This window comes from Amblyomma maculatum, chromosome 2, assembly GCF_055883805.1.
Source record: "Amblyomma maculatum isolate TAMU_Amacu chromosome 2, ASM5588380v1, whole genome shotgun sequence".
NCBI lineage: Eukaryota > Metazoa > Arthropoda > Arachnida > Ixodida > Ixodidae > Amblyomma > Amblyomma maculatum.
Window position 1 is genome coordinate 215,526,262 of NC_139345.1, and position 72,089 is coordinate 215,598,350.

Sequence of the window (72,089 nt, forward strand, 5' to 3'; positions counted from 1 at the left end):
TGACGTGCCTGCCAATGAACGGAGCCGCTTCTACTGAGCAAGTCTGTCCTGCTGACCTGGCTTTTTTGAGTGACGCTTCGCCGTTGGACCTCACAGCGCTACCGGCGCTCGAACACTTTATCAACTGGCAACCCTGGAACCTTCTGCACAAGCATGACCTACATAAGCAGCTGTTGTATCCCGCCACACCGGGATCTGGCGTCGACATGGCAGCCAGACGCTTACATCTTGTTCTTCTTCAGGTGCTGCAAATGATGGCTATTTTCGATCCTGCCGCGATGTCGACGTGCCTGCCAATGAACGGAGCCACTTCTACCGAGCAAGTCTGTCCTGCTGACCTGTCTTTTTTGAGTGACGCTTCGCCGTTGGACCTCACAGCGCTACCGACGCTCGAACACTTCATCGACTGGCAAACCTGGAACCTTCTGCACAAGCATGACCTACATAAGCAGCTGTTGTATCCCGCAACACCGGGATCTGGCGTCGACATGGCAGCCAGACGCTTACATCTTGTTCTTTTTCAGGTGCTGCAAATGATGGCGATTTTCGATCCTGCCGCGATGTCGACGTGCCTGCCAATGAACGGAGCCACTTCTACCGAGCAAGTCTGTCCTGCTGACCTGTCTTTTATGATGGACGCTTCGCCGTTGGACCTCACAGCGCTACCGGCGCTCGAACACTTTATCAACTGGCAACCCTGGAACCTTCTGCACAAGCATGACCTACATAAGCAGCTATTGTACCCAGCCACACCGGGATCTGGCGTCGACATGGCAGCCAGACGCTTACATCTTGTTCTTCTTCAGGTGCTGCAAACGATGGCGACTTTCGATCCTGCAGCGATATCGACGTGCCTGCCAATGAACGGAGCCGCTTCTACTGAGCAAGTCTTTCCTGCTGACCTGGCTTTTTTGAGTGACGCTTCGCCGTTGGACCTCACAGCGCTACCGGTGCTCGAACACTTTATCAACTGGCAACCCTGGAACCTTCTGCACAAGCATGACCTACATAAGCAGCTATTGTACCCAGCCACACCGGGATCTGGCGTCGACATGGCAGCCAGACGCTTACATCTTGTTCTTCTTCAGGTGCTGCAAATGATGGCGATTTTCGATCCTGCCGCGATGTCGACGTGCCTGCCAATGAACGGAGCCACTTCTACCGAGCAAGTCTGTCCTGCTGACCTGGCTTTTTTGAGTGACGCTTCGCCGTTGGACCTCACAGCGCTACCGGTGCTCGAACACTTTATCAACTGGCAACCCTGGAACCTTGTGCACAAACATGACCTACATAAGCAGCTATTGTACCCAGCCACACCGGGATCTGGCGCCGACATGGCAGCCAGACGCTTACATCTTGTGCTTCTTCAGGTGCTGCAAACGATGGCGATTTTCGATCCTGCCGCGATGTCTACGTGCCTGCCAATGAACGGAGCCACTTCTACCGAGCAAGTCTGTCCTGCTGACCTGGCTTTTTTGAGTGACGCTTCGCCGTTGGACCTCACAGCGCTACCGGCGCTCGAACACTTCATCGACTGGCAACCCTGGAACCTTCGGCACAAGCATGACCTACATAAGCAGCTGTTGTATCCCGCCACACCGGAATCTGGCGTCGACATGGCAGCCAGACGCTTACATCTTGTTCTTCTTCAGGTGCTGCAAATGATGGCGATTTTCGATCCTGCCGCGATGTCGACGTGCCTGCCAATGAACGGAGCCCTTCTACTGAGCAAGTCTGTCCTGCTGACCTGGCTTTTTTGAGTGACGCTTCGCCGTTGGACCTCACAGTGCTACCGGCGCTCGAACACTTCATCGACTGGCAACCCTGGAACCTTCTGCACAAGCATGACCTACATAAGCAGCTGTTGTATCCCGCCACACCGAGATCTGGCGTCGACATGGCAGCCAGACGCTTAAATCTTGTTCTTCTTCAGGTGCTGCAAACGATGGCGATTTTTGATCCTGCAGCGATATCGACGTGCCTGCCAATGAACGGAGCCCTTCTACTGAGCAAGTCTGTCCTGCTGACCTGGCTTTTTTGAGTGACGCTTCGCCGTTGGACCTCACAGCGCTACCGGCGCTCCAACACTTTATCAACTGGCAACCCTGAAACCTTCTGCACAAGCATGACCTACATAAGCAGCTATTGTACCCAGCCACACCGGGATCTGGCGTCGACATGGCAGCCAGACGCTCACATCTTGTTCTTCTTCAGGTGCTGCAAACGATGGCGATTTTCGATCCTGCAGCGATATTGACGTGCCTGCCAATGAACGGAGCCGCTTCTACTGAGCAAGTCTGTCCTGCTGACCTGGCTTTTTTGAGCGACGCTTCGCCGTTGGACCTCACAGCGCTACCGGCGCTCGAACACTTCATCGAATGGCAACCCTGGAACCTTCTGCACAAGCATGACCTACATAAGCAGCTGTTGTATCCCGCCACACCGGGATCTGGCGTCGACATGGCAGCCAGACGCTTACATCTTGTTCTTCTTCAGGTGCTGCAAACGATGACGATTTTCGATCCTGCAGCGATACCGACGTGCCTGCCAATGAACGGAGTCCTTCTACTGAGCAAGTCTGTCCTGCTGACCTGGCTTTTTTGAGTGACGCTTCGCCGTTGGACCTCACAGCGCTACCGGCGCTCGAACACTTCATCGACTGGCAACCCTGGAACCTTCTGCACAAGCATGACCTACATAAGCAGCTGTTGTATCCCGCCACACCGGGATCTGGCGTCGACATGGCAGCCAGACGCTTACTTCTTGTTCTTCTTCAGGTGCTGTAAACGATGGCGATTTTCGATCCTGCAGCGATACCGACGTGCCTGCCAATGAACGGAGCCCTTCTACTGAGCAAGTCTGTCCTGCTGACCTGGCTTTTTTGAGTGACGCTTCGCCGTTGGACCTCACAGCGCTACCGGCGCTCGAACACTTCATCGACTGGCAACCCTGGAACCTTCTGCACAAGCATGACCTACATAAGCAGCTGTTGTATCCCGCCACACCGGGATCTGGCGTCGACATGGCAGCCAGACGCTTACATCTTGTTCTTCGTCAGGTGCTGCAAACGATGGTGATTTTCGATCCTGCAGCGATATCGACGTGCCTGCCAATGAACGGAGCCCTTCTACTGAGCAAGTCTCTCCTGCTGACCTGGCTTTTTTGAGTGACGCTTCGCCGTTGGACCTCACAGCGCTACCGGCGCTCGAACACTTCATCGACTGGCAACCCTGGAACCTTCTGCACAAGCATGACCTACATAAGCAGCTGTTGTATACCGCCACACCGGGATCTGGCGTCGACATGGCAGCCAGACGCTTACATCTTGTTCTTCTTCAGGTGCTGCAAACGATGGGGATTTTCGATCCTGCAGCGATACCGACGTGCCTGCCAATGAACGGAGCCCTTCTACTGAGCAAGTCTGTCCTGCTGACCTGGCTTTTTTGAGTGACGCTTCGCCGTTGGACCTCACAGCGCTACCGGCGCTCGAACACTTCATCGACTGTCAACCCTGGAACCTTCTGCACAAGCATGACCTATATAAGCAGCTGTTGTATCCCGCCACACCGGAATCTGGCGTCGACATGGCAGCCAGACGCTTACATCTTGTTTTTCTTCAGGTGCTGCAAACGATGGCGATTTTCGATCCTGCAGCGATACCGACGTGCCTGCCAATGAACGGAGCCCTTCTACTGAGCAAGTCTGTCCTGCTGACCTGGCTTTTTTGAGTGACGCTTCGCCGTTGGACCTCACAGCGCTACCGGCGCTCGAACACTTCATCGACTGGCAACCCTGGAACCTTCTGCACAAGCATGACCTACATAAGCAGCTGTTGTATCCCGCCACACCGGGATCTGGCGTCGACATGGCAGCCAGACGCTTACATCTTGTTCTTCTTCAGGTGCTGCAAACGATGGCGATTTTCGATCCTGCAGCGATATCGACGTGCCTGCCAATGAACGGAGCCCTTCTACTGAGCAAGTCTGTGCTGCTGACCTGGCTTTTTTGAGTGACGCTTCGCCGTTGGACCTCACAGCGCTACCGGCGCTCCAAAACTTTATCAACTGGCAACCCTTGAACCTTCTGCACAAGCATGACCTACATAAGCAGCTATTGTACCCAGCCACACCGGGATCTGGCGTCGACATGGCAGCCAGACGCTTACATCTTGTTCTTCTTCAGGTGCTGCAAACGATGACGATTTTCGATCCTGCAGCGATACCGACGTGCCTGCCAATGAACGGAGTCCTTCTACTGAGCAAGTCTGTCCTGCTGACCTGGCTTTTTTGAGTGACGCTTCGCCGTTGGACCTCACAGCGCTACCGGCGCTCGAACACTTCATCGACTGGCAACCCTGGAACCTTCTGCACAAGCATGACCTACATAAGCAGCTGTTGTATCCCGCCACACCGGGATCTGGCGTCGACATGGCAGCCAGACGCTTACATCTTGTTCTTCTTCAGGTGCTGCAAACGATGGCGATTTTCGATCCTGCAGCGATATCGACGTGCCTGCCAATGAACGGAGCCCTTCTACTGAGCAAGTCTGTGCTGCTGACCTGGCTTTTTTGAGTGACGCTTCGCCGTTGGACCTCACAGCGCTACCGGCGCTCCAAAACTTTATCAACTGGCAACCCTTGAACCTTCTGCACAAGCATGACCTACATAAGCAGCTATTGTACCCAGCCACACCGGGATCTGGCGTCGACATGGCAGCCAGACGCTTACATCTTGTTCTTCTTCAGGTGCTGCAAACGATGGCGATTTTCGATCCTGCAGCGATATCGACGTGCGTGCCAATGAACGGAGCCGCTACTACTGAGCAAGTCTGTCCTGCTGACCTGGCTTTTTTGAGTGACGCTTCGCTGTCGGACCTCACAGCGCTACCGGCGCTCGAACACTTCATCGACTGGCAACCCTGGAACCTTCTGCACAAGCATGACCTACATAAGCAGCTGTTGTACCCAGCCACACCGGGATCTGGCGTCGACATGGCAGCCAGACGCTTACATCTTGTTCTTCTTCAGGTGCTGCAAACGATGGCGATTTTCGATCCTGCAGCGATATCGACGTGCCTGCCAATGAACGGAGCCCTTCTACTGAGCAAGTCTGTCCTGCTGACCTGGCTTTTTTGAGTGACGCTTCGCCGTTGGACCTCACAGCGCTACCGGCGCTCCAACACTTTATCAACTGGCAACCCTGGAACCTTCTGCACAAGCATGACCTACATAAGCAGCTATTGTACCCAGCCACACCGGGATCTGGCGTCGACATGGCAGCCAGACGCTTACATCTTGTTCTTCTTCAGGTGCTGCAAACGATGGCGATTTTCGATCCTGCAGCGATATCGACGTGCGTGCCAATGAACGGAGCCGCTACTACTGAGCAAGTCTGTCCTGCTGACCTGGCTTTTTTGAGTGACGCTTCGCTGTCGGACCTCACAGCGCTACCGGCGCTCGAACACTTCATCGACTGGCAACCCTGGAACCTTCTGCACAAGCATGACCTACATAAGCAGCTGTTGTACCCAGCCACACCGGGATCTGGCGTCGACATGGCAGCCAGACGCTTACATCTTGTTCTTCTTCAGGTGCTGCAAACGATGGCGATTTTCGATCCTGCAGCGATATCGACGTGCCTGCCAATGAACGGCGCCCTTCTACTGAGCAAGTCTCTCCTGCTGACCTGGCTTTTTTGAGCGACGCTTCGCCGTTGGACCTCACAGCGCTACCGGCGCTCGAACACTTCATCGAATGGCAACCCTGGAACCTTCTGCACAAGCATGACCTACATAAGCAGCTGTTGTATCCCGCCACACCGGGATCTGGCGTCGACATGGCAGCCAGACGCTTACATCTTGTTCTTCTTCAGGTGCTGCAAACGATGACGATTTTCGATCCTGCAGCGATACCGACGTGCCTGCCAATGAACGGAGTCCTTCTACTGAGCAAGTCTGTCCTGCTGACCTGGCTTTTTTGAGTGACGCTTCGCCGTTGGACCTCACAGCGCTACCGGCGCTCGAACACTTCATCGACTGGCAACCCTGGAACCTTCTGCACAAGCATGACCTACATAAGCAGCTGTTGTATCCCGCCACACCGGGATCTGGCGTCGACATGGCAGCCAGACGCTTACATCTTGTTCTTCTTCAGGTGCTGCAAACGATGGCGATTTTCGATCCTGCAGCGATATCGACGTGCCTGCCAATGAACGGAGCCCTTCTACTGAGCAAGTCTGTGCTGCTGACCTGGCTTTTTTGAGTGACGCTTCGCCGTTGGACCTCACAGCGCTACCGGCGCTCCAAAACTTTATCAACTGGCAACCCTTGAACCTTCTGCACAAGCATGACCTACATAAGCAGCTATTGTACCCAGCCACACCGGGATCTGGCGTCGACATGGCAGCCAGACGCTTACATCTTGTTCTTCTTCAGGTGCTGCAAACGATGGCGATTTTCGATCCTGCAGCGATATCGACGTGCGTGCCAATGAACGGAGCCGCTACTACTGAGCAAGTCTGTCCTGCTGACCTGGCTTTTTTGAGTGACGCTTCGCTGTCGGACCTCACAGCGCTACCGGCGCTCGAACACTTCATCGACTGGCAACCCTGGAACCTTCTGCACAAGCATGACCTACATAAGCAGCTGTTGTACCCAGCCACACCGGGATCTGGCGTCGACATGGCAGCCAGACGCTTACATCTTGTTCTTCTTCAGGTGCTGCAAACGATGGCGATTTTCGATCCTGCAGCGATATCGACGTGCCTGCCAATGAACGGAGCCCTTCTACTGAGCAAGTCTGTCCTGCTGACCTGGCTTTTTTGAGTGACGCTTCGCCGTTGGACCTCACAGCGCTACCGGCGCTCCAACACTTTATCAACTGGCAACCCTGGAACCTTCTGCACAAGCATGACCTACATAAGCAGCTATTGTACCCAGCCACACCGGGATCTGGCGTCGACATGGCAGCCAGACGCTTACATCTTGTTCTTCTTCAGGTGCTGCAAACGATGGTGATTTTCGATCCTGCAGCGATATCGACGTGCCTGCCAATGAACGGAGCCCTTCTACTGAGCAAGTCTGTCCTGCTGACCTGGCTTTTTGAGTGACGCTTCGCCGTTGGACCTCACAGCGCTACCGGCGCTCGAACACTTCATCGACTGGCAACCCTGGAACCTTCTGCACAAGCATGACCTACATAAGCAGCTGTAGTACCCAGTTACACCGGGATCAGTGCAGTGGTGGCGTAGCGGTAGAATATCCGCCTCGCATGCAAGAGGACCGGGGTTCAAATCCCGGTGCCGCGCAATTCTCCATCGGATGACAAAAAAAAATCCGCGTGTCGATGGAATTGCATAAGCAGGTTTGGGGTGCGACCTGATACCGGTGAACACCTCCGGCAACGCACTCCCTCACCAGAACAGGAATTGGCCACCCTGGTGCAGTAATTGGCCGCAACCTCCTATGATAGGCTCCATAAAACCCCGGCCCTCAGTACCAGCGGCTGCGGAACAACTGACCATGGCGACGGTCAGACCTGTGACGCAGCAGGGGGTGCTAAGAAAGCCTGGCTCCGCTGGACAGGCCGCCATTGGAAACGTACCCTGGCAACCTTTAATGCTAGAACCCTAGCTAGTGAAGCTAGTATAGCAGTGCTGTTAGAGGAACTAGAGGGCATGAAATGGGATGTCCAAGGGCTTAGTGAGGTTAGGAGGCCGAATGAGGCATATACTGTACTGAAGGATGGGCATGTACTGTGTTATCGAGGCTTACCAGAGAGGCGACAACTAGGAGTAGGTTTCCTTGTCAATAAGTATATAGCGGGTAATATAGATGAATTCTATAGTATTAATGAGCGGGTTGCAGACACCATAATTAACCTTAATAAGCGGTATAAACTGAAGGTTCTACAGGCCTATGCACCTACAGGTAGTGATGATGACGAGGCAGTTGAAAGCTTCTATGAAGATGTAGAATCAGCATTGCGAAAAGTAAAGACTCAGTATACTGTACTAATGGGCGACTTCAATGCCAAGGTAGGGAAAAAACAGGCAGGAGACAAGGCAAGCGGTGACTATGGCATTGGTTCTAGGAATAGCAGGGGGAGTTACTAGTTGAGTTTGCAGAGCGCAATAACTTACGAATCATGAATACCTTGTTCAGCAAACGGAAGAACCGAAAATGGACATGGAAAAGTCCTAACGGAGAGCTAAAAATGAAATCGACCTCGTAATGTGTTCAACCCCCGCCATTATGTAAGGTGTAGAGGCAATCGGGAAAGTGCGATGCAGTGACCACAGAATGGTGAAGTCCCGAATTAGCCTTAATCTGAAGAAGGAATGCAACAGATTAGTAAGAAAGAAACCCATCAACGAATTAGCGCTGAGGGGGAGGGCAGAAGAGTTCAGGATCTCGCTACAGAATAGGTTTTCAGCTCTAACTGAGGATGGCGACATTTCCCTAGAGGCAAGGAACAATAATTTCAGAGATATCATTACTGAGGGCGCGGTAGAAGTAGGCGGTAGGATAGTGAGAGAGGATACCGGTAAGCTGTCTAAGGAGACGAAAGATTTGATTAAAAACGCCAGAGTATGAAAGCTTCCAATCCAACAGACCAGATCAAATTGGCCGAGATATCAAAGCTAATCAATAAGCGCAAGGTGGCCGATATAAGGAAGTATAAGATGGAGAAAATTGAGCATGCTGTAAAGAACGGGGGAAGCCTTAAAGCGGTAAAGAAGAAATTGGGCATAGGCAAAAACTAGATGTATGCGATAAGGGACAAGGCGGGCAACGTCATCACTAATATGGAAAAGATAGTAAAAGTAGCCGAGGAGTTCTATACAGATCTCTACAGTAGCCAAAGTAGTCAAGACCGTAATGAGATTGGCGGTAGGGAAAAACAGTCAGACGTTCCACCAGTGACGAAGGACGAGGTCAAGAAAGCGCTAGAAACTCTGAAAAGAGGGAAATCAGCTGGAGAGGATCAGATAACTACAGATTTGCTGAAGGACGGGGGGATATCGTGCTAGAAAAACTGGCCACCCTGTACACGCAGTGCCTGGTGTCATCGACGGTACCGGAACCATGGAAGAATGCAAACATTATCCTCATTCACTAGAAAGGGGACTCTAAGTACCTTAAAAATTACAGACCAATGAGCTCACTGTCTGTTACGTATAAGGTATCTACTAAGGTAATCGCTAATAGAATCAGGACAACCTTAGACTGCAATCAAGCAAAGGATCAAGCAGGGTTTCGGAAACGGTACTCTACTATCGATCATATCCATACCATCAATCAGGTGATAGAAAAATGCTCGGAATATTACCAGCCCTTATACATAGCATTCATTGATTACGAAAAAGCATTTGACTCAGTTGAAACCTCGGCGGTGATGCAGGCATTGCGAAATCAGGGGGTAGACGAGCCGTACGTGAAAGTGCTGGAAGATACATATAGTGGCTGCACAGCAACCATAGTTCTGCATAAAGAAAGTAGCAAAATTCCCATAAAGAAAGGTGTTAGGCAAGGAGACACAATCTCCCCAGTACTATTCACAGCTTGTTTAGAGGAAGTATTCAGAGACTTGGAATGGGAGCAGTTAAGGATAATGGTAGATGAATACCTCAGTAACCTGCGATTTGCTGATGACATTGCCTTGCTAAGCAACTCGAGGGATGAACTGCAAATAATGATTGCTGACCTAGACAGAAAAAGTAGAAAGGTAGGCTTAAAAATCAATATGCAGAAGACTAAGGTAATGTTCAACAGCCTCGGGAAGGAACAGCAGTTTACATTAGGTAGCGAAATTCTGGAAGTATTAGGCGAATATGTCTACTTAGGACAGGTAGTAACCGCTGATCCGGACCACGAAAAGGAAATAACAAGAAGAATACGATTGGGATGGAGCGCATTTGGCAAGCACTCGCAGATTATGACTAGCTGCATACCGGTATCGCTCAAGAGGAAAGTATACAACAGTTCCATCTTGCCTGTACTCACCTATGGGGCTGAAACGTGGAGGCTAACCAAGAGAGTTCTACTTAAGTTGAGGACAACCCAGAGAGCTAGGAACGAAAAATGGTAGGGGTAACATTAAGAGATAGAAAGCGTGCAGAGTGGGTCATACAAATAAAGTTACCGACATTCTAGTAGAAATTAAGAAGAAATGGACATGGGTAGGACATGTAGTGCGAAGAGAGGATAACCGATGGTCGCTGAGGGTGACAAACTGGATTCCAAGGGTAGGAAAGCGTAGCAGGGGGCGGCAGAAAGTTAGGTGGGCGGATGAGATTAAGAAGTTCGCAGGGGTCAAGTGGATGCAGCTAGCACAGAACCGGGTTAAGTGGAGAAATATGGGAGAGGCCTTCGCCCTGCAGTGGGTATAATCAGGCTGATGATGATGATGACCCCGGGATCTGGCACCGACATGGCAGCCAGACGCTTACATCTTGTTCTTCTTCAGGTGCTGCAAATGATGCCGATTTTCGATCCTGCCGCGATGTCGACGTGCCTGCCAATGAACGGAGCCGCTTCTACCGAGCAAGTCTGTCCTGCTGACCTGGCTTTTTTGAGTGACGCTTCGCTCCAAGATTACCTCGGAAGGAGACTGCAGCCATGAAATTAGGAGACGCCTGCTTCTGGGAAAGAGAGCAATGGTTAGCCTTGACCGCCTAGTAAAGAGCAGAGACATTAGTCTGCCAACCAAGATCCGTATAACTCGTGCTATGGTCTTTACAGTTGTGATGTATGGATGCGAGAGTTGGACTGTGAAAAAGGCTGACCGCCGAAGAATTGACGAGTTTGAATTGTGGTGCTGGCGAAGACTCTTGAGAGTTCCTTGGACTGCCAGAAGATCAAATCAGTCGATATTGTCGACCATAAACCCTGACTGCTCACTGGAGGGTCAAATTCTAAAGTTAAAGCTCAGCTACTTTGGTCATCTGATGAGAAGAGAGGAGTCGCTGGAGAAAGATTTGATGTTGGGAAAGGTTCAGGGTCGCCGGAGAAGGAGTAGGCAGCGAACGCGATGGTTAGATGGCATCCTCGAGGCACTGCAGATGAAGTTTTGTGATGTTAGGAAGATAGTGAGAGACCGGAAAGCGTGGCGTGACATGGTCCATAGGGTCACGCAGAGTCGGACACGACTGAACGACTGAACTGAACTGAACTGAACTCGCCGTTGGACCTCACAGCGCTACCTGCGCTCGAACACTTCATCGACTGGCAACCTGCCAACCCTGGAACCTTCTGCACAAGCATGACCTACATAAGCAGCTGTTGTACCCAGTTACACCGGAATCTGGCGCCGACATGGCAGCCAGACGCTTACATCTTGTTCTTCTTCAGGTGCTGCAAATGATGGCGATTTTCGATCCTGCCGCGATGTCGACATGCCTGCCAATGAACGGAGCCGCTTCTACCGAGCAAGTCTGTCCTGCTGACCTGGCTTTTTTGAGTGACACTTGGCCGTTGAACCTCACAGCGCTACCGGCGCTCGAACACTTCATCGACTGGCAACCCTGGAACCTTCTGCACAAGCATGACCTACATAAGCAGCTGGTGTACCCAGTTACACCGGGATCTGGCGCCGATATCACAGCCAGGCGTTTACATCTTGTTCTTCTTCAGGTGCTGCAAATGATGGCGATTTTCGATCCTGCCATGATGTCGACGTGCCTGCCAATGAACGGAGCCCTTCTACTGAGCAAGTCTGTCCTGCTGACCTGGCTTTTTTGAGTGACGCTTCGCCTTTGAACCTCACAGCGCTACCGGCGCTCGAACACTTCATCGACTGGCAACCCCGGAACCTTCTGCACAAGCATGACCTACATAAGCAGCTGTTGTACCCCGTTATACCGGGATCTGGCGCTGATATGGCAGCCAGAAGCTTACATCTTGTTCTTCTTCAGGTGCTGCAAATGATGGCGATTTTCGATCCTGCCGCGATGTCGACGTGCCTGCCAATGAACGAAGCCGCTTCTACTGAGCAAGTCTGTCCTGCTGACCTGGCTTTTTTGAGTGACGCTTTGCCGTTGGACCTCACAGCGCTACCGGCGCTCAAACACTTCATCGACTGGCAACCCTGGAACCTTCTGCACAGGCATGACCTACATAAGCAGCTGTTTGTACCCAGTTAAACCGGGATCTGGCGCCGACATGGCAGCCAGACTCTTACATCTTGTTCTTCAGGTGCTGCAAATGATGGCGATTTTCGATCCTGCCGTGATGTCGACGTGCCTGCCAATGAACGGAGCCCTTCTACTGAGCAAGTCTGTCCTGCTGACCTGGCTTTTTTGAGTGACGCTTCGCCTTTGAACCTCACAGCGCTACCGGCGCTCGAACACTTCATCGACTGGCAACCCTGGAACATCGACTGGCAACCCTGGAACCTTCTGCACAAGTATGACCTACATAAGCAGCTGTTGTACCCAGTTATACCGGGATCTGGCGCTGATATGGCAGCCAGACGCTTACATCTTGTTCTTCTTCAGGTGCTGCAAATGATGGCGATTTTCGATCCTGCCGTGATGTCGACGTGCCTGCCAATGAACGAAGCCGCTTCTACTGAGCAAGTCTGTCCTGCTGACCTGGCTTTTTTGAGTGACGCTTCGCCTTTGAACCTCACAGCGCTACCGGCGCTCGAACACTTTATCAACTGGCAACCCTGGAACCTTCTGCAGAAGCATGACCTACATAAGCAGCTGTTGTATCCCGCCACACCGGGATCTGGCGTCGACATGGCAGCCAGACGCTTACATCTTGTTCTTCTTCAGGTGCTGCAAATGATGGCGATTTTCGATCCTGCCGCGATGTCGACGTGCCTGCCAATGAACGAAGCCGCTTCTACTGAGCAAGTCTGTCCTGCTGACCTGGCTTTTTTGAGTGACGCTTCGCCGTTGGACCTCACAGCGCTACCGGCGCTCGAACACTTCATCGACTGGCAACCCTGGAACCTTCTGCACAAGCATGACCTACATAAGCAGCTGTTTGTACCCAGTTACACCGGGATCTGGCGCCGACATGGCAGCCAGACGCTTACATCTTGTTCTTCCTTAGGTTTGTTACTCTCACCTTTCTGTTATTGGCAAACCGTTTAGGAAGTCGACGCTAGATCCCAACTTTGCTGTGTGCATGTTTTAACGCCTTCTGTACGATGTGTCCGCGAGCTATTCAGGATACATAGGTTTGTTTCAAAGAAAGCTTTTGCTTGCGGGAGACGTAAGCAAAACGTTGGGCCTCTGTCTGCTGAGCAGGAAAAGTGATGTTCGATACTATCATGACAATACCAGTGATACAACAGCAACAGACCGGAATATTGGACGAACTACGTTCCATTCGGCTTGAGCAAAAGAATCTCGAATAAAAACTAGCAAAACTCGCAGAAAAAGTCAAGAGGGTTGAAGATAATGTGTCGTGCTCCCGCTAAAGCCTCAAGTAGAACGATTATCTCAAAGTTCCGAGAAACTTGCTGTCGCGTGCACGGCCCTCCAGTCATCGCACGATGACCTGGAGATTCAATCACGAAGAAACAACTTGATATTCTACGGCATCCATGACAAAGAAACCGAATCGTGGGAACAGTCTGAGACTAAAAGTATCTCTTTTTCCGCTGAAAAGTTAAAAATTTCCGTTGACGCCGCTGCTATTGAAGGAGCGCACAGACTAGGAAGATATGCGCCAGACAAGCACTGACCCCTGATCTTTAAATTCTTGTCCTTTAAAGAGAAGAATCGTGTTCTTTCAAATGCTACCAAACTAAAAGATACTGACTGGGCGATAAGCGAGGACTATTCGGCCAAAGTACGGCAACAAAGCAAAAAGCTCGTGCAGTTTGCTAAGGCAAGCGGCGGAAAGTTGAAACTGCGGTTTAATAAGCTAAACCTGGACAAATAAAACCTATACGTACAACATTGAAACAGACGATATCACTTGTGTAAACCAATAGCCATCACCGAGGCTTTCAGCTAGCCCACAAACTGCTATTAAAAATGAACTTGTCTGTATTGCTGTTAATTGTCGCAATCTAAAAACAAAACTGACCAATTCCTCTCACTCTTACAAATGACGAACGCACATGTAGTAATTGGAACCTAGTCATGGCTGGACAGCAACATAAGCGATGATGAAATGTTTCCTCCATCCTATACCACGTATAAGAAGGATCGCAATGTACGCGGTGATGGTGTATTCATCCTCGTTCATAGCAGTTTGAGAAGCGTGTCTGCTAACTTAGAAAACGATTCCTGTGAAGCTGTCTGGTGCAGAGTACGGCTAGCTGGGCGATGCTACTTCTTTCGAAATTGGCTCTTTTTATAGGACGCCCAGTTCAACCTGCGCACAGCCATTTTTTTGAACTTAGCAACACATTATTAGCCCTAAACGCAACACATATTATCCTTGCTGGTGAATTTAATATGCCCAGCGTGGAATGGTCTTCTTTTAAACCAGTAATTCGCACTGCATCCCTCTTGTATACCGGTTTCCGTGAAGTAATTGGTGCTCACTCATTATTCCAGTTTGTTCAAACCCCTACCAGACTCGGCCTTACCAGTGCTAATGTAATAGACTTGTCTTTCTGCAATGACCCTAGCCTAGTCTCGTCTGTCATAACGCTGCCAGGCATAAGCGACCATGATGTAGTTTTAGCAAAAGTATCCTGTAATGCTATCAAGACCCACCACAGTCAACCGCGCAAAGTGTATTTTTATGAAAAAGGGGATTATACTTCGCTATCACGGGAACTCGACGCATTTTTCCCTGAGTTTCTTTCACATCGGCCATCTCTGAATATTGATTCCTTCTGGAACTTGTTTAAAACTAAAATTTTGTCACTGACGCAGACTTTAATCCCATCCCACTTAATTTCAGCCAAGCGTCGTGACGATATGCATTGGATGAATAGACAGTTGCGGGCAATGATCAACCGGCGGAAACGGGTGTTTCGCAGATATTGTGATACGCCCGCACTAACTTTGTACTCCGAGATGAAAAAGCAAACTAAGAACTTATCGAAAGAAATCCGTAAAGCGAAAACGGCATACTTCAGCACACTAGGCCAACAACTAAAGACAAACCCAAAGGCAGTCTGGAAATATGTTAAAAATAAGAGAAACAGCAAGGTCTCTGCGCCTGATATACTAGACGAAACTGATTTTGCAAGGCATTTAAAAGGTAAAGCGAGAAGTTTCAATCTTTATTTCCAATCGGTGTTTTCCGATCCCATTAATATACATACTGATTTTCAATCTTCCAGCACCATGACCAGAATTTCTGAACGGGGGATCATGCTTTTATTACAGAAAATTAAAGTTACATCAGCCCCAGGGCCTGACAACATTTCCAATTGCGTTTTGAAAAATTGTGCGGCTTCAGTTGCCCCGTATCTAGTTGCATTATTTCAGAAATCGTTAGAGAATTCTTCTTTACCCCGTGACTGGAGAAGTTCTAATGTCATTCCGAATCATAAGAGTGGTGATAAAACTAAAACATGCAACTATAGGCCCATATCGCTGACGAGCGTGTCGTGCAAAACACTGGAACATGTCATTTATACTCAGTTAATTAGCCATCTACAAAAAAATAGCATTTTCTGTTCGACACAACATGGATATAGGTCCGGCTTATGTTAAACACAGCCCGTGAAATTCACACGACATTTCTGTTTCCTTAAACTCTGCCGGTAAGGTAGATTGTATATTTTTAGATTTTCGAAAAGCGTTCGATTTAGTTGCTCACAACCTATTGCTACAGAAGCTTTCAGAATTAAATATTCCTACCTCACTCTTATCCTGGATTTAAGCGTATCTTGCGGAAGTTGGGATGGCCGTTACTTGAAAACAGGCGCAAATATTTGAGATTCTCTTTCTTTTATAATGTGCTTAATAATAAAACTGGAATTCCAAAAGAGAAATACATTAATGAACCCAGCTACATTTCCGCCCGCACTGACCACCCACTTAAGGTACGCGAGTACAATTGCCGTATAAACGTATTCAAATATCGTTTTTTCCCACGAACAGTGCATGACTGAAACTATCTCCCTCCTACATCGTTTATGACCGATTTGCAAAGCCACCTGTCAATATAAGTGCAATAATTCTTGTCCGAGTGTATTATGTTGCTTTTTTTGAAATTTTTCCAAAGTTGATTATTCCTAAAGCTTTATTCTTTAAGCAGTGCTGTATTTTAAAATATCTCTTTTTTTCTGTGTGCGTGTGTGTGTGTTTAGGGTATGTTTGCCTTTCTACAATGGTTTTTATTTTTCGCTTGTTTGTTTTTGCTTCTATAGTGCATGGGTTTTCCGTATTTTCTGTGTTGGCCGCATCATTTGCCTAATTTATTCTGTACTAGATGTTTGTTCTTATTTATGATTTCCCCCCCTACAATAATGCCCCATTGAGGGCGCTGTGGGTACTGTGTATAAATAAATAAATAAATATAAATGACAGGGAAGGCAACAGAGCCAATGCGTACATTAAAAAAAGTAAGATAAAGCAGGAAAGCTGCTTGTGAACTGACTCCTAATACTTCTGCTAATATCTGCGTTAAATGTGTGTGCGTTTTCGTGCGATTTTCTGTATATTTCTTATTTTCCCCTTTTTGCATTTTAGATCTTTTTTTCCGCGTTTACGTTTGTGCACATGTGTGTGATTATGTGAGTTCTTCCGTGCGTGTATGTGTTAATTCCTGTTTCTGTCTTTTTATTTTGGCGTTTGTTCATATAAGCACGCTGCAGCGACGTCTTCCTTTAAAACTTCATTAACTCATCTCGTTCAAAGCACCAAATCCTGTGAATAGCAAGGCTGGCCTCTTCGATGTCATTAGATCCTTTCTCTCTTGTCAACCTTACCTCCTTAGTCTGCAATTTTGCTGTGTTTTCTCCTACTATTAAAACCTTACTTCTTGTGCTGTTGCCGCCACGTGATTAACGAACTTGCAATAAAGAAAACTCTATCAGCTGTGACAACAGAACAATGACAGATACAAAATGTTAAAAGCATCACATGGCTTGCACAGCAATTTCGTATCTTCCCCTGTTAATGTGTTTATACAACAGTGCATACGGCAGCTTGCCAGAAGTGCACATGAAAGGATGCCATATTGTGAAACAGTACCTTGCTATGTTGTTGCATTCAGTCTTAGTGAACAGATGGTTTCACTGCCCGTCCCATGTGGTGGTACACATATACAACATAATGCAGGGTGGTATTATTTCCTCTCCTGCCGCTTTCATCATTAAAAACGCAGTTTTTTAGTGAATGGAGTCCAGCAAAGCAGTGCTGTGAGAGCTTTTGCAGCTTTCACTATTTATTACTTCATTGATATCACTGTCTGATGAATCTGGCCGTCTTTTTGTATACGCCTTTTAATGAACAAAGGGGCTCAATAAAACATGTTCAACTTTGCAGAGCATTTTTCCGGTACCTCAAAAAAAATGCTTGCAAAGTTATTCACGTTAATAATTGTGCTTGCAATCGCGTTACTTGCCCGATTCAGATAAATAAATAAAAAATTGGCTATGACAAAACGGCATTTTTTAAGTCCAGACTGCTAACGGAGCCATAAAGCGTGCCTTGACTACTGTTATTGCACCATGGAGCACGTCAAACTCGACGGTGGCTGCCTGAATGAGCATTTTGGGCCTCACTAAGGTAATGAGGTTTTATAGTTCTCTTATTCTCATTACTTGTGCGAGCTAGATAACCATAAACAATAACCACATGAATGTACTTTGGCGTGCAAGCTGCTAACAGTGGCTGTGAGTTTCATGTCGACTACTGCTATTGCAGCAGCACTGGCTATGATATGACTATGGTTTCCAGTGCAGACTGCTAACAGAGCCATAAAGCGTGCCTCGGCTACTGTTATTTTTACCATGGAACCCATTAAACTCAACGGTGCCTGCCTGTGTGAGCATTTTCGGCCTCAGTAACGCAATGATGTTTTATATTTGTTCTCTTATTCTCATTACTTGTGCGAGCCAGATAACCATAATAAACAATGCAACCACACGAATGTGCTTTGGCGTGCAAGCTGCTAACAGTGGCTGTCAGTTTCGCGTTGACTACTGCTATTGCACCAGCACTGGCTATGACATGACTGTGATTTCCAGTGCAGACTGTTAACAGAGACATAAAGCGTGCCTTTACTTCTGTTATTTCACCATATGGGGCCCGTCAAACTCAAATTTGGCTCCCTGAATGAGAATTTGGAGCCTTCCAAAGATAATCAGTTAACAATTGTGTTTCAATGCCACTTCTTATTCTTAAATCGAGCATAATGTGGGCAGGACGTTGCTTATAAGAATAGAGCTTCTATATTAAGGAATACGCCATAAATGGGACTGCTTGTTTATTTGAGAGGTCACGGAATGAATGGTTGGCTGTTGCGAACCCACCGGCAAAATTTTTGTAGTCCTAATGAGGGCTGTTCATCGTTAATGAGAAGCCATTATGCTTGTCGAGTGGCTCAATGCCAGAGAACTCTCAGTCGGAGTCGATTTCTTCAGTGTAATCTTCACTCAGCTGGATGATGATGGGTTGAAAGTGCTCACTCCTAGACGTGTCAAGTCTGAACTTTGCCTCCTAGTCCATCACGTGTTGAATGCTCTTCCTCCAGTCTTCCGCCGTTACATGCTTGATTTTCTCCCTCAAGATGGCATCGACCGTAGACAGCTTGAAGTCTCTGTTGTCCGCAGTCATGCCATTTTTGACCTTGGCCCACACAAGCTCAATTGGATTACATTTGCAGTGGTATGGCGGGAGCCTGAGTACAATGGCCCTTACAGCGGCGTTGTCTACGATGTAGCTCAGAAAGCGTGACTTTACAGATGCCACAAGCTCAAGCAGCGGCTCCTTTATCATCCCTTCACCGTATGTGATGTTCTTGCTTGTGAGCCACTCCTGTATCGTTTCCTTCATGCAGGCTGTCGTCGGCAATTTCTCTTCTCGCCGGCTATGGTAAGGCGCATGTCTAAAACAATGACGCTACCAGCTGGCAACTTCTGCAGAGCGTTAATAAAGCCGCCCTCAAAGCGATTGCAGTCCATTTCCTCGTGCTAGTGGCCGGTCTTTTGGCCTCGCAATACATCAAAGCAGCCGTCGGCGACGCCATTCTCGCTGCCGATGTGCGTGAAAATCAGGCGCTGACCTTTCCCAAAAGGTTGTTTTAGACCCGTCGTCAGGCCACTTGATCGATCGAACAGGCGTCTGCGCTTCTGCACCACGGTGTCTGTCCACACGATCGACCAGGTGTGTCCCGCCGTCACCCATGTCTTGTTCAGGTAGAAGATTATTCGGCATTTCGCCCAGTAGCGCTCCACGTCACGGAGGTAGCGATTCCGCCAATCGGTGATGTCATCCCGGTCAATAAGCAGCGAGGTTCGGCTTCTCTTTTCGTGCTTGAAGCCGATCTCGGCAAGCAGGCGACGCACAGTACACGTCTTAGTGATGAGAGTTCCAAACGCTCCGAGAACTCGGTAGTTATCTTCTCAACCGTCGGTATCTTGTTGCGGCGAAAGAAATCGTGCACACATGACCTCAGCGCACACAACATGAAGCCGTCAAACTTCGCGCTGCGTCTTCTCTTCTCCGCATTGCGTGGGCGCTTTCCCGACGGCGTCGTCAGTGTGCCACCCGAAAAATGCGAACTTTTAACTTCCTCCCTCACCCTGGACACAGTCCTTTCGCTGACACCGGGCATGTCGGCGACAAACTTGCTCGTGTCCTCTACGCTGCGTTCAGGCTGCCTGTTACGCCAAAACGTGTAGCAGTTGAAGATCGTGTTGCGTAAATCGCCGTTATGTTGCCGTTCTTGTTCCTGCCGAAACTCTTTGGTGGTGTCGTAATCGATGCGACTCAAGGGTCGTTCGGCAACAAAAGGTCGCGTTCCGATGTCACCTCGCTGGGCTCCATGGCGGAAAAGAATGCTGTGCGCGAACGTGCGCTAACTCACAACATTGCAAGTTCGCAACCGCAAGAAAAAAGAAAAGAAAAAAGTAGCAAATAAAAAATAAGCCTAACACATTAAAAAATAACCTTGTGAAAGCACACAACGTATATACGAATCTTCTGGTATTGAGCCAGACGGCTTTATAGCTACACGCCCGGTGCCGTCGATCTTGCTCCGTACCAGAGGACGCACATCTACTGAAAAATTCTGTATAAAATTCGTACAGGAAATCATATACAGGTTTACTGTACAGGATCTGGGATACAGGATTGGGGGCTATTTCAGTAAATTCCTGTACTGCCCTGGAAAGTCCGGAATGAAACTGCGCGGAGCTCTGATACCGGATTGGCCTGTATGGTTGATGGCCCTAGTTTCCGGAAAGAAACGCGTCACCAGGGTGGAAAAAGCATGCAACAATATAAAATAAAATGACTACATTTAAAATAATAAATAAAATTAAAAAAAAAATAAAAAGTTTGCTACAGAATGTGAAATCGAACCTCGGTCCTTATAGTCTTCAGACGGACACCTTAACCACTACTCTACGGCGGGTTATGGTTACAGTGGTTATTATTCAGTATATGTAGCTACTTTTGCTCTTTCGTACTTTTATATTTTCCTTGGAAGTAGAATATGTGGCCGTAATTCACCGATCGCCCTTTAAACACGCTGAATACCTTTGCAGGCTATCACGAGGGTTCACAAATGTGCCGTATCTTATAATGCGTCGCTTTATTGAAGGCAAACCTCAAGATATCATAATTTACTAGTGCTGATGTGTTTTTCATTGTCTACGAACGCTTATAAATTTTCCTACATACAGAGATATCCGGTGCACTAATACTTGTAATACTGGGCGTTTTAGCTTCACGGGCTACCAGCGGAGCATCGATGTCAATGAATACACTTCCGACTGAGCGGTTTCAATATGTAAACATTTGAGATTGCGTCGCCCGGTGTGCGGCTATCTGCGCATCTTTCGATGGTCGGCGATGTTTGTTTATTTTTTCTCGAACAGTTTTTTGTCCTCGCTAGCGAAACGATACGTTTGTGCTTCTACTTTCGTGTTGTAGACGGCAGATCTTCAGTCGCAGATATGAAGACGCACCGCAAGATCGTACGAGCTGCAGCGACTGTTGTACGCGCAAAAGCGACGCGACGCGCGTATATGCTTGCTAGCGCACCCTTTCACGGCTTCGTATTTTCGAGGTATTTGGGAAACGAAGCGTGCCCTTTATATACAGAACAGTTGTATAATATGTTTGGTATCATGCTTATTTAGTGCGCTGGCGTGTCCGGCATGGTCATTCTGGTTGAGCTTCGTCGATCGGCCCGGCTTCTGTTCAGAAGCGGAATACTCTGCCCGGTATCAGTTCCAGAAATGACACGTTCGTCCGGTTTCTGGTTAATTGATACAGGCTGAACACTACATAACACCACTACATTTGAAAAAGAAAAACAAGTAAAGAAAAAAAAAAAAGAAACAAAAAGAAAATAGAAAAGGAAAAAATATTACATGTCATTCGAACTTCGGTCTTTTCAGCCAGCAAGCACGCACTTTAACCACTACATTTTTTTTTCTTTATTTCCTGGCTTTGGTTCATACCATTTCACAAGAACACAACACGAATAACACAAAACAAAGTACATATTGGAAGGTCATCATCAGCCAATATCAGGCTGGCTTCGTCTCAGTACATTAAAACTCCCGCAACGACAGCAAAGGCTCTACCTTTGAGAGCCATTCGGGAGGTTCAGCAGCCACTTTCTGTATGGCAATAAACCAATTCACACTTTCTCGAAAGTATATTCTAGCGGGTCGAGCATCCCTGTCGCAGTGATAGCCCGCCATTCTGGAGCGCCATATAGAGTGGAGGCCCATGAGCATGATTAAATCATACGGAACGCCATCTTCATTATCAATGCTTAAATACCGGATGCCGTGGGAGTCTAGTGGAAAGAAAAAAAAAAGAAACAAAAAGAAAATAGAAAAGGAAAAAAAATTACATGTCATTCGAACTTCGGTCTTTTCAGCCAGCAAGCACGCACTTTAACCACTACATTTTTTTTTTCTTTATTTCCTGGCTTTGGTTCATACCATTTCACAAGAACACAACACGAATAACACAAAACAAAGTACATATTGGAAGGTCATCATCAGCCAATATCAGGCTGGCTTCGTCTCAGTACATTAAAACTCCCGCAACGACAGCAAAGGCTCTACCTTTGAGAGCCATTCGGGAGGTTCAGCAGCCACTTTCTGTATGGCAATAAACCAATTCACACTTTCTCGAAAGTATATTCTAGCGGGTCGAGCATCCCTGTCGCAGTGATAGCCCGCCATTCTGGAGCGCCATATAGAGTGGAGGCCCATGAGCATGATTAAATCATACGGAACGCCATCTTCATTATCAATGCTTAAATACCGGATGCCGTGGGAGTCTAGTGGAAATTCTTTCTTTATCGTACGTTGCAAAACATCCCAGAAATAAACCCCTTCCCAACAATGCAAAAAAACATGGTCTATTGTTTCCGGCTGCTTGCAGATTAAACAATGCGCCCCCCACGGTAAAAAAAAATCCCTTTCCTCCAAAAACTTCTTTACTGATAATGTTCCGGTGTGTAATTTAAAGAAAAATGTCTTAGCTCCTGGCGACACCTGCATTTTCTTTACTCTCTTCAAGACATCTCTGCCCGGACCTCCACTGTATAAGGTTCTGTACAAGGGTTGTGGCAAAACAATGTCACATAAATCGCGATACAGCTTTTTTCGTTTTACAGTGGACAAATATTCATTAGAAAAACGCACTGAAAGAAGTCTTACACTAGCGACGACCTCCCTGTAATAACCAAAAATCCTACCCGTAGCTTCTTCTGTGGAGACAACAAACTCCGGCAGTAGGCGCCGTAGCCTAACTTGGCAGACGGTGCGTAAGAAAGGGTCCGAAGCATCCCGAAAAAACAAAAACCGGTTGACCACCTGCCGTAAAAACAGATGGCCGAGTCCCAAACCGCCGTCTTTTACCCGACGGAACAAATTCGTCCTGCTGCAGCGTTCCCATTTACCTGCCCAAACAAAAACGGCGAAAATCCTGTGTAACTTCTGTACGTTTACGCGCGAACAACTCAAAACTTGCATTGCGTACCAAAGTTTGCTGATAAAAAAAAGATTGCATACAGTAGCTCTGGCAAAAATCGACATGTTTGCGCCTTTCCACTCCTCGGCTCTCTCCCGTAGTTCGGTCATTTGCCCTTTCCAATAATGCTCGCTTTCGCGGTAGGCACCCAGCTCGACGCCCAAGTACTTGGTCGGTGTGTCTGTCCACGTAACATTGGCAAAGCGATCTGGTTTCGATGGCCACTGTCCATGCCAGAGCCCAAGGCACTTGGCCCAGTTCACCCCGCTACCGGTAACTTGAGAGAAACCACTACACCACGGCAGGACACAGTGATCGTGGTTATATATCTACTTATGTAGTCGAGATGGCTATTTTGTATGGTTATTTTTGTAGGGTGTACAATTTGTGGTCGTAATTGAACGATCGCCCTTTAAACACGCTGCATCTTTTTCCTGGCTATCACGAAGGGTTATCCATGTCCCGCATCTTTACAGTGTATCGCTTTCTTGCCGACAAACCTCCGAATGTCACAATTTACTAGTGCTGATGTGCTTTGTCATCGTCTTCGAACGCATGCAATTTTTGCTACATATAGATATATGCGGTGCACCAACCCTTGTAATACTGCTTGTTTTAGCTTCACCTGCTGCCAGCGGAGCCGCGACGTCAATGAATTTACTTCTAACCAAGTGTTTTGCATGCGTAAACACTCGAGGAAGCGACTCCCGATGTCCGGCTGACCTGTGCATATTTCGATGGTCAGCGATGTTTCATTTATTCTCTTGCTAGCACTTTCGCGTTGAAGGTGGCAGATCTTCAGTCGCAGATTATGAAGATGCACCGCAAGATCGTATAAGCTGCAGCGACTGTTGCACACGCAAAAACAAAACGCGATGCATGTATATACTTGCTAGCGCACACATCCACGGCTTCATATCTTCTATACTCCGTTTCATACATCAGGTGCAACGCAGCGAAAGCTACGCAAGTAGTCCGCAAGAAAAAAAACAGGAGACGTATCACTACGCGCTCGTTCTGTAGGCGAGTGGTTCCTGCCGAAACGGGCTCTATTCCGAGCATACACGTTTGTAATAACATGCTTCGCATGCTTAGACATCTTCAAGAGCGGATCTTATAGAAAAAATGCGCACCAAAGAACCATATTCTCAAAAAGAGATGCGCAGCGCGGAGGGCACAGCCAGCGCCATCTGGTGGCACAGCTGGCAAGGTTGCGGGGCAGCAAAACGCGGCACGAACAAAAACGACATAAATAAACATACAAATTAGCCGAATCCGACCTTATCTCCCTAAAAAAGGTGCTTTTTATGAAGTTGATGGCAAATGTAAAATGTATTAAGCTTGCAGACAAAGCAACTATTATTTTCTCTCGTCAAGAGCAGGCACTATTTTTTATCGCGGATGCGGAGAGCACTAACAATAACTGTAGCTTTGGTAGTGTTGCACTTGATGTATGAAACGGAGTATAGGTATGTACGAAACAACGCGTACTTCACATATACAGAAAAGTTTTAACGTATAATATGTATGGTTTCATGCTTATTTAGCGTGAAGGCATGTTCCGACGTGGTCATCCTGGCTGAGCTTCACGATCCGCCCGAGTTGTACTGAGAAGCGGAAATACTCTGTCCCGTATCAGTTTCATCCATATCGGATTTGTCCGGTTTCTGTTAAACCGGACATGACCTGTCCTGTATATGAGCTCAATACAGGACTGGTCCGCCCTGTTTCATATCCATACCGGACTGGGATGTCATGTATAAGATGCATATTGGAAATCGTCTGCCCTGTATTAACTCGATACCGGTTTAGATCGTCCGAATTGAGATTCATACCGGACATGACCTGTCCGATATAAACCCGTTTAAGCTTCATACAGGACTGGTCACACCGGTATCAAATTTATACGGGATAATAAAGGACCGGTTCAAACCCGTCTGTCGCGATACGGGATTTTTCACTAGGTGTTGTAGACGGCACGGAGTTATTTTTCTCTCGCGATCTGGCATGTGCTATAGCATTTTCCATCATGATAGTTTTACGAGACCACTACAAATCTTATTTATACCGAGAAATACGCGGAGTCACTCGGAGAATAAACAGTTAAAGGATACGCACGTCTCCGTTGTCTCGTCCTGTCTCGGGGATGACACTGGGCCATACAGTTGGTGACCCGGCATTTAGCGCACCTAAGTACAATAGGATGTCCGCTTTCCCTAAACTTTAACGAAGACGACGTAAATCCGCGCAGCTGGCATGGAGCAGAATCAGACACAGACTCCTAGCACCGTCAGGCGAGCCCAGCGAAGCCGTTTCTGTCGTGGCTGTCTATCTTCCACCGTACCGGGAGCGCAACCCGGTTGTGTGGTTCCTTCAAGTGGAATCGCAATTCCAGCTCGCCAGAATCACATCCAAAAAGCAAAACATTCCACCACGTGATCAGTGCACTGCCATAGAAAGATGCAAAGGAGCTGTACGAGATTCTCACCTTGTCAGCACCACTCTCCCGCCACATTGCTATTGTGCTCAAGCCAGCCCTACTGCAAAGCACGGCCGCATCAGAGAGGAACAGAATACAACAGCTGCTCTCCGCGGAGGACCTCGGCGACCGACGGCCAAGTCAGCTGTTGCGGCGAATATCGCAGCTTCTCGGAAATAGCGCACATATCACGAACAATGTTGTGTAGCGTGAACTTTTCCTGCAGCACCTACAATACAACGTGCAAATGGTGCTTACCACTGCCACAACCATGGACTTGACATCGCTGGCTTCGCTAGCTAAAAGTGATGGGAGTGGCCAACGACATCTCAACGTCGCTGCCGTCAACACGTCCACACAAGCGTCGCTGTTGGCCGCTCAATGTCACTGCTCTCCAGCCGCCTCATTTTGCTTCCACTATAGAAGGAATGCACACCAGCCAATGCTAGCCGTTCTTTTCGGAGGTCGAAATCTCCAACATGGCGCTCACACTGCTCCTCAAGCGTCATGTTTTCGCGCTTCTGCTTCCTTTTCGTCGTTCTCAACCGTCAGGCTCAAATCTTCAATGCACTCCGGGCCTTGAGGCGTCGACCGCTAATGGATAGCGATGTTAAATAGGTCTAACTACCTCCCATCCTTGCTGCAAAACAATTCAGCGCGAACATACTATTCCATCTTTACCCATATACATTCCATGATAATACCACTCTTCCAAACAGCTTTCGCGCATTGATCAGGTTGACAGGTTTAGAACCTCTGTTTGTTGCGGTCCATCATTACTTTCTAGCGTAGACAAGAGACGATAAACCCGACAAGAAATGTGGCGGAAACCTGGCTCATTCAGTTCAGTTCAGTCGTTCAGTCGAGTCCGACACTTCGTGACCCTATGGACCATATAACGCCACACTTTCCGGTCTCTCACTATCTTCCTAACATCATATACCTTCAGCTGCAACGCCTCGAGGATGCTATCTAACCATCGCGTTCGCTGCCTACCCCTTCTCCGGTAACCCTCAACCTTTCCCAACATCAAAACTTTCTCCAGCAACTCCTCTCTTCTCATCAGATGACCAAAGTAGCTGAGATTTAACTTTGGAATTTGGCCCTGCAATGAGCAGTCAGAGCATAGGCTCCTTTATACACTCTGTGCCTGTCAACTCCGCGCTCCGCGGACGTCATCGCCGTTCCTCCTCCGTTGACAAGTTACGCCGCTGGCTGCCGATAGATGGCAACAGACACGTAGGGTCACCCTCGCCAGGGGAGTGCTGGTGCGCCGTGTTGAAAAGCAGTCCGGATAGCCACGCGCTGCCGCTTTCTCGCTGTTTCGTGGACTGTTTTGCAGTGTGCAAGGTCATGCTTTTAATTTTCTCTGCCTTCGGGTGCTGCAGGAATACAGCATTGCACCAACCGGTAAGTGCCAGCTTTGCTCGATCCTTCCGGCGATCGCTGCGTAGTGTTCAGCCAGTTCAGCTGCCTTGAGGCTTGTAAAAACTGGTGACAGCACCAAACACTGTTTTTATTAAGCGTCAATACTGCAATAGTAATGTTAGATGTGCATCTGTGCTTGCTGGACTGTAATGCTAACTGCTTCCCTGCCTAGCTCATCTGCGTATTGTGTTAGATGTACTCGTGCGAACTTTTTTTATTTTTGCAGTGTATGCTAATTACGAAATTTTGTGATAAAATAGAAACGCAAGATTTACCTATTGTGAAGCTGACTAACTTAAAGTGAGGTAAATCGAATCGTGCAAAGCCGATATTAGTTTTTCTTGTCAACTAAATCACTGTCCCCCTCTAGCATCGGAAACCTGTGTGCCACGACATTCAGCCCCAATAACATCAGAAGAACCAGGTTTCTCTCGTCTACGACGCCTGGCTCCTGACAAACTTAAAGTTACCTGCGCAAAATTCGAGAACATGCTGTAACTTTGCATCATGAGACCCCGCTCCAGAAGCAGGGCATCTTCACTACGTCTTGTCCCTATGACGTCAGGAGACTAGAGACCATGCGGAGGCTAAACGTCTCTACGCAGCAAGTAAAATAGACCTCGTTCGGACCTATCACCAAATCCCGGTAGGAGAAGAAGGAATCCCCAAAACAGCAATCACAACACCGTTCGGACTGTTCGAATTCTTAAAAATGAATTCGGACTTCGCAATGCTATACAACCCGCCCCGCATTTCATCGACTTTGTCTTACGTAGCCTACCCTTCGTATTCGCCTTCATGGATGACAATCTCGTGGTGAGTTCATCTCCTGAAAAACAGGTGAAACACCTGCGCCTGGTTTTTCAATGCCTTTCGGCAAACTGCATTGTTATCACCACCGAAAAGAGTGATTTCGGGCAACCAGCACTCAAGTATCTCGGCCATCACTTGGACACCAACGGCATCCGCCCGCTTTCCGTCAAAATGCAAGTCATCATCGAGTTTCCCAAGCCCACTTATAAAATACGAAACTCCGCCAGTTTCTTTGCCTCGTAACTTTTACCGGCGACTCATCAGAACCTTCGCCACCTTCCTGGTATTCCTCGACCGCATAATTTACGGTAAGGACTCAGCGAAAGCATTGCACTGCGACCCTGCTGCGGATGACGCCTTTAGTGCAATCAAGCGCGCTCTGGCTGAGGCCACTTTGCTCGCCCACTCCAATTCGGATTGTCCCCTCATGCTCATGACATACGCTTCAAACACAGCACTCGGTGCTGTTCTTCAGCAGCAGGTCAGTTACTTGTAGCAACAACTCACCTCCTTCCAAAACGCATGACCTCTGCCCGCAGAAGTTAGTGTTTTCGGTAGCGAACTCCTCGCCATATATCTGGCAGTAAGTCATTTCCGCCACTTACTTGAAGGCCGAGTGTCCACCATTTTCACCGATCACATTGCACGCACCTACTTAACTGGTTAATCTGCATCCCTATTACACCTTTAGAAGTGCAACAACTTCCTTCATCTTTGAGTTCACTACAGACGTCCGACACATCAGTGGTAATGACAACACCACGGCTGAAGTCCTCAGTCGCGTGGAGGCGGTGACACGCAGTCATTCCAAAACATCAACTTCGTCCTCTATTTCTCTTCAACATGCATGAACTGTGGGTAGTGGAAACGGATGACGCGGAGCTCCCGCACAGGACAGAGCAAACATTCCTTCGAAAACGAATTTCCTGAAACAAAAATATTTTTTCTGCACTTAACATTTCCAGTCTCCCTGTGCATTTAAGAATATTTAGCAGAAATAACTGAGTTATCATAAGCCGTTCAAAAGTTATGGTATTTTTGCAACCCCTCCTGCACGCATCCGAAAACTAAACTGAAAGTTTCTGATTTCACCGTATATGATATCTCATCATAAATATCGCTTCATATTGTTACGGGAAATATTCACAGTACGGCAGTTGTCCACACCACTGAGGATGATCACAGCACAACACTCACACAGCACAGCACTCGTCTGCGCCTTCTTCTTCTGGGAGTCTGTCACACTTCGTTTTCGTCAGCACGGCCAGCTAATACTGCTCAGTAACACTACCCCTCCTCGGGAAAAGCACAGTCCCGGTGCGTTCTACGTTTGTGAAACAGAACGTGCATAATAGGGCTTCAGGCGGGACACATGCACTATTTCAGAGGATGGCGCTCTGGACGAGGATTTCGCAGGCACAGATTCAACTTCGTATGTGACGTCTGTCACGGGGCGCAAAACTCGGTAAAGGCCTGTGTAACGGGGCAAAAGTTTTTCACACAAGCCCACGCGACGGCACGGGAGCCACAGCAAGACGAGTGACCCAGGAGGGTAGTGGACATCACGGTGGCGACTGTCGTACCGGAACTTTTGAGAGTCTTGGGATGCAGAGAGCCTGGCATGAGCTATCCGGCGGGCATCATGAGCGCGGGCTATGGCATCACTGGCGTAAGTACTGGTGGCGTCTGCCGCGGGTAGTGAGGTGTCGAAGGGCAGTAACGGGTGGCGGCCAAATAACAGATAAAATGGGGAGTATCCAGCGGTAGAATGGATAGATGAATTGTAGGCGAATGTCACAAAGGGTAGATGAACGTCCCAATCCCGGTGGTCGTCAGACACATACATGGGCAGCATGTCTGTGAGGGTACGATTTAGGCGTTCCGTGAGGCCGTTGGTCTGGGGGTGATAGGCTGCGGTGAATTTGTGACGGACCGAGCACGAACGGAGAATTTCGTCAACCACTCGCGACAGAAAGCAGCGGCAACGGTCAGTTAGTAGTTCACGAGGGCCACCATGATGTAGAATCCCGCTTTCTAGGAGGAAGTCAGCGACGTATGTGGCGCAGCTGGTCGGGATGGCTTTGGTAATAGCATACCGCGTAGCATAATCGGTGGCGACGGCGATCCATTTGTTCCCTGAGGCGGAAACTGGAAAGGGCCGAAGAAGGTCAACACCTACACTGGAAAACGGGTCAGTGGGTATGGGGATCGGCTGCAAATGGCCTGAAGGTAAAATTGTGGTCTTCTTTCGACGCTGACACAATTCACATGCGGCAATGTATTGCTGGACGGAGCGGTAGAGCCCCGGCCAGTAGAAGCGTCGGCGCAGGCTGTCGTATGTGCGAGACACCCAGGTGGCCAGCCGTTGGAGCATCATGAAACTGGTCAAGGGTGGTGGAACGCAGATGTTGAGGAACAACGAGCAAAAGGTCTCCGCCGTCTGGGCGCATATTGCGTCGGTATAGGGTGTTCTCATGGAGTACATATAAGGCAAGAGATGGATCAGGTCGGTCGCAGGTCAGACGGAGGATAATGGAATAGAGCAAAGGATCTAAGTGTTGTTCGTCGGCAATGTTAGAAAAGGCCGACACAGAGAAGACACATGCGTCATCGTCAGAGTCGATATGAATAGGGGAGTCGACGGGATGACGGGACAAGCAGTCTGCCCCTTGTTGAAGCCGGCCGGACTTGTACACGACGGAAAATGTATACTCTTGTAATCGAAGCGCCCAGCGCCCCAAACGGCCTGTAGGATCTTTGAGGGAGGAAAGCCAACACAAGGCATGATGGTCTGTTATAACAGTAAAATGCCGGCCAAACAAATAAGGGCGGAATTTTGTAATAGCCCAAACAAGTGCCAGGCACTCTCGCTCTGTGATAGAGTAATTTTGTTCGGACGTAGATAAGAGGCGGCTGGCATACGCAATCACCCTTGTGTGGCCGTGTTGTCACTGGGCAAGTATAGCTCCAATGCCAAGGCCACTTGCGTCGGTGCGGAGTTCAGTATTGGCAGATGGGTTGAAATGGGCCAAGACGGGCGGAGTTGTGAGAGCAGCAATAAGTTCTGAGAAAGCTGCAACTTGTTCAGACCCCCAGGAGAACGAAACGTCTTTCTTTAGGAGATTGATGAGAGGACGAGGTAGCGCTGCGAAATTCGGGACGAATCGTCGGAAATAAGAACATAGGCCAATAAAGCTTCGAACATCGCTGGATGAACGTGGAGTGGGGAAATCTCTGACGGCACGAATCTTGTCGGGGTCAGGCTGAATGCCGGCAGCATTAACCAAGTGACCAAGGACTTCGATTTGTCGGTGACCAAAGCTGCACTTTTTGGAGTGTAGTTGCAGTCCCGCGCGGCGAAAAAGCACTAGGATTGTAGAAAGGCGACGGAGATGGCTTTCAAATGTACGCGAGAAAACTATTACATTGTCAAAATAACACAAACAAGTAGTCCACTTGAAGCCTCGGAGCAAAGAGTCCATCATACGTTCGAAGGTTGCTGGGGCATTGCAAAGGCCAAAAGGCATGACTTTGAATTGATAAAGGCCGTCAGGGGTGAAGAACGCTGTTTTTTCACGGTCTCTCTCGTCGACAGAGATCTGCCAGTAGCCTGAACGAAGGTCGATGGACGAAAAGTAGCTGGCTCCATGCAATGTATCAAGCGCGTCGTCTATACGCGGAAGAGGATACACATCTTTTCTGGTTATCTTTTTTAAATGACGATAGTCAACGCAGAATCTCCAACTGTTATCTTTCTTTTTGACCAACACAACAGGGGATGCCCAGGGGCTACTGGAAGGCTCAATTATGTCGTTCGCCAACATTTTGTTGACCTCTGTTTGGATGACGCGTCGCTCGGCAAGCGAAACACGATAGGGCCGCCTGTGAATACGACTGGCGTCACCGGTGTCGATGCGGTGACTGACAACTGTGGTTTGACCCAATGGGCGGGTACCGAAGTCAAAAAGGTCACTGTAGGTGAGCAAAAGCTGTTTTAACTCTGCGGCGAATTAAGGCTGGAGATCAGCTGCAATCATGCTTTTAACAGGATCAGGGCGCGATGTAGAGGACGAGGGAGTTGTTGCAGGGACGGCATTTGGATTATCGGTAGTCAGAGCTGAAATGGCACAATCGGCCATCGGCGACAGCTCTGCTAGTGAAATTCCCTCGGGCAGAACTTGAGTTGATAAGCTGAAGTTAAGGACCGGGAGAGTGGTACGGTTCTGAGAGATATGCACAATCAGATTAGGAAGGGTGACGTGCCGCTGCAAGATGACATCAGTAATGGGACACGCGAGATAGTCGCCGTCTGGGACGGGTGGGAATGGTGACATAGGGATGTAGACGGCAGCTTCAGGAGGAAGGTGGCAGAACTGTGCTGATCGAAGGCGGGGTGAGCAAGAGAGGTCTTCAGAGCAGAGCGGAAGGTCCAAGCGTAGTAGGCCGGTAGAGCAGTCAATGGGGGCACAATGGGCTGTTAAAAAGTCAATGCCAAGGATAACGTCGTGGGGGCATTCTTGGAGGACGTTGAACAACACTGGAGCATGACAACCATCAATGGTAACTCGCGCTGTGCACATGCCAACTACGGCAGCAGGGCTTCCATTGGCGACGCGAACTGTGGGCGAGACGGCTGGAGTAAGGACTTTTTTGGGGCGACGGCGAAATGAGGAGCTGAGAACGGTTCAGTTGGGCGCCGGTATCAATGAGCGCAGAAACGGGAACACCATCCACAAGGACGTCGATGCGATTATTTTGTAGGGCAGGGGTCAGCAGAGGTTTTTCCGTCCGGGTCACAAATGCAGCGTCACCTCCGGGAGCTGCATTGGCTAGTTTTCCGGTATGTTGCTGGAATAGGACGGGGACAAACGGCGGCGAGGAAGAGGAGAACGCGAGCGTCGGGTCTGCGGGGATGGTGAACGGTTGGCAGCACGAGCAGGGACACCGGGGTCCACAGGGGTCTGGTCGGGGCGAGGTGAGGTATAGCGAGGGGCATAGTCTCCGCGGCGGTCGACGTAGGTGAATTGACGAGATTGCGTGTACCAACGGCGACGGCAGTGACGGGAAATGTGGCCAACGCGGGAACAAGTAAAGCAGATGGGACGATTGTCGCGGGTGCGCCACTCATTCGAATTGCGGTACTGATATCGGGGCGAGAAACCGGCGGTGGGTGAGGCAGCTGCAATTACTGGAGGGGCAGGTCCTGAATCCGCGGTGTCGGTGCGGCAGGTAGAATGGGAAGCGCCGCAAGGAGAAGCCTTCGACGAACTCAAGCGCCGCCTGCAATGCCCTCCTGTACTTGGCCATTTTGATGAAAACGCCGAGACCGAAATTCCCACCGACGCGAGCAGTGTGGACCTAGGAGCCGTTCTCGTTCAGAAGAGTGCCGGACAGGAGAAAGTAATCGCCTACGCTAGCAGGTCACTCACAAAAGCCGAAGTCAATTACTCGACGACCGAGAAGGAGTGGCTTGCAATCATCTGGGCCACTTCTAAGTTTCGTCCATACCTATACGGCCGACCATTCAAGGTGGTAAGCGACCATCACGCGCTCTGCTGGCTGGCTAATTTGAAAGATCCTTCCGGCCGCCTTGCCAGATGGAGCCTACGACTTCAAGAATTTGACATGACTGTAGTCTATAAGTCGGGCCGAAAGCATTCCGACGCAGACTGCTTATCCCGCGCTCCCGTCGATGCTCCCCCGAAGGACGATGACGACGCCTTTTTGGGACCGGTAAGCGCCAGCAGTTTCGCAGAACAACAGCTATCAGACCCTGAGCTGAAAGCGCTAGCCGATTACTTGGGAGGAAAGACCGCTTCCCCTCCTGGTGTGTTCAGGCGACATTTATCATCCTTCACGTTAAGCAAAGGCCTCCTCGTGAAGAAGAACTTCGCACCCAACAATACCGCGCAGCTTCTCGTAGTGCCTAAAGCCCTCCGGCAAGAAATTCTGCAGGCATTGCACGATGAGCCCACAGCAGGTCACCTCGGATTTGCGCGCACGTTGCGTCGAATCCAAGAGAAGTATCACCATAGAGAAAGAGATTGGTAAAGAGCGGACACTCCCATAGGGACCAGCGGCCCATTTGACTGTAGTGCACCAAGCGGCCGGCGGCAACTACTTCCGGTCTTGCTGAAAGGCGCGCGATTTGAATGCTAGCCGTGCGCTACGCCCTTTTGGCGCATTATTTTGGTATTAGATGGTCTGCTAGTGTTTCTATTTATTTTCAGCATGCATAACAGGAAAAATATATTCCCAGTTCTCTAAACTGGCCATCAACGCAGCTGCGCCACAGCCTTTGCAAAACAGTATTGCAGAAAAGACGCCATGTGCTTTGTGAAATTAATTTATTTTGCTGCATATAAAACACGAGATGGAACAGATGTAGACGAATGCATTGACATTACTTAACACACATTCGGCGATGTGCACAATGCAGAAAAATAAAAATACACAAGGTGAGAAACAGCACTTAGGTAGAGACAAAAAATAGCATAACTGATTTCCGAATTATTGCAAATGATATGTAACAAAACAGGCATTATACATAAGCTACACAGTCCCAGTCGCGGCTACCTTAGCAAGGGTAACTTGTGTTGTCCCGGGCAGAGAGGATAACTGACGCTTGAGGGAAGGCCACACCATTCAGTCATCGCATCTGCCGTGCTTCGGCTGCACTCCGTGGGTCCATGCAGTGCTGTTGGAAAAGGAATGAACATGATGCAGAAGGTTGCAATGAAATGTAAGGCCACTGCACCGCGCACACATCTGTGCATGTGGGTGGGTACTGAAAACTTGGTGAGCAGCAGTTATGGTCCAGAACAGAAAAGCTATCATTCGTAAAATTGATACAAAAGCTACTTTTGCAACGTAGAGGTCAGGAAATGCAGGCTACCCGAACCTATCTGAAAATGTATTTCTGCAGAGAGTGAAATAACAGCCACTAAACTAACAATATTCCTCAAAAGCACAGCTGAAGCAATGACGCTTGCAGCATAATAAAACATTTTTCACTTTAACGTTGTCCCGTTAAACGTAACGCGACACCACGCAAAACTAGCCGTTCGCAAAACCGCGGCCGGCGGGCACGCCATGTTGGCTTGCCTTTCATACGAGACTTTTTGAAGGGCAGACCACCGCACTGAGCTAAACTGCCCGAAATGCCTCGCAGTTTTACAAGAATGAAACATTTCTCACCTTGCGGTTGCCCTGTTAAACGCGACACCACGCAAAACTAGCCGTTCGCAAAACCTCACGCCATGTCACATGTCATCGCGGCCGGCGAGCCATATTGGCGAGCGCCTTGTCATGCCTGTTGGCTGCCCTTCACGTGCGACTTTGTGAAGCGCAGACTGCCGTACTGAGCTAAACTGCCTGAAATACTGCGTAGTTTGACAAGAAAGTCAAGAATGAAACGTTTCTCACTTTACCGTTGCTCTGCTAAACGCGACAGTTAGCAAAACTAGAAGTTCGGCAAACTGCGTCAGCATGGCCGCACCGGCCGGCAAACACGCCATTTTGGCGCAACGGCGTGCCTTGGTGCCTTCACATGCCACTTTGTCAAGCGTAACGGACTGCGCCTGAATAGCCGGCGCGCCTGTTCACGAGCTGCGAAGTTATTGGCACCGGCCAGCATGGTCAGCGTAAACTGCTTGAAATGCAGCGTAGTTAAGCGAAAAACGTTGCTCACCTTGCCGTCGTTTCAAACCGCTGTCGTTCCGCGCAGCAGCCCACGAGAGGTCTGTGCCGCACAAGCGCGGTGAGGCACGAGCACATAACCGCTCCCTTCGACTTCTTGTCGTCTGCTCCTGCTCCGGCGGGCTACCGCTGCAGCGAGTGCCGTCGCGCGCGCGTCCGCGCATGCGTACGTTGGTGCCGCCATCGAAGCGCAAAAAGTCGCGCGTCATTTCCTGGGGCCAGTTTTCGCCGAGTGACCTCTCTTTCCCAATCTCTTTCTCTATGGTATTACTGGCCGCGACTGCCTGCCGAAGTTGCCCACTACGTGAAGACGTGTCGTGAGTGCCAACGACGCAAGACGCCGCCGATCAGACCAGCAGGACTACTAAACCCGATTCCGCCCCCAATCCTGCCCTTTCAACAAATTGGGATGGATCTCCTCGGCCCCTTTCCATCTTCGTCTATGGGTAACAAGTGGATCATCGTGGCCACTGACTACCTTACCCGTTACGCCGAAGCAAGAGCACTACCAAATGGTACCGTGGCAGAAGTCGCCAAATTTTTTGTCGAACAAATTCTCTTGCGACACGGCGCCCCAGAAGTGCTCATCACGGACAGGGGAACGGCGTTTACGGCAGAGTTGACAAAAGCCATCCTGGAATACAGTCACACAAGCCATCGCCGAACAACTGCGTATAATCCCCAGACCAATGGCCTTACGGAGCGCCTGAACAAAGCGATCGCGGACATGATCGCTATGTACGTCGACGCAGAACACAAGACCTGGGACGCCATCTTGCCATACTTGATCTTCGCGTATAACACGGCAGTCCAGGAGACGACCAGAGCGACCCCATTTAAGCTTGCGTACGGCAGGGAGCCCACGACGACGCTCGACGCAATGCTGCCGCACGTAACCAGCGAGGACAACCTTGACGTCGCCGCCTACCTGCAGCGTGCAGAGGAAGCCCGACGACTCGCACGGCTGCGTATTAAAGAGCAACAGCGCACCGACAGTCGACGATACAATTTACGACGACGCCACGCAGAGTACAATCCAGGAGACCAAGTGTGGGTTTGGACACCAATTCGCCGTCGCGGATTAAGTGAAAAGGGGCTCCGTCGATACTTTGGGCCATACAAAATCCTTCGCCGCGTCGGACCACTGGACTTTGAAGTCATTCCCGACGGAACGTCAGCATCACAACGGCGACGCGCACGCCCAGAAATTGTACATGTTGTACAACTGAAGCCATATTACGCGCGTTAAAGAATCTGACGTGTTTAAACTTTGCAGTGTTTATGTTTAAGTTTCTTTGTTTTGGAACATCGAGGCGATGTTTTTTTAAGGGGGGAGTAATGCCGCGAAACCTTCAAAACAGTGTTTGTTGTTTTTTACCAGCCGCCGGCATACAGGCTTATCACTCTGATTCTGGACCGCGTATCAGTTCCGTAATCTTTGTTTGTTAATGCTCGATGTCGCGAGTCACACCTTTATCAGTTTCGTTGTAGCGCAAGATTCACAAAGATCTATCTCGATGATTCCGGCCACTCGTGTGCCTTTCTACAATGTTGCAGCCCGTGCTGCTAGCTGTTTGCGACGTTATCTAGATTGTTCTGTGCAGCCTTTAAATTGAGCGTTGACGAGTGTGACGGGCATTCTTTGTTCGACGATCGACGAGCACGTTTGTTTCTATCGCTGCCGCCGAGTTGCTTAGTTCTTTTGCGGGCGCAAGGCAGCCCAAATAAACAGTTTCTTTAGTGCAATCATCGACCCCCTTCATTTGTGTCGTCGACCTCGCCACCACTACGTGAAAATACCGGCAACCTCTTGGCGAACAACATCCTGAATGAGTGATATTGTAGCCAAGGTATTGTCGGGGGTATGCGAGAGTGAAGCTGCAGGAGTCATTGCCTCGAGCTCTTGGGGGACGATGCGGGTCAAAGTAGTGTCATTAGTTGGCGGTCGAGGAGGCGGAAGATCGACACAGGAAGAGCTTGCAGCCGTGTTCGGTAGACGGTCGAAACGATGAGATATGCGCCTCTGTTTCGCTTGTTCGAAACGTCGGCACACTTGTAGCACAGAGTCCACGGTGGAACAATCCCTAGATAAAAGGAGGTTGAAAGCATCGTCGGCAATGCCTTTTACTATGTGGCCGACTTTATCCTCCTCAGGCATGGCGTGGTCGACTTTGCGGCACAGGGATAGGACGTCCTGTATATAAGTGATGTAAGACTCTGTAGACGTTTGCGTGCGAGAAGCGAGCGCCTTTTTGGTGGCAATGTGACGGCCAATGGGATTTCCGAAGAGGTCGTGGAGCTTCTGCTTACAGATATCCCAAGATGTGAGGTCCTCTTCATGGGTCTCAAACCACACCCGCGCTGTCCCAGTCAAGTAAAAGATAATATCAGCAAGCATAAGTGTGGGATCCTACCTGTTGTGCTTGCTGACTCGTTCGTATAGGGCCAGCCAGTCGTCGACATCAACGTCGTCGGTCCCACAGAAGGTTCCGGGGTCACGGGGATGGGCCATAACGACAGCAGGTGCGGCGGCAGTAGATGTAGCGGCGTCAGTGGTCATAGTGGTGGTAATGATGCGTCGGCCGCTGCGGAGATCCAGCTTGTGACGGGGATCGATAGATTCACCTCCACCAAGAGATGTTACGGGAAATATTCACAGTACGGAAGCTGTTCACACCACTGAGGATGATCACAGCACAACACTCGCACAGCACAGCACTCGTCTGCGTCTTCTTCTTCTGGGAGTCTGTCGTACTTCTTTTTCGTCAGCACGGCCAGGGAATACCGCTCAGTAACACTATACATGCTACGTAATTATAATTTGACTAAGTACGTTATAAAAGCTTTTGGAAACATTTTGTTGTACCTAATATTTTCGATTTATTCAAAACTTTCCACTAGAGCGCTGCAGGGCGCTCCGTCATTCTATTGTTTACATTGCGCGCGTTTGCTTTCAGCGTTGTCCGGGTTGTTTGTGCTCATTCATAAGATATTTTCACCTTGCACGCTTACAGCTATAGCCTTGGAAGGAGAAAGCTAGAATAATAAATGCAATATGGCAAAGTTCAGGGTAAAAAGAAAACGTCAACGAAAGTTCCTATGGGAACCAGCACACCAAGCGTGCAGACAGCCCGGCAGTCAGCTGGAGATGTAAAACAGCCGAGAAAAAAATGTGCGCTTCATCTCGCTCAAAAGGAGATTGTGCTGCTTCCAAGGAGGGCCCAAACGACGAGCTTAGTGGGTTTTACATTAACTGAATGTTTTTTTTTAATACCTGAACATCTGCTTCCAATCTTTAAATTCAGTTTTCTCGAAACTCAATTTTTTGCACGTTGTATTCACGCGAGCAGCGATAACGTCTCTTCTATTCATTGCATAATATTTTGCGTACTGTTTCTTTATACACTACGCTGTGCACTCAAGCAGAATGACTGAAAACGGAAAGTAAGTTTTTATACTGTTCCCTATTGTTCTGAAAACAAATTGCCAAATGTAAACTTTTTCTGCTTTTTTTATGATAACACAACTTAGCTTAGAGATGCAATTATTGTAGTTAGGTGCACAGAATCACATCTGCCATTTCGTTGTTATCGCTGTTGGTGTAAGGCCCATATTTTGGCAATTTTTTATTTTTATACAATTTTTGTTTTACAGGTCCAATTATTTTATTGTGGCAAAGGTTCCAATTACCCCGCCTTTATAGTTCAAAAATATAATTGTAAATATTTGACCAAAATTTCTAAGCTTTCTCGAAGGTGGGGACATACCTCAAGCTCGAAACATCATCAGCTGGACTATACCCACTGCAGGACGAAGGCCTCTCCCATTTTTTCCGATTACCTCGGTCCTGTGCTAGCTGCATCCGCTTGAACCCTGCGAATGTCTTAATCTCATCCACCCACCTAAAATTCTGCCACCCCTTGCTACGCCTACCTTCCCTCGGAATTCTTCTGGTTAATCTCACAGACCACCGGTCACGGTGTAAGAAATATTTCTTACACCGTGCCACCGGTTATCATCTCTTCGCACTACATGTCCTGCCCATTCCCATTTCTTCCTAATTTCGGCGACACTATCAGTAACTTGAGTTATTTCTTTGACCCACTCTGCACGCTTCCTATCTATTAACGTTACACCTACCATTTGCCATTGCATGGCCCTCTGCGTTGTCCTCAACTTAAGTAGAACCCTTTTCATTAACCCCCATGGTCCGTACCAACAGGATGCAACTGTCATGCAATTTTCTCTGGAGGGTACCGGTAAGCTGCTTGTCATAATGTTTGAGTACCTTCCAAATGCGCTCCATCCCAAACTTATTCTGCTAGTTATTCCCCTTTCGTGGTCCGGATTTGCGGTCACTACTTGTCCTTACTATACTCGGGGACAACGTTCTGTGACAATGTGGTGGAAGCTACGGAGCCGGAACTCGCCAGCTCGCTCCGCACAACAATATAGTGCCTTCAGAAATTTCGCAGCTGATCCTCTGGAATGTTACACTGCAAGGGACCGACGGGCACAACAGATTAGCGCGGGTCCCGATGGAACCCTGTGGCGAACGCTTAACAATGGCAGTGCACTCGTGACGACAGGCGGGTCGTGACAGGACCGCACTGTTCTTTTCTTTCCTTTTCTTTTTTTTTTGTACTCCGGGTTGAGCGCGCTGTCTCCACCTCGCGGGGGCAGGTGAGACGCTCATTCAATGCAAGCGCCCAATTGAAGGACGTGACCCTAGGAGTTTTGCCTTTCCTTTTTTTTTAGAGAGAGGGTTTAGTCCTCTTAAAGTAGAAGGGGGCGCTGGACGCTGAATGTTCAATCAGTCAATCAATCAATCAATCAATCAATCAATCAATCAATCAATCAATCAATCAATCATTTTATATCCAGTTTTCTTTAAAAAAACTGAGGGCGGCAAGATAAAAGCAGTCATTACGACCGCTTGATAAGCCTCGCCACCCCTACAAAGAGGCAGTTTTGTAGCGACTGAAAGGGCGAGATTGATATACACTTGTTACACAAGGAAGAAATAGAAGGTAAAAGACGCATACACTCAAAATTATCAGGGTACATCGGACGTTCAGGAATAAAAAGACAGAAAAAGAAAAAGAAAGGGAAAAGAAACATAGTGGTTACATAACATTACAATTCAATACATGTTTGCAGAAGCACAGTACAATCAATTTATTCAAGGAATGTGTTCCGAATAGCTGCGGAAGACATACTCTGCAACTGGTCATAAAACGGTGTGTTTAAATACTTGGGGAGTATATATTTTAGGGTAGAAAGACCGTAATTTGTTCGGCATCGCGGTAAAGAGTAGGTAGAGCTTTTTCGCGTCAGATACGGCGTTTGGTGTCGTGTAAGTAGCACCATGTTAGAAAAGAATGTGTTGTTATTGGCCGTTGTTTTTTTATAGAGGGATGCAAACCTGTAGTCAAACATTTTGTTGATCGGTATTATTTTGTATTGCAGGTAGATCGGACTTGTATGTGCGGCATATGGCACGTTGGCAATTACACGAAGTACTCTTTTCTGCAGAATTAGGATCTTCTGGATGTTAGAAGCTGTAGTTTTTCCCCAAACAAGGAAGCAATACGATACATTGGAATAAAAGAACGAGTAGTAAAGGTGCAGCTTTGTCTTGAATGGAAGAATATACTTATTCCGTGCAATAATCCCGACATATTTAGAGAGAGCTGTGCAGACTTTGCTCACATGGGCATTCCAGGACATAGTGGTTGAAAACACGACACCAAGTGAGGTATATGTTTGTACATACTCAATGGGAGCATTGGCTAAATAGAGGATTGGCACGTTGATTATGTGTTGCCCCTTTGGATGGAATAATAAAGCCTTAGTTTTTTCCTTGTTTATCTTTAATGAGTTTAGCGACGACCAGTCTGATAATGACGTCAAAGTTGTATTTGCGTTGTAGGTTAGTTCTTTAACGTCCCGCGAAGAGACGAACAAGCTTGTGTCATCTGCATATATGATGTATTTAACTAATCTGCTTATGTTGGATATGTCATTGATATATATGGTTAATAAAAGAGGTCCCAGAAGGCTGCCTTGGGGTACTCCATTTATAATTGGAACCATATCAGAAGGAAACTGATTTATAAGCACATACTGATATCGAGCACTGAAATATGATTTAATGAGACAGAGGGCGTGCCCACGTATGCCATAATGGTTGAGTTTCTTAAACATAGTTTCGTGGTTAAGCGTGTCAAATGCTTTGCTAAAGTCAACGAAGATACCCAAGGTGAGAAGCTGATCTTCGAAGTTATTTAATACGTATTCTTTTTGATCCAGTAATGCGTGCTCAACTGATCTTTGTTTTGTGAAACCATATTGGCAGTTGGCCATTACGGAGTGCTTCAATAAAAAGTTGTTGTAATGTCGGCACATTATTCGTTCTAACCCCTTGGAAAAAACTGGAATTATAGATATAGGTCTGTAATTTCCGAGATCGTTTTTATAGCTTTTTTTATACGTAACCACGACTTTAGCTATCTGCATGGCAGCCGGAAAATGTCCTGTGCTTAGCGCAGCGTTGTATATATGAGTGAGACAAGGGACTATCAAGTGCAGGACGTATTTTACAGGTTTACTCTGAATATTGCAGGAGTAAGGAAATACAAAACTGCGCAAAAAAGACGGGACAAGAAGAACAGAGAGGCACACACGAAGTTTTGTATTTCCTTACGACATGAACCGACTAGCCCAACATCACATTTTACTTCAATTGCAGGAGTCTAGACTGGACGTGCTCTTTAGGCTTTTAATCGCGGAATAAACCCCAGCTTCACTTGCTGCTTCCAAGAACATAGATTCCCCTAGACAGTCGCCCATATACCGAAAAATACTTGGGTTGTGAACACTGTTTCCAACTTCAGAGAAATACTTATTAAAGGCATTAGCGAGGGACGAGCCGCCTATTTCCTTGCCATTAATTACTAGGCTCATAAGATCCTGAGGTTGGTTATTTCGATTTAGAAGGATGTTTAGCCGTCTCCACTTTTCTTTAGGGTTATGGGAGAAAGTGTATATTGAAAAAATCATTATAATAAGCAGTACGAGATGATCTATTTTCATAGTTTAAGCGGTTTCGCAGGGATTTATAACTGGCTAAGACTTCGGGAGCTTTACTCTTTATGAAAGTTGCAAACAACTCATGTTTCTTTCTTACCAATCGTACTAGGCGAGGAGTCATCCACGGTTTTCGTGCCTTTTTTGAGGAAACTATCTTCACAATAATAAAACAATCATTACAGATTGGGATAAAGAGCTGAAGGAATTGCTCATATGCATCATTGGGTGCTGTCTTCTGGAAAACAGGATTCCGATTCACAAGTGAAATACGATTGCTGAATTGATCGAGGCGGCTTTGGGAAACGAGCTGCCGACAGACACTTACAGCAGGCTTATGTTTGGGTTCTTTAGGAAGGAGAACGAAAATAGGAAGGTGGTCACTTATGTCGGTTGCAATGCGACCGGCAAGAAACGCGTTGGTTGTGATTGGTCGTTGCGGAAAATAGGGCTGGACCTAAGGGGGTTAAAAAGGAGCCCGAGGGCACGGTCCGGCGTTCCGGACTAGGTTTTGATGCTCGGAATATTTCCCTTTTAGCCGGTTCCAACCTCTATCTCTGCTGCAAATGTTGTAAATATTTGCTTTGAAAGGTTGCGTATACTTGCGCGAAGAAGACGGGACACAAAAAAGGCACATATACGACATGTACGGAGCGCACCGCTCCGTACATGTCCTATATGTGCCTTTTTTTCTGTCCCATTTTCTTCGCCCAAGTATACGTAACCTTTCAAAGATGAACCAACTCGCCCAAGCAAGAGTATTACTTAAATATTTGCTGTGTGTATAAAATTCAGTTTTCTTCTCGTCAACTGCTGCCCTCAAGTCTTCGCTCATACCGTCTCCGACGGGGCGTCTCTGACGCAAGGAACTTCCGCTGCAACACGGTATACCGTCTCTGACGGCGCACCCCTGGTGCACAGGGCTAAGGAACTACCAACGGAACTTCACTGGCGCAGTCGACAGGGTGTCTCTACGGGCTAAGTAGAGACAAAGTAAGGCAGCGGAGAAGACGGAGGAGGACCATACTGCGGCTTCTCCAGCGCCAAGCGATAAAGGGGAAAGCGGCCAGGTATCGGCAAAATGCGAGCCAGGTTCCCATGAAACAGATTCGGCGTTGCCGCAAAAACAACCTCAGGCAAGTTCAGAGAAGGAGCGGTTCGAACAGCGTGAACCTGTCTCGGACAATCGACGCGACCTCGTGGAGCTAGCGAGAGGTGGAAATACCTCGCAGGTGCAACGGCGCACTGCGCCTAGCATATTTGCATGATGTGCCCTGTACTACTGTCCTCAGCAGGAGCTTCCCTTTCGAGGCTACGAGTGGAGACGGGTCAGTAGGGCAGAACGTAAAGAGGGCTGTGCAAGTTGCAAAAGTACCCGACGAAAGACTGACCCCGTCGTCCGAGGACAAAGCATTGTCGCTAGACAATATCGAGTCAGGCGAAAGGAAGGTAGCTCCTGCAGTTTCAAGGTTCATGTTGCCACGGAGCCGGAAAATGCCTGTCAAGCAGGGCACGGCATTCGGAATGTTAGTGCCAATGGGAATGGGGCAAAAGGCGTCCATCGAGGTAAAGTGCAAGTAGACAGGTACGTAGCTCACATATTGCAAGTACGCCTGAGGTACCGTGCTATCTACTGTTCATCACGCCAGGTCAAACGTCGCACGGGTTTCGTTAGCCCATGCAAAGGGGTGAACAGAGCAAGGCGCAAGACGCATTCTCGCGGCGTAACGTGCAGAGCGGGCCCTCGGGAGCATCACATGGTGAGGGATTAGGCTCTAACGATAGCCAGGAGGTATTTGACCCCGGAGGATACAAGCGGTTGAGTTTTCACTCCGTTGCGACTGTGGCCCAAGACATCGCATGCCGGCTCGAGCGCACACAGCGCAGGGCGTGCGGCCGGGGAGACTCAAGTTGGCGTCCACGGACGAGACGCTGGCGCTAATGAGTGCTGAAGCCTTGCAAGTGTGCGCGAGTATGTGTGGGTATTCGCGAGGATAATCGGTGTGCGCGAACACGAGAACTGATGCCTGCGCATGAACATGAACTTTGTGTGAGGCGCAACTTGCGCACGCAAATCGTGCGTTTGTGTGAAGTGATCACACTAGCGTTTTGGTTGAGTTGTGCTTTTTATGCCCATGCGCATGGTGTTTTCTTTGTTGTTGTTGCTGCTGTGCCCCGCAATATTTGAGCATTCTTTGTCCCGATAGCGTTGCGGTCGCGTTCGTACTAGGTACATCAATCTGAATTGACGCGCGGCTTCATCCGTCCCTTGAAGATTAGCGCGGGCCCCGATGGAACGCTGTGGCGTACGCCTAACAATGGCACTGCACTCGTGACGACAGGCGGGTCGTGTAAAAGGGTTAAAACCGAACCCGATGGCACGGTTCGGCGTTCCGGACTAGGTTTTGATGCTCGGTATCGTCGGCTATGCCGAGATGGGAATATTTCCCTTTAGCCGGTTCCAACCCGTATCTCTGCTGTAAATGTTGTAAATATTTGCTGTGTGTATAAAATTCAGTTTTCTTCCCGTCAACTCCTGCCCTCAAGTCTTCGCTCATACCGTCTTCGACGGGGCGTCTCTGGCACAAGGAACGTCTGCTGTAACACAGTATACCGTCTCTCACGGCGCACCCCTGGTGCACAGGGCTAAAGAACCACCAACGGAACTTCACTTATACCATTACGGAACTATTCACCTTATTATTGAATCAGGCTTATACTACAGTAATAGCCAGTACAGCGGGATTTTAATACGCAGCGTTCCGGTCAATGGCTACGCGACCTGTCTACAATCCCGCAAAGCGCGAACAGCGTACGCGGGGCCAGGTGGGATGCGTCTGCCGCTATTGCTGCTTGTTTGGAGCCAAAGAAACTGTTAGAGCTGAACAAGCATTGGCTCCAGGTACAACGGAACTACATGGCGCAGTAACATGGTTAGGAAAACCCCGCCCCCGTAGCTTTGGCTCCATTGCCACAGAAAGTTGTCCACGAGTATAGACACATTCTCCTACCGCTTCCAACACTTAGCTACATATTTTAATCTGCTGTTCCTTGCCCAGGTTCAGCATTACCTAGCCTTCTGCATATTACTATTTAGGCCTAACTTACCTCTTCTTCTATCTAGATCATTTATCTTAACTTCTAGTTGGTCCCCTGACTTACTTAACAAGGCAATGTCATCAGCGAATCGCAAATTATTGATATATTCTCCCTCGAACATGGTGCCTAACTGCTCCTACTCCGTGCCTTTAAATACACTCTCTAGTTCAGTTCAGTTCAGTCGTTCAGTAGTGTTCGACTCTTCGTGACCCTATGGACCATGTCACGATACGCTTTCCCGTCTCTCACTATCTTCCTAACATCACAAAACTTAATCTGCAGCGACTCGAGGATGTCATCTAACCATCGCGTTCGCTGCCTACCCCTTCTCCGGCGACTCTCAACCTTTCCCAACATCAAATCTTTCCCAGCGACTCCTCTCTTCTCATGAGATGACCAAAGTAGCTGGGCTTTAACTTTAGAATTTGACCCTCCAATGAGCCGTCAGGGTTTATGGTCGACATTATCGACTGATTTGATCTTCTGGCAGTCCAAGGAACTCTCACGAGTCTCCGCCAGCACCACAATTTAAACGCGTCAATTATTCGGCGGTCAGCCTTCTTCACAGTCCAACTCTCGCATCCATACATCACAACCGGAAAGACCATAGCAGGAGTTATACGGATCTTGGTTGGTAGACTAATGTCTCTGCTCTTTACTAGGCGGTCAAGGCTAACCATGACTCTCTTTTCCAGAAGCAGGCATCTCCTAATTTCATGGCTGCAGTCTCCTTCCGGGGTAATCTTGGAGCCCAAGAAGAGAAAATCGGTCACAGCTTCCACTTCTTGTCCCTTGACGCTCCAGGACGTGATAGGGCAAGACGCCATGATCTTTGTCTTTTTAATGTTCAGTTTAAGCCCAAACTTCTCACTCTCTTCTTGTACGCGCATCAGAAGTCTCTTGAGTTCCACTTCACTTTCTGCCATTAAAGTGGTATCATCCGCATATCTAAGGTTGTTGATACGTTTTCCAGCAATCTTCACTCCAGCTGAAGACTCGTCCAGACTGGCCTTCCTATGATGCACTCTGCATATAGGTTAAATAGGCAGGGCGACAGTATGTAGCCTTGCCTCACTCCTTTCTCATTCGGAAACCAATCAGTAGGACCATGCCCAGTTCTGACTGTGGCCTCTTGCCCTTCATACAGGTTCCTGAGGCGACAGATGAGGTGAATTGGAATTCCCATCTCTTGGAGAGCTTGCCACAATCTGCTGTAATCTACGCAGTCAAACGCTTTCGCATAATCAATAAAGCAGAAGTAGGTGGGTTTCTGGAACTCTCTTGCTTTTTCCATGATCCAGCGAAGGTTGGCAATTTGGTCTCTAGTTCCTCTGCCCTTGCGAAATTCAGCTTGAATGTCCAGACGCTCCCGATCCAAATACTGCTGCAGCCTACCTTGGAGGATTTTCAATATCACCTTGCTAGCATGCGAAATAAGCGCGATCGTGCGGTAGTTGGGACAATCTTTGGCACTGCCTTTATTTGGAATGGGGATGTAGACTGACCTCTTCCAATCCTGTGGCCACTGCAGGGTTATCCAAATCTTCTGACATAATGTATGCAGAATGTTAACAGCGTCATGGTTGAGGTTTTGGAGCAACTCAGCTGGAATGCCATCAATTCCGCTAGCTTTGTTCTTAGCAAGGCTGGCTAAGGCCCATTCACCTTCACTGTTCAGGATGAGCGGCTCGAGATCAGTAATCACAACCGTCCTATGTTGGGTATGCACATCCGGGTCCTTCTTGTACAGTTCTTCTGTGTATTCCTGCTACCTCTTCTTTATCTCTGAGGCTTCAGTGAGCTCCTTGCCTCGTTTGTCCTTTATCACGCCCAGCTTGGCACAGAAGCTTCCTTTGATAACTTTGATTGTCTTATACGGAGCTCTTGTGCTCCTTAATTGGCTTTGTCCTCACTGCTTGACACTGTATGTTCAGGAAGGCATTCTTATCTCTTCTTGCTATTTTCTGTAAATCCGCATTATCCGAATCCGAATCGGAAATTATTGATATATTCTCCAAAGAACCTAATGCCTAACTGCTCCAACTCCATGCCTTTATATACACTCTCTAAGCAAGCTGTAAATAGCGATGGGGGGTCATGTCTCCTTGCCTAACACCCTTCTTAATTGGAATTTTATCACTTTCTTTATACAAAACTATGCTTGCTGTGTAATCTGTGTTATCCTCTAGTAATTTCATATACGGCTCACCTACACCCTGATCTCACAATACCCGCATGACCACTGAGGGTTCGACCGAATCAAATGCTTTCTCGTAGTCAATAAATGCTATATTGCCGCGAAACCTTCAAAACTGTATTTGTTGATTTTCAGCTGCCGCCGGCATACAGGCTTATCACTCTGATTCTGGCTCGCGTATCAGTTCCGTAATCTTTGTTTGTTAATGCTGGATGTCGCGAGTCACACCTTTATCAGTTTCGTTCTAGCGCAAGATGCACCGAGATCTATCTCGAAGATTCCGGCCACTCGTGTGTCTTTCCACAATGTTCCATCCCGTGCTGGTAGCTGTTTGCGACGTTATCTAGATTGTTCTGTGCAGCCTTTAAATTGAGCGTTGACGAGTGTGACGGGCATTCTTTGTTCGACGATCGACCAACACGTTTGCTGCTATCGCCGCTGCCGAGTTGCTTAGTTCTTATGCGGGCGCAAGTCAGCCCAATAAAGAGTTAATTTCCATACCATCAAGCCTGTGTCTTCATTTGCGTCATCGACCATGGTCACCACCACGTGACATCTGGTGGCGGTGCTGCCTTTGATCCTTCAAGCGAAGACCCAAGCCGTGTTCCTGTTGCCCTGGAAGACCAGCCTACAGGTCACCGAGCCAGCCGCCGACTTCAAGGCCTACAACCCGAACACGGTCTGGTGCCTGACCCCATTCGATCTCGGAAGGCATCGACGCTGACAATGGCCCAGCCTACAGCACCGGTTGTTTTCGTTTAACCCCGTGAGCCCCCCTGCTTCCATGGACGACCGGATGAAGATGCTGGAGACTGGATGGACCTTTTCGACCGTGTGGCAGAATTCAACGGCAGGAACGACGCTGCGAAACTCAGGTAGGTCTACTTTGTTCTTCAAGGTTCTTCTTCAAGCCCGAGTTTGGTTCGAAAATCATGAGGCAGCTATGTAGGATTGGGACATTTTCAAGGAAGCGTTTTTGACTGCCTTTTCAAGCGTCGTCCGAAAGGAAAGGGCCCAGGCCCTCCTTCAGTGAAGACTTCAACTTCCTAGCGAGCCTGTCCTGGCGTTCGTTGAAGAGATGAAGCGCCTTTTTCGCCGCGCTGACCCTAACATGACTGAAGGTGAGAGAGTCAAATTTTTAATGCGAGGCGTCAAGAATCCCTTTTTGCAAATCTTGTCCGAAATCCGCCAAAAACCGTGGCGGAATTTGAAACGGAAGCGTCTGCCATCGAGAAGACGTTGTACACCCGGATGCGCCACTACGCGCGACCACTTCAGCCAGACTACTCAAGCCACTTCCCCAGCGAATCTGCAAGTGGAGACAACCTTCGGGACCTCATCCGGGAGATCGTGAGAGAGGAGCTCCGCCGATTGATGCCATCATCGCAACAACCCCAGGTGGCGACGCTCGCGGACGTCGTCTGTGAAGAAGTCCAGCAGGCGCTGGGCGTTCCTCAAGCGACGGCTGCGACTGTTCCAGCACAAGAGGCAACAGCGATGAACTACGCTAGTGCATTACGTCGCTATGCGCCCCGACGTGATGTCTTTACAAGCCCTCGCCGCTACCGTTCTGTTCCTAAAGACCGCCCCTTGGCCCCCACCCGCCAAGCCTACCAACGACCCCCAAATCCCAGGAAGTGCGACGCCTGGAGGACCGCAAACAACCGGCCATTATGCTACCACTGCGGTGAGGCCGGCCACATTCTGCGCCACTGCCCGTACCGACGAATCGGTCTCCGCGGATTTGAAGTCGACGCTCCACGACCATGCCCAGGTGAACGACCACAAGAAATTGACAACTATCTGCGTAGCGGTGAGATTGCGCCACCAAGCCGTCGCTTCAGATCTCCATCGCCGTACAGGGCCCGCTTTGCGTCGCCAGGCCGTACCTATGATGAGAGTATGCACGGAAGGTCCCCAAGCCCGCGCAGGGGAAACTAAACAGAGCAACCTTTAGAGGTGAGGTTGCTCAACGGCGAAAAGACGAACATCCTCCGCCGCAGACGACTACTAACGACGACGCAGCCATTTTACCGCCGCTCCACACGACGTCATCGACGACAACACGACCAGAGTGCAAGCAGACACCGCCGCCCAGCGAAGTAACAACGGTATGCCGCGGCCATGACCTGAAGAAACGACAGAGCCGAGATCGGACACTAAGGCCCACGTGCAAGTGAGGACGCGAACAAGTGACCTTGAAGTTGATATCGACGGTCGCAGAGTCACTGTCCTAGTAGACACCGGAGTTGACTATTCAGTCATTAGTAGACCGTTAGCCTCTCAGCTCAGATAAGTTACCACCGCTTGGGATGGCCCGCTGATTCGCACCGCAGGTGGCAACCTGATTACTCCATCGGGACGATGCGCTGCAAGAATAACCGTAAATGGGCGTACTTACCCCACCAGCTTTGTGGTCTTGCAGCAGTGCTCCCGCGACGTGATTTTAGGCATGGACTTCCTAAATGAACTTAGGGCTATCATCGACCGACGATCCAAGCTCATCAAGCTCTCTGCAGACAAAGCCATTCCTCCTACGACGACGTCGACGCAACACATCGCTCTAAACTTCCTCGATGAAGAATTGACCATGCCGCCCCGATCAAGCGTCGCAGTCGGCGTAGGTAGCGCAAATATCGAAACCGCCGAAGGTATCGTCGAAGGAAATACCCAATCTCAAGAGGCATCGCGAAATTCCAGAAAGGTCAAGCTCGGGTGCTGGTAACAAACTTCACCAAAGAATACCGGCACCTCAGCAAGGGCACGATGATCGCTTTTCTCGACCAATTAGCGGACCTCAAGGATGTATTCACCCTCAACGACCAAACGCTGGAAGACGCACCGGACCAATTCCGTCCGCCCACATTTGACATCAACTCGGCATTGACCAACAGCAGGAAAGACCAGATTCTCAGTCTTCTTCAAAGCTACGGGGAGTGCTTCTCGTCATCATCGAAGGTACGACAAACACCACTGGCCAAGCACCGCATTATAACAAGCGAACACGCCCGACCTCTGCGCCAAAGCCCCTATCGTGTATCGCCGCGAGAACGCCAGGCCATACGCGATCAAGTTGAGGAAATGCAGCGTGATGACGTAATCCAGCCATCGAAGAGCCCCTGGGCGGCACCAGTCGTTTGGTGAAGAAAGACGGCACACTTCGCTTCTGCGTTGATTACCGCCGCATGAATAGGATTACTAAGAAGGATGTCTACCCGCTTCCCCGCATCGGCAACACTCTCGACCGGCTCTGCAATGCAAGGTACGCCTCATCGATGTACCTGAAGAGCGGATATTGGCAAATTGAGGTCGACAAAAGAGATCGCGGGAAGACAGCATTCATCACACCGGACGGTCTTTTCGAGTTCAGGGTGATGCCATTTGGTCTCTGCTCCGCACCAGCCACATTTAAACGAGTAATGGACACATTTCTGGCAGGCTTGAAGTGGCAAATTTGTTTGGTATATTTGGACGGCGTTGTTGTCTTCTCGTCACACTTTGAAGACCACCTAAAACGACTATAGACAGTGCTGGATGCCATCCAGTCATCGGTACTAACGCTAAAAGCAGAGAAGTGTCACTTCGCCTACGAAAAACTCCGGTTCCTAGGTCACATCGTTAGCAAGGGCGGTATTCGCCCAGGCCCGGAGAAAACAGCTGCAATCGCACAATTCCCACCGCCTGCCGACAAGAAAGCTGTGCGCCGATTCTTGGGCTGTGCGCTTATTATCGACGATTTGTCAGAAACTTTTCGCGGATCGCCGAACCGTTGACGCAGCTTACAAAGGCTGACGTACCTTTTAAATGGGAAGCGCCGCAAGGAGAAGCCTTCGACGAAATTAAGCGCCGCCTGTAATGCCCTCCTGTACTTGGCCACTTTGATGAAAACGCCGAGACCGAAATCCACACCGACGCGAGCAGTTTGGGCCTATTAGCCATTCTCGTTCAGAAGAGTGCCGGACAGGAAAAAGTAATTGCCTACGCTAGCAGGTCCCTCACAAAAGCCGAAGTCAATTACTCGACGACCGAGAAGGAGTGCCTTGCGATCATCTGGGCTACTTCCAAGTTTCGTCCATACCTATACGGCAGACTATTCAAGGTTGTTAGCGACCATGATGCGCTCTGCTGGCTGGCTAATTTGAAAGATCCCTCTGGCCGCCTTGCCAGATGGAGCACTACGACTTCAAGAATTTGACTTGACTGTAGTCTATAAGTCGGGCCGAAGCACTCCGACGCAGACTGCCTATCACGCGCTCCCGTCGACGCTCCCCCGAAGGACGATGACGACGACGCCTTTTTTGGACCGGTAAGCGCCAGCAGTTTCGCAGAACAATAGCGATCAGACCCTGAGCTGAAAGCACTAGCCGATTACTTAGAAGGAAAGACCACTTCCCCTCCTGGTGTGTTCAGGCGACATTTATCATCGTTCGCGTTAAGAAATGGCCTCCTAGTGAAGAAGAACTTTGCAACCAACAAGACCGCGCAGCTTCTTGTAGTGCCTAAAAACTTCCGGCAGGAAATTCTGCAGGTGTTGCACGATGAGCCCACAGCAGGCCATCTCGGATTTGCGCGCACGTTGCGTCGAATCCAGAAGAAGTATTACTGGTCGCGAATGCCTGCCGAAGTTGCCCACTACGTGAAGACGTGTGCCAACGACGTGAGTGCCAACGACGCAAGACTCCGCCGATCAGACCAGCTGGACTACTAAACCCGATTCCGCCCCCAATCCTGCCCTTTCAACAAATTGGGATGGATCTTCTCGGTTGGTTGGTTGGTTGGTTGGTTCATAGGAAGGGAAAGGCGCAGTATCTGTCACACTTGCTCTGTGGACACCTGAACCGCGCCGTAAGGGAAGGGAGGAAGGTGGGAGTGAAAGTGGATAGAGAGAAAGGGGGGCCGTAGTGGAGGGCTACGGAGTAATTTCGACCACCTGGGGATCTTTAACGTGCGCTGACATCGCACAGCACACGGACGCCGCTTCGTTTCGCCTCCATCGAAACGCAGCCGCCGAGGCCGGGATTCGATCCCGGGAACTCCGGCACAGTAGTCGGGCGTCTTACCACTGCACCACCCCGGCGGGGCATCTTCGTCTATGGGTAACAAGTGGATCATCGTGGCCACTGACTACCTTACCCGTTACGCCGAAGCAAGAGCACTACCAAATGGTACCGCGGCAGAAGTCGCCAAATTTTTTGTCAAACAAATTCTCTAGCGACACGGCGCCCCAGAAGTGCTCATCACGGACAGGGGAACGGCGTTTACGGCAGAGTTGACGCAAGCCATCCTGGAATACAGTCATACAAGCCATCGACGAACAACTGCGTACCATCCCCAGACCAATGGCCTTACGGAGCGCCTGAATAAAACTATCGCGGACATGATAGCCATGTACGTCGACGCTGAACACAAGACCTGGGACGCCATCTTGCCGTACGTGATCTTCGCGTATAACACGGCAGTCCAGGAGACGACCAGAGCGACCCCGTTTAAGCTTGTGTACGGCAGGGAGCCCACGACGACGCTCGACGCAATGCTGCCGCACGTAACCAGCGAGGACAACTTTGACGTCGCCGCCTACCTGCAGCTTGCAGAGGAAGCCCGACAACTCGCACGGCTGCGTATTAGAGACCAGCAGCGCACCGACAGCCGACGATACAATTTACGACGACGCCACGCAGAGTACAATCCAGGAGACCAAGTGTGGGTTTGGAGACCAATTCGCCGTCGCGGATTAAGTGAAAAGTTGTTGCGTCGATACTTTGGGCCGTACAAAATCATTCGCCGCGTAGGACCACTTGAGTATGAAGTCATTCCCGATGGAACGTCAGCATCACAACGGCGACGCGAACGCCCAGAAATTGTACATGTTGTACGACTGAAGCCATATTACGCGCGTTAAAGAATCTGTGGTGTTTAAACTTCGCAGTGTTTATGTTTAAGTTTCTTTGTTTTGGAACGTCTAGGCGATGTTTTTTTTAAGGGGGGAGTAATGCCGCGAAACCTTCAAAACTGTATTTGTTGTTTTTTTAACAGCCGCCGGCATACAGGCTTATCATTCTGATTCTGGACCGCGTATCAGTTCCGTAATCTTTGTTTGTTAATGCTCGATGTCGCGAGTCACACCTTTATCAGTTTCGTTGTAGCGCAAGATGCACCGAGATCTGTCTCGAAGGTTCCGGCCACTCGGGTGTCTTTCCACAATGTTCCAGCCCGTGCTGGTAGCTGTTGCGACGTTGTCTAGATTGTTCTGTGCAGCCCTTAAATTGAGCGTTGACGAGTGTGATGGGCATTCTTTGTTCGACGATCGACGAGCACGTTTGTTTCTATCGCCGCCGCCGAGTTGTTAGTTCTTTAGCGGGCGCAAGTCAGCCCAAATAGAGAGTTTCTTTAGTGCAATCATCGACCCTTCATTTGTGTCGTCGACCTCGTCAACTCTACGTGACAATATACAGAGGCTGGTAATATTCCAAGCACCTTTTTGTCACCCGGTTTATAGTGTGGATATGAGCGATGGTAGAATATCCTTCCCGAAATCCTGCTTGATCATTTGGTTGATTAAAGTCTAAGGCAAGCCTAGCCTGGATGAGTCAACTTTACAGTTATCGTCCGCTCAGCTGCCACAAGCTGGGGCTTAATCCCGCTAAGAATACTCTGGCTGTAATGTCACAGGCAATGTCAAAGGCAAAGGATCAGTCGGAAGGTGTTGTATTTCATGCCGGCTCTTATGTTGAGTGGCCTGCTCTGCCATCAAAGGCAATCACCATGCCTCATCCCAGTTTGGTTGCCATACGTGCTGAAAATACCGACAATCTCGACCGCCAGCAGGTGAAAGAAATGCTGGAAAGGCTTGTTCGTTCAATGCGGGTGCTGTTCTCTTGCATATCCACACGCAAAGAGCGAAGTTTGCTTTTCAGCTTTTGGACGCATTTGAGCCGCTTTTGGTGGCATTGCAATAACGCCCAATGGCGCAACAAACCAACGCCACCTCCTTGAAGATGCACTTGTGCCGCAGAGTAGTGATGCAATAGAATGCCCGAGGCCTTTGTGGTCGTCTTAGTGACTTCTGAAAGCGGGTACAGAAGTACCGCTCTCCTGCTATTATGATCTGTAAGCCCAACATGCCGGGTGCTTTCCGCCTTTCTGGATATGTTCTGCTATGGTCTCGAGAAGCAGACGAAACAAGAAAAGTGGTGGTGTGTGTACGCCAAGACATTGTGCACGTCCGCCATGCTCTACAGCCTCACAACACGAATCAATGCATTTGTTTGACATTAGCCCTGAAAAGACGAGTCTTTTCCGTAATTGGCGCTTATATTCTACCGAGAGATGGCTTGGACAAGTCATATCGACTTTCAACAATCCAGTGTTGAGCTCCTCGTATTATTGTTGGTGAATTTAATGCTCACATCATCACTGCGGTAGCGCTATAATGAGCAGTGGAGGAAGAGACCTGGCAGACTTTATCCATACGCAAGATATCGTCAATATAAACGACGCCACACCGACGTTTCTGCGCGGAACAACATACAGCAGCTGTTTGGATGGCGCATTTGTTTCGAGAAGCCTCCATCCCTTTGTTTCTTGGTGTAGTGATGTGGAAACACATGGGAGCGATCACATACCAATGTACATATGCATCAAGTGGTTCGCACCTACAACTTCGCCTCGTGTGCAGTACACAGACTGGCCCGCCTTTAGGGCATCTGTGGAGACTTACAGCATGGACCTCCACATACCATCTCAAATAGAGGGCCTCATTACTTCCTCTCTCAGTGCCTATGTTTGCGTGCCGGCGTCAGTGTCAGCATCGACGTGAAATTCGGGCGTCTTCGCGCGATCCTTCGGTGGGCTGTAAGGAAATACAGGAGAACGAAATCCGCATACGATCTCACACTTGCTTGCCGAGCTCAACGACAAATTTTTGCGCACTCTGGAGAGGTTAGGACGACAACGTTGGAGGCAGTTCTGCTCATCACTGAATCCCCGCAAGCCACTGTCGCGCATTTGGCATGTGGCGAGAAGCTTGCTCACACCTCCGCATGAAAGGCATCCTTTTCGTGCCCTGGCCCTTTATCAACGCCGCAATGAAGTTGACATAGCTGAAGATTTTTGTAAAATGGTTGTGGGCACAAACCAGGCACAGTCAACCATTTCAGAGGTTTTCGCACCGCCTTCGCCGATTGATCAATACGACTTCCCCTTTTCAATAGCTGAATTAGACGCCGCTCTTGCTTCTTCTCTGCATCCATCTCCACCTGGTCCTAACAGGATTGCTTATTCAACTTTATCTAACCTAGGCAAGGATGGTAGAACTGCGCTAATTAATTATTCCAATTATATATGGGCTTCTAGTACTGCTCCTGAACAGTGGAAGATTAGCCACCTGGTCGCTCTTTTGAAGCCTGAAAGCCCACCTCTCGAACTTACCTCATACCAGCCAGTTGCCCTAGCAAGCTGTGTTGAAAACGTTATAGAGCGAATGGTGCTGGCAAGACTTTAATGGTTTCTAGAGAGTAATTATCTTTATCTGAATATGATGACTGGATTTCGCCGGGGACGCTCTTCCATCGACAGCGTCATTGACCTTGTGGCAACAGTAAAACACGAAAAGCGTCACCATCTACTAGTAGCTGCTGTCTTTTTAGATATAAAGGGGACTTACGACAACGTCCTCTATGATGCTATGCTTGATGCACTTGACGTGGGAGTTGGTGGATGACTGTACTTGTGGATAGTGAGCTATCTCAATGGCCGCTATGTTTACATGACTACGCCGCATGGAGATACTACCCGCTATCAGGTCGGCCGTAGAGTTCCACAGGGAGGAGTCCTCAAGCCAACTTTATTTAAGGTTGCGCTAATTGGCAACTTCCAAATAACATCCGCATCAGTGCATATGCTGGTGACATCTGCATCTCAGCTTCTGGTTCGGCATGCCCACAACTGCGTGCGAGATTGCAACGAGCTGTGCCGTCGACATCAATGTAGCTACGACGTCAAGGTTTGCTTTTAGCGGCAGAAAAGTGTGCAGCAATCGCATTTACGGGAAAATGTGTCAGCCGCTACCCGATTACTCTTCATGAAGTCGTAATACCGTACGTTTCCAGGCACAGATTATGGGGAGTAATTATTAACCATCGACTATCTTGGTCAAACCGCCTTAATATGGTGAAGAAAAGGCTAATCAATTTTTTCCATGTACTTCGTTTCATAGCTAGCGTCAAATGGGGTCCCACTGAGCGCTCCTTTATGATTCTCTGTTGGCTACATCCGGTAGTCTCTCAATACTCTATAGTATGAGCAATTCATACTGGCGGAATTTAGAGAGCGTGCAAGCGCAGGCATTGACAATATGCCTTGGACTTCCAGATGCACCTCTAACAAGGCACAATTGAAGAGGCACATGCTTCCACAATAATCATATTCTCTTCCCACGAACCACTTCGTGCATATTTACGAATCCTTACAAGACACAGTTTTCACCCAATGAGCAAGATTCTGGATGAGCGGCCGCGGTGTAGTTTTACAAGCGCACTCCGCTGCCATCAGTCGCACGTACCAGCAGGATATACCCTCCCATATCATCCCGCCTTACCACCATGAATGATGGATAAACATTTGGTGCACCTTCGTGTTCCTGGAATACTAAAGAAATCAATGGTGCCACTTAGTGGCCTGAAACAACTTACTCTGGCGCACATCTAGTCAGAATTTTCTAATTATATTCACGTATACACAGATGGATCTGTGTCACCACAGGCATCCGCTGCAGCTGTGGTGATACCAGCTCAGAAAACGACTCTACATTTCCTTTTGGGACATACCTCTACATCAACCACTGCTTAAATTGTAGCCGTTCGGGAATCTATTTGCAACATATGTGTGGAACCACCTCAAAAATGGTGCATATTCACGAACTCAGACTGCATTGCATATTTTGGAAAACGTATTACGCCACACTGCCTACCAGTCCCTGGAACTAAACATTATAGAGCTCCTCACATCTGCCCAACTGCAAGGCCACATAATAACGTTTAAATGAATCCCTACCCACTGGGCTCCATAGAAATGAGCAGGCCGATGTTAAAGCGAAAAGCGCACTCAGCAATGGCCTCCAAACAGCTATGCCTTTTTCCAGAACGGATACGACGTGACTCCTTACGAACTGTATGAAGAATGCTATGGCAGCTTACTGGGCCGAGACAGACGCCCGACACATTCATCTAAAAAGGCTTGGTTGAACATTGAACTTTTATGTTCCGCGTGATATTCCGAGTCATCATGCAGGTACTTAAATTTAATTGTACAGGTGGACTGTTTAACTTGTGGCATCCACGAGACTGTGGACCATATAATATTGGTGTGAACAGTGCATGCGTGTGAAAGAAATGTGCTAGCCGCTTCCTTGAAGCGTTTGGACAAGAGGCCTCTGTCGGAGGAACTGCTGCTGGGCGCTTAGCAGGACAACGGGAAGGTTGTCCAGGCAGTACGGGCTCTGCCGTTTTTTGTGCGTCACCGGACTTCATTCGCGCTCGTAAAGCAAGCTGCCGTGCTTGTATATATATTTCATATGCCTTATCTCACATCGTCCCCCATCATGGTCTTCTTTCTTCTCGCCTTCCCCAGTGCAGTGTAGCAGGCCGGATTTCAATCATTCCTGCCAACCTCTCTGTATTTCCTTTCAATAAATGCATCTATCTCTAAAGTCTAAGGTTGTCCTGATCCTATCAGCGATTACCTTGGTAAATACCCTGTAGGTAACTGATAGTAAGCTGATTGCTCTGTAATTTTTCTATCATCCTGAGCGTCCTCGTTGTTACGAATTAAGACAGTTTAGCGTTTTCCATGATTCCGGCGCTTTCGATGTCATCAGGCATTGCGTATACAGGGTGGCCAGTTTTTCTAGCACGATATCCTTTCCGTCCTTCAAAAATCTGTAGTTACCTGATCCTCCCCAACTGTTTCCCTCTTCTCAGAGCTTCTAATGCTTTCTTAAACTCGTCTGTTATCACTGCCGGAACGTCTGATTGCTGGTCATACAGCCAATTTCATTATTGTCCTTACTACTTTGGCTACTGTAGAGGTCCGTATACAACTCCTCTGCTACCTTGATTATCTTGCCCAATTTAGTAATGACATTGCCCGCCTTGTCCTTCAGTGCGTTCAAAGAGGAAACTATAACTAGTTTCCTCTGTACCGATTTAAGGCTACAACCTTTCTTTACAACATGCTCTATTTCCCCCAGGTTATTACTTCCTTACTTCGGCCACCTTGCGCTTATCGACTTGCTTTAATATCTCTGCCAATGCTATCCGATCTGTCGGGTTGGATGCTTTCATACTTTCCCGTTTGGTAATATCTTCTCTCGTCTCCTAAGACTGTTTACAGGTATGCTTTCTAACAGTTCTACCCTCCTAGTTCTACTGCGCACTCACTAATGATATCTCTGAAATTATTCTTCATTGCTTCTAGGCTGAGGTAGGCTTCCTTGGTTAGCACCGAGTATCTATTCTGCAGCGAGAGCCTGAATTCTTCTACTATTTCCCTTAGCTAATTCTTTAATCGACTTCTTCACTAATCTGTTCCTCTCCGTATTCAAATCCAGATTAAGTTCATACCTTACCGCCTATCCTGTGTCCACTGCATCGCACCTTTTCGATTACCTCTACATCCCGCATAATGCCAGGGTTAGAACACAGTATGAAATCAATTTTATTTTTAGCCTCTCCGTTAGGGCTTTTACATGTCCATTTCCTGTTAAACCGTTTGCTGAAGAAGCTATTCATGATTCGTAAGTTATTGCGTTCAGCAAACTCAAATAGTAAATCACCCTGCTATTTCTTAATCAAATGCCATAGTTTCTTACTGCGTGGTCTCCAGCTTGCTTTCTACCTACCTTGGCATTGAAGTCGCCCATCAGTAGAGTATAATCTGCTTTTACTTTTCCAAATGCTTATTCTACATTTTCATAGCAGCTTTCTACTGCCTGGTGATCATGACTAAATGTAGGTGCGTATGCTTGTACAATCTTCGGTTTATATCGCTTATTTAGCTTAATTACGATGCCGGCCATCGTCTTTTATAATGCTATAGAATTCATTAAACCTAGTCCTAGTTCGCGGCTCTCCGCTAAACCTCTATAACAAAGCCCAGACGAAGACAAGTCCACTTGTCGAAACGTTGGCTCATCTGCGACCTGAGGCTTACCCTATTTACCCTTGTTCGGTTCTTCTTTTTTATAAAGTACATGTCAGTACAGTATGTGCTTCATTTGGCTTCCTCACCTCACTAAGCCCTATGTTATCTCATTGCCACAGTCGCTGGATGGATGGGCGGCTTGCAGCATCGCCCGAAACCGGCAGGAATGCCTACTTCTCGTCGTCACCGCCGTGATGCCACCTCTCGAGGAGAGCCGCACTCTAAGAGCTGCGCCTGGCTTTGCTTTGAGTGTGGCGTCGGCGTGTTAGGAGCCTGTTCTTTTAAGAATATTGCCGCGAAACCTTCAAAACTGTATTTGTTGCTTTTTAACAGCCGCCGGCATGCGGCCTTATCACTCTGATTCTGGATCCCGTATCAGTTTTGTATCCCGTGTTTGTTCATGCTCGTTGTCACGATACGACGCGTTATCATTTTCTTTGTCGCGAACGATGCGCCGAGATCTGCACCGAAGATTCCGATCGTTTGCGTATGTTTCTACAATATTCCAGGTCGTACTAGTAGCAGTTTGCGACGTTATCTGGATTGTTCTGAGCAGCCTTTAAATTGAGCGTTGACGAGTGTGACGGGCATTCTTTGTTCGACGATCGACGAGCACGTTTGTTGATATCGCCGCCGTCGAGTTGCTTAGTTCTTTTGCAGGCGCAAGACAGCCCAGTAAAGAGTTTCTTCAGTACAATCACCGACTCTTCATTTGTGTCATCGACCTTGTCACCACCACGTGACAGTATAAGAGCTTCATTTGACGCCATTTAGCAACACAAATTCGTATATACTGTCATATCTAGTGTGAGCATGTCAGCTTTTAGCGCCGCTCGGCAAGGAGGCATACTGGAGTATATAATCGAAAACTTTAATGTGATGGTAGTTCAAGGACGCTCGATTGGAGTGCTCGCATCGCATAACCGTGATGATGTATTCGGATAAAATTGTTTGTGACATGAAATTATCATCCTGCTGTAAACACTTTCAAGCTGTTCAGCTGCCATGGTAGCCTAATCCATAACGTTTTGAATCAATATGTCGCGAATTCCGTGGGTGTCATTTTCATACCGTTTACTAATTTCTGCATACATCTTGTATGCATGAACTTGATGTCAACCTGGTTTATGCTCTCAGCGCTATCCAATAAAATGTACTCCTACTATGAGCAACATCTGTGGAAGTGCGACTTATAGCCAACCTTTTCTGGTCTCATTCTCTGACATGTATTACGGTAGAAATAGGAAGGCGTTTATTAGGTAAAACCTAGATGATAACCTGGGATCTTCGACTTAGTTGGAGACTTTATACATTGTACGCCTGAACGCTATCCGTCATGGCTACCCGCACTATGCACGACCGGTCAAAGTAAGCGCGCTTCATAGGTTTTTCTGGGCATAGCTCGAACAAAGGCATTGACTCACAGTGGCGGAAAAGGAAGGTAAGACGGAGAAATAAAGAAAAAATTCAAGGACACTTTGGCGACTAAAGCGATGAAAGGCGAAAGCCTGAGTGCTGCATTCTGTTACGCGACTGTTGCGTATGTAGCGATGAATGCGAGTAAAGCAAGCGACTGCTCTCACATTCTGTGAGTGCATTTATTGAGTGAATTCTGCTTGGCAGCGACGAGATTGCGCTCCTTGTATCTTCGCAGTTGTTCTACGTTTACTGTTGTGTGGTTGATTTTACCGGGTGCACGGCATTCATTAGTAATTAAATATTTACGCAAATTTCGGTAATTAGTAATTATAATTATTTAAAAATAAGATTTAGTTATTTAGTAAGTGGACAAGTTAATTACGTTGTTATGAATAATTCAGTAATTATTTACTTAGGTAGTTAATTACTAATTCATCATTTATTGGCATATGGCCATATAAGACACGCATTCGCGCATACTGCGGAGGTGCTCTCTGATTGGTCGAGACCTCCATGGCGTCATCCCGTCTCCACCAATCAGAGCCGCCGAAAAAGCTTGACACGTTTACTGATGACAACGATGAGGCAATAACGGCTTTCGTCCTAAAAAGAATATTAAACGACAGGTGAACAACACAGAGGCTGAAAACTGGAATAATTCAATTGATAAGAAGCCGACCCTAGACACATATAGAAAATCGAAACCTCGGATAACAAAGGAGGCCTTCTACCTTCTGCGACAACTCAGGAGGCAACGACCTTCTCTGAAGCGAAATCCTGATGTATGAGAACCCAAGGCTACAAAAGGTAGTTTAATCAAGAAGAGGAAATTTGTGCTATGTGGAACGTAACGTGAATGAATGGGCGTAGAGGTTAGCAAGCGGTGTCGGAAGATTGGTGGATAAATAGCAAGGCGGGGCGCAACAAAGCTAGATCAATGTTAAACAACGGTATTTAAAGATAACCGATATCTAAATATACAAATATATACACATATATATAACCAATATCCTGCAGTAGGTATAGTCAGGCTGAGGATGATGCTGATGATGGAATATGCAGTAGTCAAGTTGAAGAGTTGACTTAAAGGGACACTAAAGAGAAAACTGAAGTGGGCTTGAATCGATAGAATGCCAATTGCTGATTACAAAAAATCCACTCTTACTGAAAACAGAGCTGTTATAAGGTAGTAAAGAGGAAGAACAGAAATACAGGTATCGCCGCCACAGCCGAAACTCGCAACTACAAATCACGTGACGCGCTAGGGATCACGGAGGCTGACAAATGCGAATTACGTTGCCGGTTTGAGTGTGGTCGTAGGTTTTGTCTCGAATATAATAACACGCTTTTATCATACGTAAACGACGCTGAAAAGACAACGTAAGCGTTGCAAGGCAAATACAAAAATATACTTGGAGGCGCCACAGGCGCCCACTTCAGTTTCGGTTATATTTCGGCTCAGGCATTTCGTGCGCACTCGGATAGTTTGTTTGGACCTGCAGCGCCTGAATTACGAGCTTGGAGCAGCAGATGCGCCTGGCTCGTTCCAATTTGAGCATTCGGAGGCGCGAGCGAGCGAAATCCGCTGCCGCCGACACGCTCCTTCATTCACACTTCTGCTTCAACAGATCGCCGCCGTCGCCGCTTTGACTGCGACCTGACCGCTTGACTGCAGCTACGTACGCCACGAAAAACATACGTATGCTAAGTCCCGAAGGAAAAACGCATTATCATTCAATTGTTCACTAAATCATGGCACATCTGACAACATACTGCGTCAACAAGACCTTCAACGTGCTATTTGCAGGCATCGTAAACAAAAGGGGCATACTTGCCGCTCATACCAAGGAGAGCGTCGATATATTGTGCTCGTCGCCCGGCGAAAAAAAGGGCCTCGGGTGGAAACTAAAAAAGAGCCTCGGGTAAAAAAAAAAGGCCAGTAGCGACAAGATTTGAACTCTCTTCTGCTTGCTCCATAACGTTCGGCGCTAACCGCTCGACTACGCCGCAACGCGGGAACTCCGGAAATATTTCTGCGATTTACGTCACGGCCCCATTTACAATAAAGTGTTTCTGCTGCCGGTTTAAAAATTACAACTTCTTGCCCAAAGGAGCGTGCTGCCTGCTCTCACGACTTGCAACTAATGTTCTGGATACCTATGCGCACTATATTGTGCACTAGATCCATTTTAACATGTGGAATTTCACAGCGCTGGCAAATTTAGTGGCGCCGGCTCTTGGGTCGTGCTCTGCTACCGTGGACGTAATTTTCGCTGAACACGGAGCTGCAGCACAAACCTTGAAGGAAAAAAGTGCGACGAAGCTTCAAAACCAACAAGCGCCGCAGCGAGGACAATATTTTGCTGGTAACTAAATCTTATTTGTATGTAAACATGTCGGGAAGCGTTGCTATGACCGAGGGCTCGGTTTGTTTATACAAAGTGCAAGACGGAGCGCAAAAGCTTGAGAAACATGTAAAGTATTGTGCATTACAAGCGCTCTATGTATTTTTTCTTTCTTTATGGGCCCATCGCTTGGTAAATTACTCTCTTCATCGTTTTATTTATTTCGGCTGTGGCCGTCATTGCGGGTACGCTGTTGCCATGTTGGCGCTCGAAGGATGCGACGCCGCGGGCCGCGCCGGCTCGCTAGCTATCACGGAGTCTCCGCTTACGTAATAGTGTGCGTCACTCAATTCCGACTACGTAGTCGGAGGGAACAGTTTGAATTCGACCGGCGGGAACAAGAAAAAAACCTCAACTTCTTATCGCAATATCTCAGCAATTATTCGATTTTTTGCGGCCGGATATGCGGCGATAGTGTCACCAAATGTAGTTTATTAGATTTGCATAGCATCTTTGGATGTCTTCAGTGTTCCTTTAATAAAAAAGGACAAAAAGAAAATTTGAGCATGGTGATGACTATCACCACCCCATTTTAAAAGGGACGCTATTAACATCCATGCATCCATCAATCCTCTCTACCACATACTGCAAGTGCGGTAGCTATCCAATGGGGGAATGTAAGAAGGGGTACAGGAGAGGGTCGTGGACGGTCGGATCGGCTGCATTCGGTAGACACTGTAGACATACTGGGGCGCCGGCTTGTTTAAGAGCATTTGCCGAAAGTGCTCTCCCAATGAAGTATATCACCACACTTGGTGAACGTGGCTGGAAGCTACTGAACAGTAGGGCTTAAATCATTGTGGCTTAACGATGGTCTTAGAACGTTTCTCGTGCAGGGGGTTTGAGGGCTTCAATTAGGAAGCTTCCCACACTCAGTACAACCTACAAAAAGACCTGGCGCACTTTTGCCAATTCGCTTTTCTTGCGAGCTCTATAAGAAACTAAAATGAGAGGGTGCAATCCTCGCTGCCAACTTTGTACTTATTGAGAATGTAAAGCTATTAATCGCCCCTCTTATTCGCGGGAGGGGAAAAAATCCGCGCCAAATTGCAGCACTTCTCGGAAAAAATATGCATATTCCGCCATGCCCTTCCCGACAACGCCGGGAACGCCGGAGAACCGCGGTGTACAACGCCCACCTCGTAGCTCGAACAAAATACACTTATTCTCCGTGCGTGATGCGTCCACATACAAATGCATGCGTCAGCTGACGTGATGTCTAAAGACAAGGCGCATACCTAGCGCCTCTAGTTCACATATATACAACTATTGAATACATTTCCCCCTCAAAAATATTCACTTGGTAACTAACCCAAATGGAAACAACATATACATGCAATGTTTTGGTAGTATTTAAACAACGATGTTACTCATTTCCTTGTCGAACGTCTCAGTTCTGAAACGTCCCTTTGAACTGGTGTCTGAAACGTTGCTGCTGAGGTTGGCCATGCCTTTTTTTATGTGTCTCGCCAAGGGGCGGTGATGGTGCGGCTGCAGGCGAACAGTTTATTGCATCTGTAGGTATTTTAACTAAGTGAGGGCAGGGTGCCAGCCGATTCCGCTTCCAAGTGCGTCCATCATTAGTTTTTTAGGCACCTTGAGCACATTGGTGCACAATGGTGACTGGACTTAAGAAGCTCAAAGCGCCCTTAGGCACATCACCTGGAAAGTTGACTCGCACCGGCTGACCTGTTGTTAACTGAGAATGCTTCGCAGCTCGTCGACGGTCAGTGTAGGTCTTACTCGCTTGTTGCTTTTGCGCGTCTCTGCTGCGGCTGGATTTCATCGCTGCCTGTGGGTCTTGAAACACTGCTCACCAGGTGCTCAAACTAGATCAACTTTGGTTCTTGCATGTCAGCCATGAAAAAGGACGGAAGGCTCCACTCCAGTGGTGGTATGCGGTGTGCAATGGTAAGCCCTAAGGTATTCTGTGATAGCTTCTTTCAAAGGCCTACGTTCTTGTGTGCAGACTTGAACATACTCTTTGAGTACGCGATTAAGCTTCTCTATCTGGCCGTTAGTTAAGCTTCTCTATCCTTAAGCTTCTCTATCTGACTGCCGAATACACATGAGCGATGCCGCGTTCCTTTAGAAAACTGTCAAACTCGCAAGCCGTAAATTGACCACCATGTTCACTCAAAATCTCGTCTAGATATCCTTCTCTGCTGAATATGCTCCACAAAAAGAAGACTGTTGCAGTAGTCACTTTCACCGAGAGGCAAACCTCTGGCCACTTGCTGAAGTAATCAATGGCCGTAATTACAAAAGGACAATCTGCAGGCACATTGGCGAAAGGATCCACAATATCAATTCCTCAGTACTGCCATGGTACCGATGGGAATGCAATTGGCTGTAGGAGTGGCTTTACCGATTTGTAGACTTTTCAACACATTGGCATATCCCGCAAGACGCAATCAATTGTTCTACTTGCTTGTACAAGGCAGGCCACCAGTACTGTTCACGCAGCAGTTGTTTTGTCCTTATCACCAGATTGCACTCGTGAGCTGCATCAAGAAGCCGGGTCACGAGGGACGGAGGTACGACGAATTTGTCTTCACAAAGCAAGAGGTCTCCAATAACTAAGAGCTCAGTCCGCACACCACGGAGGCCATGGCAAAGTCACCCAATTTACATGTTGCAGCAGCGGGTCATGCATTCTTTGGACAACAGACTGTGCATGAGGAAGACATATTGAGACAACACAAACGGTCTTCTTCGTCTCTCCCTTCTCCACACGACTGGTAGGGGTATTCTTCAAAAAACACTAGCAAAAGTATTCTAGAATTTTCTTCTAGAATTCAATTTTAAATTTGTATGCCAGTAACTTGGCATGCAAATCGCAATCTGACACGGTGGGAGTGTGACGATGGGCTGCTGGTCGGTGCGTAATATGAATCGATCCTGAAGGTATACTCTCCAGTGTTCGCATGCCTACAAGCGAGCAAGGGCCTCTAGTTCGCCAACGGAATACCTCTGTTCCGCTGTGCCAAGCGTGCGAGAATCAAATGCAACCGTTACTAGCTCATAATTTCTGTCTGCTGCAATACTGCTCCTATACCAATAGATGAGGCATCCGTAGTGACAGCAATGCCACCTGCAAGATAAAATAGCTGCAAACATCTTGTGACCAGGGAACTTTTCAATTGATCGAAACAATCTTGTTTCTCATGAGTCCGAGTGAATGTGGCTTCTTACGCAGCAACTCACGAAAAGGCTCAACTACCACTGCATAGTCAGGTACAAACTTGGCGTAATAGCCTACCATGCCCAAGAATGAGCGCAAGGTACTGGCATCACTTGGTGCTGGTGCAGCCATGGATGGCTTCCATGCTGCTTGTGACCACTAATCATTTCTAAAGATTTGTTCGGTTCGCGAAGACTCACACACATTCTTATTTGCCGTTTTTCTTTGCAGCTACTACGATTGGCGACACCCATTCAAACGCATCAACTTCTATGACGTCATCTTGCTCATTGCGCTGCAGCTCTTCACGTACCAGATCTCGCATCTAAAATGACAAGCACCGTAACTTAGCAGCGACAGGCATGATGCCTTCCCTTAAAGTGACCTTAACAAATATGGCGCCGGCCATACCTTTCCATCGAACAGGAGCAAAAATTAGCAGAAATGTTGAGGATCAAGGCCCTAAAGTGCTTGCGTAATGTGGGTGCATTGCAATGACATGCTGTTGATGTGCAGCCACAGTGCTTCGTTAGTGTCGATGCCGAGGATATCAGTACCATCCCTGACGACATAGAAACGTATCGCGGCGTGTCGATCCAGGAAGATGACAGGCATCGTGAAACGCCCCTAGGTGCTTATCCTGCGCAGAAAGAAATCGTAAAGTGACGCGGATTTCGGCTGCAGCGGAAGGCGCTTCAACCTTGAATACGTGACGGTCGACAGAATCGAGACAGCAGAGCTACAAGAAAACTTATAGGCACATCTAGCACAAGGATTTCTGTGCGGATTGCTCCTTTGCTCGGCCAGGCGAGAAGCAGCACGTTAAGATTGTCGAATGTAATACAAGTATCGACTTTTCCGACAGCGAGCACCTGCTCGTTTGGCACACTGCTTCTACAGACACGCTGAAAATGTCCTCGATTACCGCATTTGCTGCATGTTTTACCCCGCGCTTTTCATGTCTTGGAATCTGCCAGATGCCATGAGGACCCGCAGCGAAAACAGCACTTTTGCTGCAGTGGATGCGGTAAACGCGATTCTGCGCGGCATGGCATCTTATGTTTTTTCCCCTTTTTGAACACTTGCTGAAAATAAATGCAGCTCAAGTGAGATTGTGTGGCTTATTGTTGGCAATGGTCAGCCCACGTTCAAAAGTGAGCAAAGTGCCTTCTGAAAGTAGGCGTTAACACAAAACAGGGTTGCAAGTTTGTTACGACGTTTACTCTACACCTTGTTCGCGAATAAAATCGTCAGCCTGCTTACCGAAGTCGCAAGTCAACGCCAGCCCGCGCAACGCCGTAAAAAATGCTGCTGCGGCTTTTACAGGCAGTTGGATACGCTGTCCGAACCGCTGCCGCTCCACGATGATATTCGTTTTAGAAGTGAAGTAGACGTCCAACGTATCCACTGCTGCATCGTACTCATCGTTTGTGCCGCTTTTCTCCTTTTCCCGTACATGCGGCGTTCAAGATCTCCCTACGGTAACGCGTAGTACAAGCGTTGCTCTTCCACACCCAAACAGTGCAGCAGCAAAGCTTTACGACGCGCAGGTGGGTTGGCGTCGCTCCCGGATCATCATCATCATCAGCCTGATTATACCCACTGCAGGGCGAAGGCCTCTCCCATATTTCTCCAGTTAGCCCGGTTCTGTGCTAGCTGCATCCACTTGACCCCTGCGAACTGCTTAATCTCATCCGCCCACCTAACTTTCTGCCGCCCCCTGCTACGCTTTCCTTCCCTTGGAATCCAGTTTGTTACCCTCGGCGACCATCGGTTATCCTCTCTTCGCACTACATGTCCTGCCCATGTCCATTTCTTCTTCTTAATTTCTGCTAGAATGTCGGTAACTTGAGTTATTTCTCTGACCCACTCTGCACGCTTTCTATCTCTTAATGTTACCCCTACCATTTTTCGTTCCATAGCCCTCTGGGTTGTCCTCAACTTAAGTAGAACGCTCTTAGTTAGCCTCCACGTTTCAGCATCATAGGTGAGTACAGGCAAGATGCAACTGTTGTATACTTTCCTCTTGGGCGATACCGGTAAGCTGCTAGTCATAATCTGCGAGTGCTTGCCAAATGCGCTCCATCCCAAGCTTATTCTTCTTGTTATTTCCTTTTCATGGTCCGGATCTGCGGTTACTACCTGTCCTAAGTAGACATATTCGCCTACTACTTCCACTATTTCGCTACCTACTGTAAACTGCTGTTTCTTCCCGTGGCTGTTGAACATTACCTTAGTCTTCTGCATATTGATTTTCAAGCCTACCTTTCTACTTTTCCTGTCTAGGTCACCAATCATTTTTTGCAGTTCATCCTCCGAGTTGCTTAGCAAGGCAATGTCATCAGCAAATCGCAGATTACTGAGGTATTCTCCATCTACCCTTATCCCTAACTGCTCCCATTCCAAGTCTCTGAATACTTCCTCTAAACAAGCTGTGAATAGTACTGGGGAAATTGTGTCTCCTTGCCTAACATCTTTCTTTATGGGAAATTTGTTACTTTCTTTATGCAGAACTATGGTTGCTGTGCAGCCACTATATACATCTTCCAGCACTTTCACGTACGGCCCGTCTACCCCCTGATTTCGCAATGCCTGCATCACCGGCGAGGTTTCAACTGAGTCAAATGCTTTTTCGTAATCAATGAATGCTATGTATAAGGGCTGGTTATATTCCGAGCATTTTTCTACCACCTGATTGGTGGTATGAATATGATCGATAGTAGAGTAACGTTCCCGAACCCTGCTTGATCCTTTGCTTGACTGCAGTCTAAGGTTGTCTTGATTCTATTAGCGATTACCTTAGTAAATACCTTATACGTAACAGACAGTAAGCTGATTGGTCTGTAATTTTTAAGCTCCTTAGAGTCCCCTTTCTTGTGAATGAGGATAATGTTTGCATTCTTCCATGGTTCCGGTACCGTCGATGACACCAGGCACTGCGTATACAGGGTGGCCAGTTTTTCTAGCACGATATCCCCTCCGTCCTTCAGCAAATCTATAGTTATCTGATTCTCTCCAGCTGATTTCCCCCTTTTCATAGTTTCTAGTGCTCTCTTGACTTCGTCCTTCATCACTGGTGGAACGTCTGACTGTTTTTCCCTACCGCCAATCTCATTACGGTCCTGACTACTTTGGCTACTGTAGAGATCTGTATAGAACTCCTCGGCTACATTGACTATCTTTTCCATATTAGTGATGACGTTGCCCGCCTTGTCCCTTATCGCATACACCTGGTTTTTGTCTATGCCCAATTTCTTCTTTACCGCTTCAAGGCTTTCCCCGTTCGTTACAGCATGCTCAATTTTCTCCATGTTCGCTCCCAGATGCCAGGAGATAATTCTTGAAAAGGCGGAGCCCCTGCAGCCATGGAATGGTGTGCTTCACAGGTGTCGGCAGGAACTCGGGAGATTGGTGCAGGCTCATTTTTTCCGTTTTCGGTTACTTCATCCCACCCTCGTCGCCAACTGTTGTATCCTTCACCATGATCTGCCCGACGACGTCTGGGACGCCACAGAACCACGGAGTACAGTCGAGCGCGATTTGAAGGTTATCGCGCGAGCATAGACCAGCCTAGCACTCCAGGCACCTGGCGGCCAAATTTAGAACAGGAAACATGATTTCGCAGAATTCTCTCCCTCATTCACTGTTCCATACAACAACCATCCCCCCCGCGACAAGCTCACGGCCCTTTCTGTCTATTCTAAGCTTTTCATTTGTTGCGATGAACTGTCCAATTTCAGATAATACCGAATAATACATCGTGCGCACAACGATCACTGCCTGTTCGCAGAACCAAAGCAAAAAAAAAGGAAGTGATATCCCAGCAGGGAGTGACGGCTGCTGAAGGAACAGCAAAAAGAGTGAGGGAAGCTGGCTTGATACCCCCCTCGCCTCGGCAGAGAATTCTGGGCCATGGCGCTGTTCATGTTCCCGGTCGACGCTCGCGCGATAACCTTCAAATCGCGCTCGCCTGTACAACGCCCACCTGGTAGCTCGAACACCCTTCTATTCTTTGTCCGTAATGCGTATACTACAGATGCATATCCGTGAAGCGTATGTATACAGATGTAGATGCAGAACACAACTACTGAATACCACATTAATGTGGTATTCAATAGTTGTGCTCATGTAAACTAAATGGCTCTAGGCACGTGCCTTATCACGTCAGCTCACGCATGCTTCTGTATATACACGCATCACGGCCTACTCGCACGCTTTTGTGTTGTTCGTTGACATCGCGGTTTCTTTACAGCTTACAAGCTTGTTCTCAGTGAGAAACAGCCGATTAATGAGAAGAAGATGCTTGTGTGCTATTGATTCTCTATTTTTAACAGCGGTTGCTGCGCGAGATTATTTATCAAAGGCCATCACATGGTGAGTGCAACACAATTTATTTTTGCGGGCGCACTCAGCGACAAGCAGTAACATATGGCTACATTTTCTCGCGTCAGGTATTTCGGGTGTCTGGATCTTCCAAATGACGTGCATTATTAGAAGGTGGCGTGGTTCCATATACATGAAGCCGCTAACTACTGATCACTGTTTACATAAATGTCAACATACGTTTTTGAAGCGTCTTGTAATCACAACAATAAATCAGTTTCTTCTTGTACGAGTGAATAATTTAGCTCATGCAGTGCATATGTTAGGTTGACTTTATTACGACAAATTTTAAAACACATGAACGCCTGTTAGGGCGTCCACAGTTTTTATATTTGTAGCTTGACAGGCCAATTCTGGCGCTAAACAACAAGCGCCTCCTGTTCTATTAAGTAGCTTAAAACTTTTTTTACAGTCCTGTTCGCGTTTTACTTTTTTTGTACTTCTAGGCACGTCAAACTGTTTTTAAAACAATTGGCTATACCAATTCCAAAGATATCTCGCGCCAGAAAGGCACCACCCCCTTTGCTCTGCTGCAGCACGTGATTTGTAATGTATGGAGCGGGACTGCTTTCATTGCTCTGGCCTTTGTTAAAATATTGAATCATCC

General features: G+C 48.3%; 1 pseudogene; it reads right to left on the reverse strand.

Moving 5' to 3' along the window:
* Positions 1-19,182: 19,182 nt before the first annotated feature.
* LOC146201270 (uncharacterized) lies at positions 19,183-28,402 on the reverse strand (annotated as a pseudogene).
* Between the last annotated feature and the right edge of the window lie 43,687 nt (positions 28,403-72,089).